A 72,089-nucleotide genomic window follows, 5' to 3' on the forward strand; every position below is an offset into this window, starting at 1 on the left:
ACTGGGATGAGAAAACTCAGTCTACCACCCCTTGGCAGTATAATACAAGAGTAATTAAATTACTCGTATAAAAGAGAAATCAAACTTAAAAATTAAATGTAAACTACCTTCTAGCATGTGGCCATTCCAATATTTTATAGTATTCCACATACACATTTTCGTCCATTTCATGTGTTGCTACGACTATCACCAAATTACCATTTATTGAATTAAATTAACAATCGCAGAAAATTCTATGCTCTAGGAGACATAAAGCTTTGTAATACAGACCCATAGTCTTGTGATAACAGGGCTGAAGTGTTATCGACCGTCTTTCCTTCCATTTGATTTGAAATTATTTTGAAACTGAAATAGAAATTCATTATTTTTGTGGACATCAGGTAAGCACGCAAATAGTGTACTTTTTATGGATATTGTTGGCGATTAACAGATTTGTAAAATTATTGACGACTATTAAATCGTAGTCAATGTTCAAAAATTAATGACGCTACACAAGAGGAAACGATAAATTTGATTATTCCGTTTTATCGCCAAATATTCCATGAATTAGATCAAATTAGTAATATTTGTTTGCGCTAAACAAGGTTTATTGTATGCACCATATTTATTAAGCCATAAAAACAATCCTCAGAGTCTTTTCTGAAATGATGTTCAATTTTTTATCCAGTTGAACAATTGTGAAAAAATGTTTTCGTTTTATAGTTTCAAATATTTTTATATACGGTATTTAAATTACTATTTAAACAACAAATGAGTTGGTATACCGATTATAATCGGCCAAATAACATTAAAGTATGCTTTATAACAGCCGACAAGATTGCGGGACGATTTTGCACAATTTAGAGTAATTTAGGATGAAACACACTTTTTTGCAATCTCTTTGGCATTCATCAATGCTATTTAGTCCTTATTTTGGGCTAACACAGAAAAATATATATAAATGTCTTCCACGTTCAAACTCCCCACATTTGCTTACGCTTCTTATCAACCCCTTTGATCATCAAGAGGTTTAATGTGAAGAGACAAATTTTACCCTTCTCCCACGAATAGAGAGTGAGTATGTGGGGATGTTTGTAAAAGTCTTTCTTAGAGTCTGGCAGGTCTCTTCTTCGTTCGAGCGTTTGAGATCCCAAAAGGACGTGGGAAAATGAAACTTCAACTTAAGTCTCTCACAATATGATGTTTGTCGTGCGCCAATTTCAAGCCTGAGTACTCGCAAGACCTCAAATGCAAATTTCCATTCGGCGACTCTCCAGCCGACCTCTCTCCGTCCCTCACCCCACTCAACCTCTCCTCTAACCTCACCACTGCTCTTTCTCCCAACGTTTTCTCCTCTCTACACGTGGCCTATCTTCCCTTCCATCATACCTCCGACTCCTTGACAGAACTCTGGGAGTTTTAAGTAGTGTAGATATTTCAATCGACATACTCAATCGATTTCATTGATATTTCTGAAGTAATCCATTAGCCTAGTGATATAACGACCAGATGAATATTAATGAACACATGGGATTCCGGGTACTATGTCGCTTACACCCATCAAAACCAGTGGAATAATATTTTCAAGAAATCAGGACATTTTATTAAGGATAGAATTTTGGCCTATACTCTAGGATGATTTTTTTGCACATTTGCGAAGAAAGACTATATTTCCCCACCTTCGTCATTAAAATTAACCCCAATACCGATCACTTATTTTTCCTATAAAATGAAGTAATAAAATGAATTCATAACTACACTGTAGCCATATCTCACTAGTATAAAGACCTTTTGAAGAATGGTATAACTCAACCTCAGAATAAAGAAAATTTTTGCCTTTCTTCATTGTTACAATAATTCTTACACTTGAACATCAATTTCCTTAAAGCAAGCTATAACACTTAAAGTTTTATATAAATAAATTATTTGCTTATTCTGGGTCATTTAAATTTTGTTATTTTTAAGGGAACCAGATCTATCTGTAAAATTCACAGATAGGCAGTGAGAGGAACTGAACCCCGTTCCCAGATGTTTGAAATCCGTACAAGGTGAAGTTCTCTTCAGGCAACCATAAAAGCTTGGCTCAATTTAATGAGACTCCAACTATAGCCGTTTCTGGAAAGAAACAAAAATTGTATGCACTAGAATAAAAAGCCTTGTTTTATACTGAAAAGGAATGGCCGTATTTTTACCTTTCACGTGCGGGTAATAAGATGACAATGACGCTGTACTCTCATTACTAGCAAGTCAGCTGACGCTACGTAAAGTAATCGAATATCCTTGTTGATATGGTACCAGTGAACTTGACTTTGAACAGTGCCTGGTACACATTCCTCTTCCTAGTTCAATTGCCCTATTTGATTTTCTCCCCGTTGATGGTCACCTGGTGACCGAAATACCGGTATAGGAGTTCTTCGTAATTATTTTTATTGGCCTAAGGATCTTCTTCCTTGAGATTATTACCCTTTCACTGTCTAATCTAAAATGATACTTAAACGCCTGGTATGCATCCTTTGCTGCACTACATACCTAGCTCAATGTATTGCATAACCTCTAGGATGTTTCAAGATTTATTTTTCCCATCATGGCTGGAGCATATTTTTAATGATGCATCAAAGCTACTTCGTATGAGGTGTTATCATAGCCAAGAATGAATTTTTCATGTTATTGATAAACATTCAACCTATACTAAGCCCGACGCCGTGTGAACTTCACCCATCAAGGAAGGGGGGCAAGTTTCTTTCCTCGTGCCGCCTATGATTTCCCTGTAAGAACTGGTAGCTGGAAACTCATACAGCTTGGGTAAAGCTAAGAATACCCGGGAAAATAACCATTTTCCTCTGATCAGTAGAGAAACACTCTACCCGGGTACTGACAAGGTATTAGCAGTAATAACAATAACATCAATGTTATTAGACAAATTACAATTGGGACTTCATGAGAAAATTTACGATTTTGATACCTGAAAATTCACTGTGGTGTGATACGAGGGTCATCCGGAAAGTAGTACCCGTTCGTGCCGCATGAAGTGCTGACGACGCGAGTAGCCGCTGGACGAGGTCAGATAGCTTCAGTGGCTTGTCTGCCTTCTCTGAGCCAAGTTGCGTGACGCTAGCATTGCCTGTGTTGTTTCTGTGATTGTTTACAATGTTTAAAAAAATTGAGAACGCCGCCAGTTGTGAAGTGAGGGCAGTGATTAAATTCCTCAATGCAAGAAACGTTCGCCCATGTGATATTCATCGCCAATTAAAGGAGGTGTATGGAGACAATGTAATGGACGAGTCGTCTGTTCGGCGGTGGTGTCGCAACTTCAACATGGGGAGGGGGAACACACACGACGATGAGCGTTCGGAGAGACCGTCTGTCATTACAGACCAACTGGTGAGCTCAGTTGACGAATTCGTGAGGAACGATCGGCGCGTCACAATTGATGACATCTGTGAGCATTTTCCCAATGTTTCTCGAACAATTGTTCATGAAATTGTTAAACACCATCTGCATTATGCAAAAATTTGTGCAAGATGGGTCCCTCGCGTATCTCAATGAGCTGGCGGCGAAGGACTATGCAGCAGGAATACAGAAACTTGTCACACGTTATGACAAATGCCTTAATTTGCTTGGAGATTATGTTGAGAAGTAGTTTAAAGTATCCTCTTTCAAATAAAATTTTTTATGTTTGTTAATATTTACTTTTGTGTCTTTATTTCACGAACGGGTACTACTTTCCGGATGACCCTCGTACCAGATAGCTTAACTTAAACTCTGGAAAATGAGGCATTATGACTCTTCCCCTGAAAAAAACCCGTGACATTCAACTACACCAGTAACTCAACTCCCTTAAACAAAATAACAATCATAAAAGACCCAGGTGTTTTAACCAACCATAAGCTAAATTACTCTGGCCGCATTTAGATTGTAAAATATAAAGCAATGTCCCTATTAGGCCTTCTTTACCACTTCACAGAAATGAGAGATCTAATGGCACTCCATTCGTACTTCTCAACAATTGTCCTCCCCATCGTATCATTTTGCTCCCCAATTTGGTCCACCTCATCCCCATCTAATCTTAAATCCCTCGATTTCATCTATCACTTCTTTGCCAAAATAGTCCAACACCGAGACCCAAAATTCCGCAATATGTCCTCAAATGCTGTTCTATGTTCTTTATTCATTTTTAGTCCTTAAAATCGCAGACTTAAAGCTAATTTGGAGCTCCTCCACAACACCCTAAACTCGACTGTTGATCCCTTCTTAATTCGCTCCCACACACTCTCGATCCTTTTTATTTATCATGAAACAATTTCACCATCCAAGCTTTATCCCTCATGTCAACGAATAAAATATTTCCCTTGCCCATTTTCGGTTCTCGCTGTTTATTGCTATGCTGTTATTGTATTTTTTCTAATGATTTTGCTACATTTTAGGGTAAATTAGTGCTACGGCTGTATGTGAATAATGTTTTAAAATAAATAAATAAATTGTATTTTCCTAGAACTCCTGGGATTGTTTTGAAGTGACGCCAATTTCTAACATATATCATGTAGCAAATAAGCACATACTTTACATCTTTAACCAATTTATTGATTCATTGCCAAATTATTTACGTCAACTATTCAAAGATTATGTAAACTTATTTAAGGGCTTCGCAGGATCTCACATAAATATCCCAATGTATTTAATAGTATTTAACGCACAGAAGTTCATTAATTTTTTTAAAAGTTTGGCACTAGCAAATTTAACCGTAAACATTTTCTAGATAAATATATTTTGCTATCATTTATACAATAATTATCAGTTCAAATTGAAAAAACATTCAAACCGTGATTTACTCTTTGATAACAATCGGAATGCTCTTATCGTACGTACAATATTTGCATTGCAAAATGTTTCTTCGCCTGGATTATTATTGAAAAGTAGATATTATAATTCATAAAACTAACTTGATATTTAAAGGGAAATTATCAAATTTCAAAATAAGACGTCAAATCAAAATATTTTTGATTTTTTCTCATTTTCATTTTAAAGTTATATTTTCTTACGAGTATTTTGCATCATCTGGTCACCTAATGAGTGTAAGTTTATATATATATATATATATATATATATATATATATATAACCTAAAAGAGGCTCGATTTAATCCTAGAAATAGAACCAACGCTGTTTGCACCTTTAATAACTAATATACCCGGGTATTATTGAGACTGAAGCCGACTCCGTTCATGCGGCTAACAGAAATTACAGTAAAGGAGTTAAAGACCAATGCATTGAAATAAATTTCAATTAACTAACTGTACAGAGCCACACTTTAAGCTCTACTGTAAGAAAAAAGCAACAAGAATGGCTTCGACTCCTCATTTTTGAGCTTTACATGTCTTCTTAGTCAGGAATAATAAACCGATGAAAAAATACCCGGTGAAGCACTACTCGTTTCTAGTTTAAACCTGCATTTACAGCCCACCTTCGATTCTTTACGCGATTAGTACGGATAGAATAGGGGGAGTGAGATGAGTGGGTGCAAACCAGGAAACTCCAAGAGCCAGAGAAAAAATACGGTTAAACGAGATAAAGTGGAGGAAGGGGGTCGTTGTGAAAGCAACTTAGTTGTCGTGTGGCGAGAGCTCAGCAAGGCCCGAGGTGGTTGATTCACGTTTGTGTGTGAGTGCAAAGCGGAGAAAACGAAGACGTATGTTTTACCCATTGAGCGTAAGGGAAGTCCTCAGGGTTTGTGAGTTTATGGCTAGCGAGCTTGTATCTAAACTCGACCATTCGATCACTGAAGGTTCAGGTTAAATGTAAACCGGCAAAATGGGAGTCCCTCGTACAATGTGGGGCATTCGTTGGAAAGTCCGATGCGACCGGACAATATGCACCTAAGGGATTACGTTGGCAATAGAAGCACTAAGTGTCTGAGTGTGTGTAGTTTTCTCAAGTTTCCTTCCGTAAAACTCTGCAACAAAAATTCATAACGGAGGGAGATAAGTGAAGGTACATGCTGTGCCTTTAAATGAAAAGTATTGCTTCAAATTATTAGCTAAAGCAAGGAAAGGGTACTATAAAACATGTCACTCTTCAATTTGAGGCAAATTAGTATCCACAGGCTTCTGAAGTTGTCGGTGCCTGAAGAAAAATGTATCTCTGATGAAAATACCTATTGGTACCAAAACAAAAGTCCGCTATGTATTTGTGTCGCAGAATATTCCAGAAGCAGTTTGGGTAAAACTTCTTTTGTAGTTAACTGTACAAACTAACATGACATAAACTGACATGTTATTGCTATTAATGTAGTCAATGTTTATTTTTAAGATACAATTAGCCACCTTGAGTTAAAAAACTAAAATGGGCTAAATCAACATAAGAATTCTTGATACTTTATGAAACACTTATGTTACCTCATAATTATAGACATCAAGTTTTACATTAAATATTCTATTAACAGTAGAATGTCTTTATTCATCGGTAAGCGTCTACATTAATTATGAGCTACATTAGAAAATGGGTCATATTAAAATAATATGAAGTGAAAGGAGGCACATCGGCACATTTAATAGATTTAGGATTTTATGTCCTATAAATCGTCTATATCGGAAGACTGATTCACTGCCTCAATTTCGAAGAAGTGAAATAGTTGGCAGGATATTTATAGGAATGAAGATTTCATTTCTTGTTTTAGTATTATATTTGAAAAAATCATTTTAATGTTGTATCTAATATAATGCTAAAAGATTCCAAATTCCATTACCCTACCATTTCCCACTTGATTATTTGACTTGGTTTATTCAGATCGCCGTTTTTCAGAGCACCATGAGAACGTCGGAACTCTTTCCCCTGTAACCAAATGCTCATTTAAACTAGCTCAGTACCTATATCGTCATCAGCTTCTCTTGTTGAACCATAGCTACATCTTGAGAAATGATTGTTGCATAGAGGAATAGATACTAGAGAGGAGAGAAACACGCGCGAGCGTTTCTCTCCTCTCAAATTTCTATTCCGTGATCATGTCTAATGTTAATGCGCGTGATTGAATAGTATACGATCGCTTTATTTAAAGAAAAAGGTTGGCTGTAGGTTGGGACATGTCGCAAAAATCTTATTAAGCACTCTATTACATCGCCTTAGAAAAAAATGAAGCCTGTACATATTCTATGGATTTTCCAAACATACTAAAATGATCGGCATAAGAAAAAATAGGAATACTTATAAAGACAATCCTTTCTCCTAAAATAGGAATGAATTCATCTCTGAAAAATTTACTAATACACCATCAATCGGAGAGGACCTTATGCCACCTTGTTTCATTGTGTTTTCTTTAAAAATAGTCACTCAAATCCCAATTCAAATACCCCATACAGTACGGCAGTAACAGAGGTGAATGAACTTTATAGTTTTAAGGCCCCTAGAGATATGCTTACAGAATAATAATGTCTACTATGGGTAGGTTACAGAGAGAACGCCATCAGTGTAGGAACCGGACAAAATATTGCCACCCCTGATTCTTTTCGCCAGAGGGGCGTTTGTCGACTGATCCCTGTAAGGAGGCAAAGGTGAAACTATAGCTTAATAAAGTTTCTAAGGGTAAGTACCGTAAATCGAGTACAACAAAGATGTATTTGTTTGCTTCGTATGTTTAGACAAAACGTATTATATATGATAGAAGTACATTGAAAGAATAGATGACATCCATACACTATACACGGCGTAAGAATTGGAGATGGGAATGAAAGTCGATAGTAAAATTCATAAATTTCATTGATGGTGCCACGTTAAAAACACTATTAGATAAAACAACGAAAACTCAACCTCAATTATTTATCATGCGACTTATTGATGGAATTTTATATAAATATATTATACCAACATCACTCACGTAAGCGAGGCATGTGCATTTGCACGCATGTGGGTGTCAGCGTGTGTGTGTCATCATGTTTGTGCTATATTTGTGCGTGTGTTGTGGCTGTGTCCGAGTGAGTAAACGTGCGTCACCGAGAAACCCCACCCGTGCTCTGCAATATTTCTTCTCAACTCGGACCCCACCAACAAAGTTGGGAGCTACGCAATCCCTTGGCAAATTCTTTGAATACTGTAGTTCTCTGTCATTGATGTCAAAAGATATTATGTCACAAATAACACCCATCTGCACCCCATTGCACATTTTCATGAGTTTTTAACGAGAATAAATTAAGAGTGAAGGACATCGACTTCTTCCGTGAGAGATGTGGACCTTAATAGACGGTCAAAGTTTAGATTTTTATTGTGCTCCTTATCTAATTTCAACATAATTTTAACGTTTTTCTTTGCCTGGAAATATTTCCATTCGTTTGTGCAGGAATTGAATGTGCCTTTGAAAATGATTGTTATAATTTTCTGTGAATAACTAGTTAATTAGACACATTCTTTTGAAGTATTTACATGGAAATATATTTCATGACAACAGAGGAGGTGCAGAACGAACTGTCTAATTTGACGTGTAAACTGTAAAAAAAACAAGCGAAATAAATAAAAGCAATTTTTATTTCTGAAAGCTACAATAATGCCGTTTTATTTTCATTAGATTTTTAAAGTTATTCCATCCAGGTGACGACCTTGATGAGCGATGAACATGTTGAATCATTCAAAAAAGTTTTCAAAAATTATTTTCAGCATATCTTACGTCCATCAAGCGATGGGATCTGCAATTGCCGCCTTAAGAGCATGCAATATCCTCGGTAAAACTTTGTAAAAATCAGCTTTGATATATTTCCAAAGAAAAAAATCACATTGGCTCAAATTTGGGGAGCGAGGGGGCCATGAAATATCCCCTCGTAAGGAGATCAGTTGGCCGGGAAATTGTTCTTGCAGGATTTGGTGTGAACGACGGGCGGTATGCGCCGTGGCACCATCCTGTTAAAACCGAAAGGTTTCTGTGTCACATTCCTAAACATACTCTACCATTTCATAGAGTAAAATGTTTTCCAGCATTTCACAATAGCACTTAGGGTTCACAGCAGCCGTTGAACCTCGAGATTCAAAAACGTAAAGCCTAATAATGTCTATGGAGGACACAGCGCATTAAATTATCACTACTTAGCCGCTATGAAGAAGTCTTGGGTTTCGCGAGGGTTTTCAGTCACCCAGTAACGAAAGTTTAGCTTATTTCCTGAGCCGGAGAGATGAAAATGCGCTTCATCGCTAGACCACAGCGTCCTCTGCGTCACCACCACACTATAATTGTCCGTAAAGAACGTTTCTACCACAAAAGATCGATTCTAATCAGATCACTGCATGGTAATTAGTAAAAATGTCATTGTTTTCCCCAGCTAACGCCACTACTCTCCCTTCGCTAATATATCTGCGTGCTCTTCATTTATTTCTTTAAAACAAGGAAGTTTATTCTGTTTCCCCCTGTATCATATTTTATGCCCCTGTTACCATTATTCACGTCTTTCCCCACGTTTATTACGTTTTTCGAACAAAAGTGTACTTAATACATTGAAAAAACTATTAAGACAATGGTGTACTCTGGAAGCAAATGAATATGATGGCTTAAGAAAGTCAGAAAGTAGTAACATTTTTTTTGCATTTTTTCCTATGTTTAATTATTCTTCCTACAATTCTGATTCAGGAAAGGGTGCACACTACCATAATGCTTTCTCCAAATGTATTTTACTATGGGGATTATTTGTTATAAACAGAATTTATTATTTTTCATATAATTTTTGTGAATTGAAATGTATGAGATGCTAAATTATCCATAAGGCATTAAACATAATCTTTGATGTCAATATTTAGACGAGCAAAAATAAGAATAAAACCTGCATTTTGTATAATAGATCTTTCTCTAGAGTAATTAGTTGTATTGTAAAATGAAATGACTTGTGCATTTCAAATTATTATCCCATCAAATTATCACTACCAGATATTAATATTACCTGTGTTCATATTTTCTGAAGATACCAGTGATCATTCTAAAGAGTATTAACAATTATTAATTCAAGTCAAATGTACAGTTCACATCAATCCATTACCTTCTAATTCGTCATATTCCACCTATTAATTACCGAATATTTTTTTTATTTCTCCGAAAGCGCATAAAAGGTCTCATTCATTGAGTCAGATCCTTGTCAAAGTGAATTCTTGAGGCTGAGTTTTAATTAATTTGCAAAACAATGTGATCCACAAAGACATTCCTTATAGCTACTTCAAAAAGAGACGATTTAATGATGGAGTGAGGCCCATTCACGGAATGAGAATGGGAAAAGTAAATAATATAAAAATCATGAAACGATTCCCCATAGCGTGTTCCAGGAAATTGCAGTCAATAAAAAGATACACGCTAGCGATGATATCATGGCACTGTCACGTCCAAGGCCAATTTTCTCATGCGGACTAAATTAGGGAATAAAAGGAAGGAAACAAACTAAGGGAATGAGAATTGAGAAAAAATAAATCATACGGTCAAAACGCTATAGGGTACGCCGAAAAACTCTACCTGATGAAAGTCCGTACACTTCACGTAGGAACCCTTCAAGTAGGAATGCGTTGTAAAAGGACCGGTTAGAATTGTCATTCCTTATGCATTTTTTACTAAATTTTGTCTGCCTATTCCCACACAAACTTTATATTGTGTTTCTCCTTTTCAAATATCTCGACTGGTGTTTATGTTGTGAGCCTATCAGAAAAGGTTAGATATGATAATGAAATCCCCCTTACGGGTTTGACACCATTCGGACTTAAGTCCAATCAAAACATTCAGTTGACGGAACTCCTCAGAACAGAATGAAATTAAGCGATAAATTCAATTACTGAGCAATGTATTGTGAGATATTTTGTCTTAAAATACAGCTTTTCTGTAATGGTAATATTGGGCAGAAAGGTTGGACCTCCGATTAGTGAGAAAAGTTCATTCAATGACGATTGAAGATCATCACATCATTAATCCAGGATTCCTTAAATTTTTCTTCACAAACTGCAATCAATTTTACTTATTCATTCTTTCCTTTTATAATCGAAGCTAACGTTGAATGGTGCATAGTAGTGAGGAAAAACAACTTAATTTATAAGAATCTAGGTTTAATAGTGCCAATTATGAAAATATGACAAATGAAATTAACAGAAACATTTCTTTTATTTTATTCTTTTATTCAGCTCTACAATGCGTAAAATATATAAACAAATAATAAATAAAGGGTTTTAATCATTTAAATTTATTCAATTTCATTTAAAAGTTTACCACTTATGGTATCTTATACATCAACCCAAACTGAACAAGCCCAATTTTCTTACCCGAGTCAAATAAGACAACCTAACACATCACACTACAGTGAATTGAGCTACAATTTCTCGTACTTCCCTTCAACTGAGCCATTGTGACTGTACGTTTTTCTATTCCTTTCTTACTTGCCTGAAGTTCTCCACTCTATAACAATCTTCAACATGCCATCGCCACCTTTTCTGCCTCCTTTGGATTTTTACCAACAATCTACTTCTTCCCCTACCATGCATAATGCTTCCTCAATTTTTTTCTTTCCGCCAACTTCATCATTTTAATCCTTCTCCATGATTGCACATCAAAAGCCTCCAATATACGCCTATCACCTTTCCTAAATGACCACGTTTCCAAGCCGCACAAAAGTAACACTGAAGATGAGTCTTTCTCATTGTCCCTGTCATCAATTCCCTCTATTTTGTGAAAACTTCTTCTCATTGAGCATGTTTTTTCTTTAACGCATACAAATGTTAGCATCATGGACCAGCATGCTTCAAAAACGCATAAGCTTTTCACACTGCTCCAGTTTTTGTCCCCTCATTTTAACGTTTGACTAACCCTTCCTCTTCTTGAAAACATAACTTCTTTTTCACATTTATTTTTTATTACGACCTAGGTTTCATTACAGCGTAACGTATTTCATCTGACGATGCTAAGTTTTCACAAAATCTAGGTTGTAATAAAAAAATTCTATGCAGAAAAGGAATGTGTCTTCTTTCATTATGAAGAATTCCCACCATTATGCGCCTGAAAATGTGTCATTTATTATGACCTCTGTTTTTCTGGCATCATTCTCTTCTCATATCTATCATACTTATTTATTTAAGTGCTCTTCAAAGATTATATTCCCATGGATGATTTAAGTATAATGATCTGCAAACCTGATGTTGTGACCTGTACTATCAACTTCGATTCCCATCTCATATTCTTCCCTGGTCTCTTTATCCATTTCCTGTACACGTACAAATGTTTACAGTGGACATATCTGCTTTCCCTCTCTTCCTAGCATTCACTTCCCGCACGGGCACCAATGCGGTCTAAGACTTGTACAGTGTAACACCTATCATTTCAATGTACTCCTATCATATATAATACGTCTTCTCAAAGTCAACGAAACAAGGAAATATATCGTGCTTGTACTCGATGCTCCTTTCTCTTAGAAACTTCATACAGCTACAGTATCAATTTTGTCTCCACCTTTCTGAGTTAAATGTATCATCCCCTATGTAATCATTTGCTCTCCTTTTCATCTTCCTATTTATATCCTGATAACCGATTTGACTTAGTGAGAAACCAAACTTATAGTTCTTTAGTCCTCATATATCTTTCCCTTTATAGGGAGAGGGATCACGTCGGTTTTTTCCAAGTTTAAATACAAGGAAATTTCAGGGATTGGTCTATTGATATTTTCAATAGCTTTCAACAGGAGCTATAACTGGTCATGTGAGGGTTTTTTTAAACGTATTTAATTATGTTTACAATCAGAAAGCAGGTAATTGCAAAACATACAATAGCCCAGTACATTTTAATGTCACACACCCTCAGTTTATGTGTGATTGTGCTGCATTTTTTTCTCAGTATTGGCAGTTTACTCCATTTAGTAAATAGGTTAGGTTATATAAGCGGGTGTCATTTTAATGGCTTTCTAATGTCCTGTAATTACTTAAGTAATGTAATCGGTTTTATGAATTCTCGGCCAGACGTTACTTCATTATATGGCAACAGACCGGTGTGATTTTACTCATAATTCAGTTGGAAATTACATTCCTGTTAATACGCTTGACTTTTGTTTTTCATTTCAAACGAATTTGACTGTACTTAGCTTCATGAAACAGATGTTTGCCTTTATCATAAGTCTTAAAATAACCTTCTGTTTCAAAGTGAGTCATAAAATTGTGCTAAAATGATTCATTCCAGATCTATGAAAATCATAAAAATGCGCTTATTTGATAGGTTAGTATATCTGTGACGCATGAATGAGGCCATCAAGTAAATCTTTAAAATGAGAGTAGTGGAAGAATAAGAAATTTCAAAACCATTCTGCCGGACGATACAATTCAAATGAGCAAATAAAATAAATATAAAGAGAAGAAGTTTTCCCTAGAAGATTGGAGGCAAAGCAGTCGATAAAGACCAAAGCGTTCAACTGAAATCAGCTTGGTGGATCGTAGAGTAAGGAAATCGGAGTTGTGAGTACCATTAATATGGGAATAATTTTCGTCCAATAGAGAAATGTGAAGAAATACATAAAGATGTCTAAAAGAATTACTAAAATTGTGTAAAATAATCGCTATTAAATATTGAGCAATAAGAAGCATCAGTAAGTTATTAATATGATCGATCAAATCAATTGAATAGTATGCCTGAAATCTATCCTCAGAATACAGAGCGTTATAATAAAATAATTATAAAAAATAATTTTTAAATCAAAAAGTGTGCATAAACCTTCCCAAAAATCACTTTTGCTCAAAGCCAACTTAATCATTTTTAAATTATTTAGGTATGATTCGTTTTATAATCAAAATGTAAAAAAATAAAATAGAGGCTAAAATATTTAGAAAAATAGTACAGAATATTTTGAAGATAAGATTAAGCCTACTTTCTTTCATTTATCGACGAATGTTGATAATGAACAAAATAATTTCAATTAGCACTTTAATCACGATTCACTGTCTGCATTTAAGACATATTTAAAGACCTCAGTCAACGACTTATTACCTCGGCACCATAAGAAAAAATTTACTGATTAACATCCATTTGATGTCCTCCAATTCGTCTTTATCTTGGCTTCAATCAATATACCTTTAGGTATAATAACGTCTAATTCTATCTCACTTTCCGAGACTCACGAACTAACTATCAGTCTCCTCTTTCCCTCTCCACACTTTTCTTCCTCTCCCTCATCAACCCACTTTCCTCCCACATCCACCACCTCTTATCAGTGTTTTTTATCAGTTCATTCGTTTCGTACGCCTAAGAAAACTCCGCACTTCCATATTTTCCTTCTCCTCTCCTCCTCGTCCTATCCATTCCACTCCTTACTCATACACACAACTACACCCTCTCTAATCTTCCCTCAACTTTCCTTCTCCTCCCTTCTCCCCCTCTACCTCTCTCCCCTCCCTCACTGCCAAAGTGAGATTAGACGTCCGAACAGCCGGCAGGGCGGAATGGGGGAGAGGCGAGGCTGGGCTTTCATCTCGTTAGTGAGGCGGGGCGATGGCGAGGAAACAATAAAAGAGAGCCTGAAGGCGAAAGGGGATCATGTGTACGAAATCCTTTAAACCGAAATTTAATGATTAAGGTGAGTACTAATGGAAACTAGGACTCATGCTACGAGCAATGTATATTTTTTCGTACCCTCATATACTACTCAAATCAAGCGAAAAGGTATAACCTTGGATTATATGGTGAACGGTATCCGAAGAGAAAAATAACTAAATAAATATTCTTGGGCAAAGAACAATGAAAACGTAGACTGCCAAATGATATCTGTTAGGATTGGAGGAGTATTGGTACACCGGAAATAGGATCAAGAGCAATGAGGTAAGCCTCGCAGAAGACATGGTTATTCAATAAGTCCAAGGCAATAAAGGAATATATCGTATATGAACACATAAAACTTAGAATACAAAGCACAAGTCTTGAAATTAAGATATGGGTTAAATCGAAATAGGAATGTAAGAAAGGTTCAGTGGCAGCACCAAAGACAACTATTGCGATGTTTAGTGGGATCAAAGAGGATAAGTGAAAGGATGAAGAAATATCTTGCATGATGATTGAATAGAAGTCTATAAGCATGCTGAAATGGCACCTGAGAAGATTTGCAAAAGAATAATTCAAATACTAAACATGTGACTGATATTAGAATCGAGGAGCGCCAAGAAGTATGAATCAAGATGTAACCTAATACCGTGGAAACTGCATAAAAACTATAAGGCAATAAAATCCCAGGAGAGTTGAATAATCCTTTTTGTGCATGATTTATGCAATATAAATTAATCTCGGCTACTAAGTGCACATACACACAAGTTATATTTCCTTGTGGCACGACGACAAATCTCTTAAAAATTGATGGCTAATAATAAATATCTCGCTTTTAACTGACTGATCTATGAACAATGCATGTTGATTAGTAAACCAGAACTCAATGAAGAAACTAATATCACATCTAAGTTTTTAGTATATCAATAATTATTAATTTGAAAACTGGATAGCTCTAGGTCTTCAAGGCTCTATATCTCACGACGCCACATCTCCTTCAATAACCCTTGTTCACAACGGAGATCGTTCATTTTATATTTTGCACACATTTTCTCCTCTATTTGCCCGACCGAATATACAATGGCTCCACATTCTCTATTCCATATTCATTAAGCAATTTTGTTTTCCACCAGAATCTCTGCACGAAAGACGGTGACTGATCGCAGGGGATTTTCATAGTAGAAAAGTCATTAACGTCATTTTCGCTTTGAACGAATATTATACTTTGGAGGATTCCCTATAAAGCGGCAATTTTGAGATAAGGTATTAAATTTGCTTCGATTCCAAGGGGCATAAAAACACAAAAAGCAACTATTTGTAAAACACCGGCTTTTTAAAGATATATATTGCCAACCATAAATAAATGAAAGTAAAATAGGGATAGAGAAAGGCATTATATTTCAATGACTGCGAGTTTCTGATTGTTATGGATGATCAATAAAATATCCGCCATAACCCTAGACAACAAAGCGCTAACTAAGAAACTCTAATCTTTCATCATAATTTTTCCATTTTCCTTTTATGTCGGTCACAACAATTTCGTACTTTGCTTAGTAATAAGCTGAAAGTTTCTGATTGCTTGATCAACCACAAGGTTGATTGATTGAGTCCCCAACCTACTTTCATTCTTAGTTTTAGCCTTTCCAGCCAATATATTGATGGTAGAGAATTGTCTAAATTATTTTCAAGAGTGTAAGGGAGATGTAGAAGAGAACAGGTTAAGATCAACTATAATTAGCCAAATAAGAAAGAGTATGTGGCAGGGCGCACATGGAAGATAAGGCCGCATTTCCATGTGGTGAGCGAGTGTGCATTGAGGAAATTTAGAGGTGCAATGGGAAGGTGCGTGTCGAGAGAGGTTGCAGGTGTTCAACCGAAAAGGTCTCTGTCAGACGCGCCCGCTGCCCCCGGGCCGAATCCAAACTGTGGCTGCCCCCCCCCTCCAAGGTCTCGCCACCACCCACCCCACCAATGCTCCGAGGAGTGGAAAAAAGGGAACTATTCCCTTCCCACTCCGTCCCAAGATTTCTCCCCCACAAGCCCCGCCCACCGTTACCGACAGCCAACTCTCCATAATCTCAGCCAAGTCAGCGGAACATCAAGAAATGCTAATAACGTAAAACTTTTGCTGACATCGTCCCCATGCCTTCCTCTCCCTCCGAACCCCCCCTTCTTCACTCCCTACCGCCGCCCATAACCTACTCTCCTTCCCTCCGCCCGCGATCCCTCACTTCACACGCCCCTCGTCGCCTCTCTCGCCCTTACCTTTCACTTCACCACCCCCGCAACCCCTTTATTCCATCGCATCTTCCCAGCCCCTTTTACTCTCCACCAAATCCCCTCGCAGGCCCCTTCCCCCCTCCTCACTCCCTCAGAAGCCGCCGACGCCTACTCCTGCTTTTCCCGCAAAACCTTTAGCTCGTCCTTATCTTTCACCTCCTCACTCTCTTTCTCTCTCCCTACTCCTTACCCGCCCTTCCTCTCCCTCTTCGAGGAACCCTTGGTTCCAATTTCAGAACACCATCCATCAATCCCTCCTCTATATCCGTTGCGAGGAGCGTCCGTTCTCTCTCTCTTTCTGTCTCACTTTTTTTACTTTGGCAAAAATGCACCCTCCCTACCCCTCCCACCTCCTCTCATCCCCTCACTCCAATCTGCTCACTTGTCCACCCCCCCACCCCCGCGTCCCTTCTTTAACTGCTCGTCTACTTTCCTCTGCGTTTTATCCTTCCCTTTCTTATTTAAAAATTAATTTTTATGTATATCGCTTTTTCGGTTCCTTGTTCGCCTTATTCCCGCATCAACTACAAGTACGGATGGATATTATGCATTAGTTTGCAATTAGAACTTTCGTTGCACATGCTACCTCCTCGCATGCACTTATTTCGTTCATTTGCTTGAACGCGGATTCATGCACTTACCAATTCAGCAGGCAAAACGAAAGATTAAATAACAGATTTTAGTGGTATAAACGAAAAGGAATAAATGACACCTAACACTGAGGACTTCACTTAAAGAGTTACCAAAAATGGGAAATTTTGTAGCTCGAAAGAAGCTTACCCCAGCGTATTAGACATGGTTCATTGTGACTCAAATATACAAATATGGTCTGACTGATTCTGTGAAATATTACCATTATAAAATTACGAAATCAAATCAACTCGTATTTTAAGCAATGCCTCCTAAAATTTGAATAAGCGTGACTTGGCAAAATTTCGGCCCCCGCAGTGAAAATGAACTTTGTAATTTTCAAAAATGTTTCAATTGTTAACCGTACAAAACGTTTCGCCACGACACAGGAGACGTTTGTGACATTTGAGTACGCGCATCTTTTCATACACTCACTCTCATGGTCAATTAAGCCCGAGGAATAGGTATTTGACTTCGCCGGCAACCTGCTTCCAATTCTCTTGGTCTCCAGTATCTTACGAGTGTCTCGTACGTAGTCCCCATATCTCACCTATTAACAACTTCACATTATCTGTTGCTCTTAGATCCACCACGAGGTTATCCATGAAGTCCAGCTCGACTGGGATATCTTTACAGATCTACTTAACCATACTCTTCACCTAACTACTCAAAACGCTCGTCTCTTAGTGAACTTTCCTCCTTACTTCTTCTGCTATGTCTGGTTCTCTTAACGGATACCTCATCTCACTGGGCTACTTTATAACTCAAGTGTTGTTATCCATTGATGGTCCAGATATCTTAAAGGATTTCCTCAGCCTGGTTGGTTTTATTTTTTTAACTTCAATTTTATGCATTATCATTAGTTTCAGATGAATACAAAATGACTTTTTAAAAAACTGTTCCGTATATTTTGATTTTTATGTAGTTTGAAACTAACTCCTATATTTGTTAACCTTTTAGGGCGTAAAAATGTTTACGTGGAGTATTGTTTCCATTTTTCAATCTCATTTTCTCTGTGCTCTTAGCTAATAACATTCGAAAGATATTTGAAGACTTTCCGTTTTTTAAAAGGTGATCATAAATAATTTCTGTTGTTCATCATTGTTGCATCTAAATTATACATCTAATATATTCTGCACGTTTCAATTATGTGCTGGAAGAATTCGCTAAAGCGGTGAATAAAGCAAACATTTTATCTTTCAGTTCATGCCAAAATAAAATCGCATAGAGTAAATTGCTCGCCGGTTATGACAGAATTTAGATGAATGAAACTCCCCTGAAAGAGCCTTCAGTTCGAAGGAAACACCTATTTACGAGATGTCGAGCCACATATTTATCACTATATCAAGAGCCTAGCTAAACGTTGAAGCCCATTAAAATATGAGTTTGAAAACCGAAGGAAAATACGAGCATATAGAATAAAATTTCATTATCCTATCTCGAACGGTTTGATCATTCAAGTACTAAGTTACCTGTAGGTCTATCCATACCTATCCTACCAATTTTTATGTTGATATCTGTATTTTTTTCTTTCAATGCGAAATCTGTCACTTTTTTTCAATAAATATTACTGGTGAAGGAGGATAATGGACGAATGATGATGGTGAATGACATATGATTTTTCATTCTAAATTACGGTAAATACTCAGTGAAAAGGGTAATAATAGGTAAACCGTCACACAGGAAATAAGTAAACATGAGAGGGCAAGTCTCGTAACCAAAGAATTGGCTTTTATTTTTCTCTTATATCACATCACCGAAAGATTTTTTTCACCCGCGGAAAAAATACCGCTGAGTTTACCATAAATTATATACTGATTTCGGTTAAGAGAATTCTACAACGCTACAACTCCTTAAGCATAGCATGAATTTTAAATAGAAGTATCACTTATCTTTTAAACGAACCTCCTATTTTCCATTTTAAAATCCTTCTCATACATTTAATTACAAATTCCTCTCAAGAAAAGAAATCTTGCTGTTTTTAAGCCATAAAATGTAACTGCAAGAGCATGGCTGAACGCAATGTTTATAAAGAATAAAAGAATATCTATAAAGAATTCAGCTACCTTTTCTCCATTTCCGCAATGCAGTTGGTTTTTAAAAGCAGCGTCGTACGCTGAGATTTTTTCTGTGTCAAACCTTGCCTCAATTCCTTACGCTCTATCCCATTTTATCCTAGATTACTCATAATCACTCCGCCGACAAATCTCTCGAAGCGTGTCTCTTTCTTAGCCTTCTACCCTCGAACTCAAGCTCGAAGTTCTATTGCATGAAATGAAAAAAAATTTGAAGAAGACAAAATTCAACTCCATTCAGATCTTAATTTCCTCAAAAAGAGATACCCCAAAGATTACCTTATTCATCCAAATTTAAATAATTGAAAAGGCTCAATATCCTCGTTTAATCACATGATACGAGTAACAAATAACGCGTTAGGCCCAATGTTACATTTGGCTGTAACAAATCATCAATATCAATTTTTTTAGACTTTCAACTCTGCACGTCTTTTATCGGCTAGTAATGGTAGTTAAAATCAATATGATATAAAATTACCATCAAAATATCTATAAAATATATACCCTAAAATTTTTGGCTTAATTTATAACAAAATACCTCGCTCCAATTTCATACAGAAAAAAGAGCTTGCTCACTTGTTTCACTTGTAATGCGGTTCGTCTGAAATATTTCATTGAGTGCCATAATAGCCTCAGGATTTAGTAGCGCCTCTACAATTATTATAAAGTTTATTTCTCCGTAAACAATTCAAATTTCTTATTTTTATTCATGAAATAAATGCCTTTATTAGTATTAAGTGGCGAATCCTAAGTGAATAGGCGCATGTGCTTAATTTGACTTTCAATTATATGAAATGCAATTCACGACCAACAAATAAATATTTGCACATGAAACAATTATGTACTATATGCAACAACACAAATCCAAAGTCAGTAATAACATACATATTCTGTTGAGGAAACGTCCCCTCTCCCAATAGCCATTCACCATGTTAGTCAAAATTGTGATATAAATTCCGGGTTTGATTGCTTGCTTCGGATAAATATTTTTCAACTTCGAACCAAATCCTTAGAATGGTGAACATCAGTTCCAACCCAAACTCAACTACGCCGCCGAATAAATCATTTACAAACGTATAAGAATTTGAACTATGGAACATAAGTATCTACCTACATTTTATAGCTATTTTTTCAAGTGCCTTTGCCTCAATCTTTTCGTACGAATTCAGTCGTTCCATTTAAATATCACTATGTTTTCTTTGCCTCAACAAACACAATTTCCCTCGCACGTCGTGCTCTTTAATCAGCAACAAGAGCTATGACGACATTAAGTGAAAGGTTGTTAGAATATATTGAAATTTTCCGCCTTCTATGCTTCTCTATTCATTCTCCACAATTTTAGCCTTCTCCCCCTCGTTCCCACCGCTATCTTTCGAATCCTTTGAAGATCATTTGATTGCGTTTCAGCATAGCGAAAGGGATCGTTTGAGAAGGGTGTCACTTTTGCCCTCAACGGCGTTTGTGTAATCGATGTACTATAGGTATTCCAAGACTTGAAAAAACACAAATGCATGATCAAACAGCAAAATAATGAAAATTCATTCACCATCACCTTAATAATTGACAATCGATATGCTTAAAATAAATAACTACAAATTCTTGAGACAATCCTTGTTTAATGTTTTACGCACATACACATGCTATTAGATATCCTGTGAAGCACATACCAATTTACCCAAAACTGTTTGCATAACGTTTATTTGCCAAAACTCGAATTTGTTGCTAAAAAACTGAATAGTGATTTACAAACATTTTAAAGTAAAACAATTCAATGCAGTAGAATATTTTTAATATTCTTTAAAAACATTTTAAAATCAAGAAAGAAGAAATATTGTATGTCCCAATAATGTTATATTTTTAGCAAACGATTCAGCTACAGCAAAAAGCTAATTATAGTATCAATTATAGTATAGGATTACTATATAACTACGAAAGACTGTCATAAGAATAATCTTAAATGTTGACATTCTAAGACATTCAACAGTTAAAATTAATTTTATAACTCCATGACATAATTTTTACACACTTCATCAATTTATGCTTTTGCATAATAAAATTACTTTCAGTACTTGCAATGGAGTCTCGTATTTCTGACCATTCAAAATAATTTTATTTCCAATTAATAACAAGAATTTTAGGACTGTTAAAAAGCTTAAAAATCGATTTAGCATTTCCAAATATTATATATAGCTATGTGATTTTTCTGGCACCAGATCTTCCTGGGGAATCTCAGCCGGCACATGGAAAGGAACTGCCCCCCTTACCGTTATGTGCAAATTTCATACACGCTATAGGGTTTAGTAGTGCGTGAACTCTACCATCACCTACCAAACGGACTTTCGGGTCCATTACTGTGTTTATGGTTTATATTATATATATATATATATATACGTGTCAGTGTTCTTTTTTTGTGTTTCTATATTGTGTGTATATATATATATATATATATATATATATATATATATATATATATATATATATATATATATATATATACATATATATACATATATATATATACATATATACACAATATAGAAACAAAAAAAAAACACTGACACGTATTTTCTTGATATTTCGACGGTAACAATCCGTCTTCATCTGAGGATATATAGTAGAAGTAATCAAGAAAATACGTGTGAGTGTTCTTCTTTTTTTGTTTTTTTTTGTGTTTCTATATTGTGTGTTACTGTGTATTGTAGTATTCGGCACTTCCGTGTTACGTCTACGAAAGCATATATATATATATATATATATATATATATATATATATATATATATATATATATATATATATATATATATATATATATATATATATATATATACATAATAATCGCTCCTGGCAGGGTCAACCTCGCCAGATAGGTCGAAGGTTAGAAGCCAGACGAAAGGTAGTCCACGCAGCGTCTGCTCCTCCGTGAGGCGGGTGCAATGGCGTCTGACCCCAGAGCGGCGGCCAGTAAGTGATGGTGTCACGTTAAAAACACTGAAGGCAACGGGAAACCACCTCAATTATCATTGCCAAGATTAACATGATGGAGTATAGAGATATTTTGAGTCCTGGCAACAACGGGGCTCGGCCCAATCGGCCGAGTGTCGTGCCCGGCAGCGGGGGAGGCAAGGCTTCCGCGACCGTCATCCCACATAACCCTTGCAAGGGAAAACCAGCAGCAGCAGGACAGAAGACGCAGGAGAAGAAGACCAAATTAGTTAGAATAGGAACGTGGAATGTTAGGACAATGATGAGGACAGGGAAATTGGAGAATGTTAAGCGAGAGATGGAAAGGGGAAATATGGATATTTTAGGTCTATGCGAGGTGAGATGGAAAGATAGCGGGGATTACTGGAGTGATAAGTATAGAATAATTTACAGCGGCGGGGACGAGAGCCAACGAGGGGTTGCCATAGTATTAAATGAAGAGGTAGGAAGAAGCGTAGTCAACATAGAGCAGGTAATGCATAGAATACTACTAGTAGGGATAAAAGCAGAACCGACGAACTGAGTTATTATTCAGGTATACATACCACCGAGCAACCATAAAGAAGAAGAGGTCGATAGGATATACGACCAGTTAGAGGACATAATCGCGTGTGTTCCCGCAGGGTATCATTTGATAGTGATGGGGGATTGGAATGCGACAGTAGGCAAAGGAAGAGATGGCGATGAGGTCGGGTAGTGCGGTTTAGGCATGAGGAATGACCGCGGGGAGAAAGCAGTTCAGTTCTGCAGGAGACAGGGGTTAGTCATCGCCAACACTTGGTTTAGACACCACAAAAGACGCAGGTACACATGGAGAATGCCAGGTGACTCAGAAAGGTATCAGCTAGATTATATCCTGGTTAGAAACAGGTCTAGGAACAGTGTGATAAATTTGCACAGCTTCCCGGGAGCGGATGCGGACTCAGACCACAATTTAGTTGTTATGAAATGTAGCGTCCGTTTCAAAAAGATAAGGCAGGGGCGGCGAGTTAGAAAATGGAATGTAGAAGCATTGAATGGGTTAAAAAGGAAGGAATACAAAAAGGCGGTAGAGGATATCATGGAGGATGGTAAAGAGCTAAGTACTATCGAATAAAATTGGGAAAGTATCAAGAGAGGGTTGTCTAAAGCCGCAAAAGACTATTGGAACCGTTAACGCTCAAAGGACTAGGAAACAATGGATTACGGATGAGATGATTACAAAGATGGATGAGTGGCGAAAATGGAAGAATATAAATACAGAATTGGGCAAAATGAAGTACAAAGAATTGAACAATAAATTGAGGCGGGCAACAAATAAAGCAAAAGAAGCATGTTGGAAGACGCAGTGCGAGGATATGGAAAGTCTGCAGAGGAAGGGTGAAATCGGTGCGCTGTACAGCAAAGTTAAATCGTTATCGGGAAGTAAGAAAGGAAGAGCTATGCTAACAGTTAGAGATAAGGCGGGCAAGGTAATAGTTGACGCAGGAAAGAGCCAAGAGAGATGGAAGGAGTATATAGAAGAACTATATAGTAAAGAACTCAGACCAACAAAGTTAGACATTGAAAAAGAAAATGACGTAGAGGAAGACAGCTTAGGTCCAGGCATACTAGTCAATGAGATAGAAAGGGCATTAAGGGAGATGAAACTAAATAAGGCAGTGGGGGTGGATAACATTCCCATGGAACTTTTAAAATGCTAAGGAAAATGTGGGAGGAAGAGGCTATATGGGCTGATCCGTAGTATTTATGAGGAGGGAATCTGGCCGGAAGACTTTGTGAGAGCAGTTTTAGTTCCTATTCCAAAAAACGTAAAGGCCACGTCATGTTAGGACTATAGGACAATTAGTTTGATCCCACGCAGCTAAAGTTGTTCTTAGGATCATATACAAACGGATATAGAGTAGGGCAAATGATTACTTAAGGGATGATCAGTTTGGGTTTAGGAAGTTGAGAGGTACGCGTGATACCATTGCAGTAATGAGATTATAATTCGAGAGGAATATAGAACACAACCAGGAGGTATCTGCCTGTTTCGAAGATTTCGAAAAAGTGTTTGAAAGAGTGAATTAGGAAAAACTAATTAGTTTATTGCAGAAAATAGGAATAGATTGGATGGAAAGGAGGCTAATCCGCAACCTGTACATGTCTCAGACTGCTCAGGGTGCGGGTGGGAAACGGGGAGTCAGGATGGGTAGTGTTAGGAAGGGGTGTAAGGCAGGGTTGCCCATTGTCACCGTTGCTGTTCAACCTGTATGCAGAGGAAATGATAAAAGAGGCATGGGAGGAACTGGAGGTCGGAATGTAATTCGGCGGGGATTACGTAAAATCAGTTAGGTTTGCTGATGACCAAGCTTTAGCTTGTCAGTCAGCCAAAGGGCTGCAAGCATTGCTTAGTGAATAGGAAATTCAGTGCTATAGGTATGGGATGAGAATCAATATTAATAAAACAAAGGTTATGAGATTTTCTAGAAAGAAAAAGGCCAAGCTTAACATTAAAATAGGAGGGCAAAACCTAGAGCTGGTAGAACACTTCACGTATCTCAGTAGTGTTTTGGACCAACACGGTCAAAGTAGTAGGGACGTAAGGCGAAGAATTGCGCTTGGCAAAGAGACTTTCACAAGGAGGAGGGAGTTGATGACGGGGACGTTGAGTAAGGATATTAAGAAAAGACTCATAAAAACCTTGATATGGAGCGTAGCTATGTGCGGCGCGGAAACGTGATCATTGATGCAGGAGGATAGACGTAGATTGGAGGCTTTTGAAATATGGGTGTGGAGAGAAATGGAGAAGGTGAAATGGACTGAGAAGAAAACAAATGAGGAAGTACTTGGTATGTTGGGCGAAGAGAGGGGTTTGCTGGAAGCAATCCTATGGAGCCAGGAAAAGTGGATGAAGGGGGTATTGACCGGCAGCGGGATGTTGAAGACTGTAATTGAGGGGAGAATGTTAGGCAAACGAGGGAAGGGAGAGAACAGGATAGGGATATTGGACGGGATGAAGGGAGGAAGAAAGTACTCAGAGCTAAAGAGAGACCTGATGTAAAGTAGGATGTTGTGTTTTGCTAGGGGTCATAAATTATTGAATTAGTAATTATGTCCATCCAAAAACCTACCTTAACCGGGAGATTACCTAATAATAAATAATAATATATATATATATATATATATATATATATATATATATATATATAAATATGTATATATATAAATATGTATATATATAAATACATATGTATATATACAATAATTGGATGGCACAAAAAAAGTACAAAAATAAAAGAGGTAAGATGTAAAAGGACACTCACATTTCAGAAAATTTAAGCTTCCGGGTTTATCAGAGACCTTCTTTTGGTCCGACTGCTTATGAATAGTATTAAATATTTAAAAATGAAGAATATAGTTTTTACCGATGGATTTCTACAAAATATTTGATATTTTTATACAGCGGTATAAAAAAATAAGTCAAAAATACTTGAATTAGATCAAAGAGAATATAAATGTCCAACATATCAAAATTGTCCTTCATTAGTGAAATTAAAGCAAGCTTAAGTTGAATCGTTTTTTTCACTCGTTTTTTCCGCGAAAATTTTGTCGCTTCAAAATCTCAATAACCGCAAGACAGCGAAATGAATAGGGCATGATATCTCCATTCTTTTGGCAAGGATAACTATTTCCTAAAGGTATAATCCCTCTGGAGATCTCTCTAAACCATCTCATGCTTCTGCGCATCTTAATCCCAAACTCTACCACCCCATTTCATCCAACCCCGAAAACTCTCCCCACTCAACCTCCGTCGCTTCCCTCCTTAACTCTCCCCCGGCCCGACTACCCTTTTCCCCTCTCTGTCTCTCTCTTTCTCTCCTCCATCTCCCGAAACACTCCATCCTAAATGAAAAGAATAGAAGAGGATCTTAACGGCCAGCGAACAGTGGATGCCATTGTTACCTTGGGGATGGAAGAAAACTCATCGGGGGACCCTCCAAGCCATTCCTTCCCACCCCTTTCCTCCACCTACACTCCTTTCCTTTGCCCTCCCTCCCCGCAATCTCTATCTCTCTCCGTCATCTCTCCTTTGTCTATTCCTTCGGTTCCACTCAGCTTTCTTTTTGCTTACAATCTTTTTGATTCGCAACGTTTTTATTTTTGCAAGCCTTCTTTCCTTTTTACGGCGCACACCCTTCTGCCTTCCCATTTTTATTTAGTCGAGGACATTTGATTTTTCTCCCTTGCTTTTTATATGTCCACACATTTTGTTCTTCCCATGCTTTCAAACCTCTTTCAGCCGTAGGTTTCTCATTTCCAAGGTTTATACATTCCGTTCTCTCACTGCCGTCCACTTTAGAGGCTCATAATGACTTTCCTCTCATATTTATTCTCCAATGCATTATAAATGTTTTAATTTTATGGAGGACTCTTTTGAAAGGTTTCTCTTACTTCTACACTTACAGGGCATTCCTTCGCAAGGGGTCAATCCATAACTTTGTGAAAAATGGGTTCTAGGTATATCATTTATTATTCTATTTCCATTAATTCTGAAGTATGTAACGTAAGATGAGGCTTTTAAATTTCGTAAACTAAAAATAGTTTATTACCTTGTAAGAAATTTTGGTTATGTGGCAAAACTTTATGCTTTTTAAAATGTGGTTCGATATTTCGAAAACTTATTACTTTTATATCCTTTAGTGACCTTCATTTGAATTAACTTATATATTACACTTATATCTGGGAGGATAATTTTCTACGGGTACATTAATAATTTCCATGCATGGGGATAGTTGTAGAAAACATTTGACTTTTTAATCCGAAAATAATTATTTTTCCTGAAATTTCGATAGAAATATATTGCTTATTTAATTCTGCCGCTAGGTACGATGATTACATTCTATTTGAGTTCCATGAGAACTTTTCCTTGTGATTTTATTTACCTTGGGGTTAGCTATCCATAGTAGACGGGTATTAATGATGATAACATAGTCCGCCGCAGTTTTTACGCTAGGCTTTCCCAAACCTCAAATCTTGTGTTCCTCCGGTGACTAAATCGAAGGCTAAGAGTACCGGCCACGTAAATCCCGGAGAACAATTTGAATGAAAATACTGGAGATTGCTTGGAACCATTAAATAATTGGCAACACTCTCGCTCCACAGCATAAATTAAGATTGCATCCTTTAACAGAATATGGATCCATTTCTTACATTCACAACAATAACTAAGGATTAAGCTACTCTGTTTCCAACATACATGTACATTGGAAAATGTATACAACATACATGTATTTAAATTTAACTAACTTGTCTTAAATTTTATACTACCAAATAGCTGACTACTACCTTGATCAAAAATTTCCCGGAATTTATTCAGAAAATTAAAAATACAAGTTTATTCATCTAAATCTATATTGTCCCCTTCAAAGTAATCCCCATCGACTGCAACACACTTATGCCAGCGCTTGATCCAATCCTCGAAACATTTTTTACATTCGGTTTTCGGTATGTCCATCAGTGCTTCCTGCGATTTTTCCATTACTTCCTCTCGGCTGCTAAAACGCGTTCCCCGTAATGGTTTTTTAACTCGATTGAACAGAAAGAAGTCACAGGGAGCCAAATCAGGTGAATTCGGTGGCTGTTGGATGGTATTTGTTGCATTTTTCGTCAAAAAATTACGAATAATGATAGCACTGTGCGACGGTGCGTTATCATGGTGCAAAATCCACGAGTTTTCTGCCCACATTTCTGGTCTCTTTCGGCGAATTGCTTCACGCAAACGTCTCATAACGCCCAAATAATACTCTTTGTTTACTGTCTGGCCTTCTGGCAAAAATTCATGATGCACTACACCGTTGTAATCCATGAAAACCGTCAGCATTGCCTTCTTTTTTGACTGAAAACGACGTGGTTTTTTTGGTCTCGGCTCATTTGGTGAACGCCATTCACTTGCCTGATGTCTGGATTGCGTGTCGTACTCATAAACCCACGTCTCGTCTCCAGTAATGATCCTTTTGATGAATGTGGGATCGGATTCAGCCTCGCAAATCATGTCTTTTGCGACGTCAACACGGTCTCTTTTTTGCATGAAATTGAGGTCTTTTGGCATGCTACACGACGGAAACCCAAATCATTAACCACAATGTCTTGGGCGGATCCATAGGCAATGTTCAAGTCCTCCGCTATTTCTCTGATGGTTAATTTGCGGTTATTGACCAACATTTCTTTTACTTTATCAATTTTTTCACCGACTTTCGATGTCGATGGTCTACCACTGCGTTCATCATCTTCGATTGACTCACGACCACTTCTGAACCGTCGTGCCACTGGTAAACGACCGTTTTTTTTAGATAATCGTTGCCGAAACACTTTTCCAACATTTCCAACGTCCGTGCGCCACTAAATCCGTTTTTTACGCAAAATTTAATACAAGTTCGTTGTTGCAAATTTAAATCCATTTCTGAAATTGTAAAAAATCGCCAACACACACACAGATAGATGTACTCTTGGCTACGTAACTTTTGCAAATGTCAAGTTATGACACTAAGATTTAAAGGGAATATCAACAACAGATGTACCAATTTAACAAAAAAAACAGAACTCAAATCGGAACGATGGGAGCGCCACACGGTGGTTATTCCGGGAACTTTTTGATCAAGGTAGTATATAACATATTAATTTCGGTTTGTTATAATTAAAATAATTTTAGTGACGAATAAGTTCAGTTATAACTTTTAATAAATTTTTAAAATTACCTATCAATCTTAAAATTGAATTGAAGATGTTTACAGATATTGGGTGTGAAATATTAAAGCAAAATTAATTGCAATGTCTTATTTTTTGCAGTCAGAGATTTGCTCTTCAAAGTTGAGTATAATTAAACTGTTCGTAATAAACTCCCTTATTTTAGTCTTCATCTGAAACCCTCTCACTTTTTTCTGCTTGGACCGATATCCTTTATCGGCAATCCCATTTCCCGCAATTTCATGCCTATTTCGACCGGCCGGCTTGCCTATACTTAAATCAGCCCCTCTTTATGACTACTTACTTCATTCCACTTCTAGAAGCTCTAGTAATTTTGTCGATTTTTCTTATTTCCTTCCTCTCTTTCGTCAAGCGGGATGAGTGAGGTCACCATAAAGCCGTACAACTATCATATATAAGCACGCAATACGCAACGGATAAATAATTACGAACCCCATGAATATAAAATAGGACTTTATTTCATATGAAAAATTGAAATAATTTCCAAAAAAACATTGTATCATGTTGATTAGTAAATGAAAATAAAAAATGAAAAATATTTCTAAAAATATCGATACTTAAGGGAATATATGAAATGCAAACCTTTTGTACTGATTCGTTTGGGGATAAGTTGAATCAAAATTCATCCTTTCTATATATTATCGAGATAGTTTTTCACTAATAATATTTAATAATATTCTGTACGAATTTCGCCTCCTATGCATACAAACTCTATTCTTAAATGATAATATAGGCCCCCAAATCCCAAATCTATTAAATTCCATTGTTTTTCTTCGAAAGCGTCATATCTTTCATTCACAGGTAATTGGACTGAAAGAACATCCCCTTCCATGAACTTTATGCTTTACGGTCATTTAATGGAAATGAAAGGAGAGGTGGGTACTTCCCGGGAGCAATGACTCGTTTTCTCTTGTAGTGAACTAAAAACTGGTGCCGGGCTATTCCTCAAACATGGTTTGGCAACTCCATTCCCATAGAAAAATTCAACGGCTGAAATTCCCTCGGCTCCCATCATCCTCTCGCTAAGACACGTTCCACCTCATTCTCCTGCCACGCCTTTCATTTCATGGAATTCTCAGCAAATCCCCCTCCCTCCCTTTCTCTCTCTCTCTACTCTACCTCCCTTCTAAATCTACCCCACCCACTCCGCCCCGCACTCCTTCCCACTCCACTCCGATTCCCCCTCTCTTTCCTACTCCTCTCTAAGCTCACCTTCAACCCCTCATCATACACCACTCCCCTCACAGCCCCGAGGACGAAGAAATGCGCCCGAGGGCTCTCCTCAAACTCCGAGGATGACGCAGAATCGGCGGACTCTACGGAATTTATGCAATGGTTAACGTTAATATAGTTGCATGAACACCCCAAATGAAAAGTACACTTCTCGAATAATAGAACCTTTTAAAAAAAATGACACCAATATACTTCACTCGTGTAAATTAAAAACACCCACTTTTAGATACTTTAAAATATTTGTTCCCTTACCTTAATGTTTAACCAGGCGCGCACAGAAACTGATTTCAAACAAAATGGTGAACTTGTTAGTTTGTAAATCGCATAGTCTACCTCAATGAGCGACTGTTGTTACATTTGTATTTAAAGGCGAAACTATTTGGTATGGAGAATCTAGGTTTCAATAATTTTATGAAGGATTTGAAATAAAAATTTAACAACGTAATTGAATCATGTTTTATTAATTTGGAATATTAAAAGTGCTCTAATTTGGGTACGAAATTAGAATCTCAGCTGGTAGAGTAATGGGTACTAAATATACTATTAGAAAAAGAAATACATTTTGAGAACGTCTAACGTTCATGGATTTTATCTAAAATATCTCATCAATACAGGATATATATCTGTATATCAGAAAAATCCTCTTGTTATATTTCCAAGTGCTTCGTAAGCCTTTCTCCTAGGTATTTTTTGAAAAAGTTAAAATATTTTCGTTTTCTGGGTTTTATCCTTCTTTTTTTATTTGTCGTATTTTTCTTTTAACTTTGTACTGGGCGAAAAGATCACGCCATACTATTATAATTAATCAGATACGCCTGTGGTACGAAGGTATGCGGACCATCATGGAAAATTTGGTAAACCTGGAAAAAAAATTACTAGATTTTTCTAATGGCACCGATCACGTTCTAACTCCCAATTAAAATCATTAGAGAATCAACGAGATGAGATGGGAATTCATTGATTTAATTAATCTATTAATCGGAGGTAGATTTAGCATTAGTTCAGACAGTCATTACTAGATTAAATGTTTTTCATATAATTCATAGTTTCCACTACACTATTCGTTGCAGCGGAAACTATTAAAGCTTTACTTTGAGCGTTGAGCGTGATAAATGTAAAGGCTGCATGCCACTGGATTTCACCGCGTGGTTTTTTTTCTGCTTACAACAGATTTTCCAACAGCTGCCATCTTCAGTTCAAAATGACGATAAATCGCATGTCATATGCAAAGGGTCTGTGCTGTCCTTGCGCTGCGCCTTTCCAGCCACCAAGGCTACACAAGCGAGCAGAATTCTTTCACGTTATCAGGCGTTCATATTCATCCCACTCAGAGCAGCCTTGGCCTCTTTTTCACTGAGGGCCATCTTCGGTGATTTGGCCGGCTGGGATTGCAGAGGTCCCATGACCAGATCTGGATATCTGTGACGGAGAATTCTCGAAGAATTTTCCCGATATTTGGGGCAGAAAGGCTTCAAGGGGTTCCAACTTTCCGTCTTCATGCATTTGGGAAACGCGGACATAACCAATTTTGCACTACTTAGATACGAGCAAGACTCCCGCCGCGACATTCCTGACCATACAGGTGCAGCGTAGGTGATGACTGGCAGCACGCACGCTCGGTACAGTCTACGCTTCGTGTCCATGCTTAGAACAGGCGGGCAAATAAACGGCCAGAGACGGCCAAGCGCCGTCACATGTGCATTTGCAGGAACACGAAGCGCCTGGGCATTCCAAAGGAGTTTCCGACCCATCAGCAATCCGAAGTAGAGAACTCCAGATTCCAAATGTAAGACGACTTCGTTCCCCGATAGGTTCACTCCTGGTGGACCTCTTCCTGAATGGAAGACGATCGCCTTCGTCTTTTGCGTATTCACCAAAAAACACCATCGGCCGAACCAAAAAGTGACGATGCGATTTTAGCCGTACTTATATGTATTGGTAGCTGGGTGGCGTTGCTGCTCTCCGGCTGCTCGAGTTGACATAAAATCATTTCCACGTGCTGTGGAGCTGGTAAGCGTCTACCTTATTATAATTATCAGAATTTTTAGCAATTTCCTTGGCCTCATGGATGAGCCTAGAGTAGTAACATAACTTTTCTTTTGAGATTGCAATTGGCTCCATCCAAGTTTATCGTATGCCCAGGCTCAGACCAAGCATGTTCGGCCACTGCTAAAAGGCGAAATTGTTTGGTTTTCAGGGCTCTCTGGCGTTTCTGGAGGCGGCACTTAATTGATCAGTCTTCCTGTCCTACAAGCCTTACTTAATCCTCCCCTGTCCTGTATATAGGGCTTCCCACAGATGAATTTTATCCAATAGACCCCTTCGTAGGTGGTGTGTGGAATGGTAGCTGGCGGTTTGGGTAGGATGTCACCCGTAATGAAAGTATGTAACGAAATCATACATTTATGCTCGTAATACTCTAGCTATTTTCTCTGCAATTCCTGGAACGCACAGAAAGGTGGTGAACGATAGTAGGGGGAAAATGTTTGTCCTGGCGCAGGTTTGACCTTGACATTCCAACCCGGAACTATCGGTCGCAGAGAAAAACAAATGACGTCACGTGAAAGAGGGGGGCATTTGTCCTTCACAGGCAATATAATTGCATCACGTCAACCCAACCCACGCAGGAAAAATCATCCTGGCGCAAGTTTCACCTTGAAACTCAAACCCGGATACATCAACAACTATCGGTCGCAGAGAAAAACAAATAACGTCACGTGAAAGAGGGGGGGGCATTTTTCCTTCATATGCAATCTAGTTGTACGACGTCAACCCAACCCATGCAGGAAAAATCATGACCCAAGGCCATCGCCTCTTATATCTCCAGAACTATCGATTGTAGAGTACAACAAACGGTGCCAAGTGAAAGAAGAGGTAATTATACTTCAGATTAATGCCTTAAAGTGTCCTCTTTATATTGGACAATATATAGATTTTATCAAATATCTCGTTTAATAATAACGATAACAACAAATAAACAAAAATAATGGAAAGACAACGTGATTATATGTAAAAAACTTCCTCATCATTTTTTCGATAGCACTTTAAATAAGCCCGTAAAAATTAATTAAAGTTCTCAAGACCTAATTTTTTGAAATTCCCGCTATTTCTCTTCAATTCCGCTTTGCTATTCTCTCATTCTATACCTATTAATCAGTCTCCTTCTCCTTTTCGGAAATTGACATTTAAAGCGGAGGGCATGAAGAGAGAGTAGAATTGCGTTAACCGGGAAACGCCCATCCCTCACCCCTTAGCTTTTTCCCTTTCCACTACACCTTCTACGCAGTATATAAAGGGGACGGATCGGCGTTAGGTCGCCAGCAGATCGGGAAATAGTCCCGGTCTATAGGCCCACCTAATCATCGTGTAGGGTTCCAGATGAGATCTTCCTCCGTGGGGCTAACACCAAAAGCTGTGGGGGTAAGTATGACCCGTTAGCCAAATTGGCTTTTCGGATTTTTTTTCATTTTTTCTATACGCTCTAGAAGCGAGCAAATGTGAAGATGGGTCACTCTCGATGCCCGCCTTCGATTCCCGGCGAGAAAACCGGAGACCCTTTCCAGGGTATCCAAGGGTTTTCAGGGTACGGGAATATCATTGTCGAAAGGACACCCCCTATGTACCCCTTAGCGGGTTGAGCAGCGTGGGGGTACTCAGTACTAACGTACTGAGTATTTTCCAGAACTTTCAGACCGATCGGACCAGCGGTTTTGGCCCTATGGCCAAAAAAGCCGAAATTTTCGGGAATTATGCTCAATAACTCCGTTGTTTGAAGAGATAAAAATATGATTTAAATTTGAATGTTTATCAGAAAACAGCTGGCTACCGATTCCGCGTGGAATTAATCGTAAAAATATTAGGGTTCACCCTAGGGTAATAAGGGTATAGTAAAATCTCCGACTGAAGTACCCTTTTCAAAATGCTATATGATACGGAGCATAAGTGTTTACTATTCCCAATTTCTAAAAGTTTGATATACCAAATAGGTAGGTCACTATTCCTAAAAGAAAGGATAAGAATTAGGCGGTGGCGTTTACAAAAAACCCTCTAGATAAAAATATGGTTTAAATTTGAAAGTTTATCAGGGAAAATTTAGTTATCTATTCCGCATTGAATTACCCGTAAAATTATAAGTGTTTACCCTTGGAAAACTAAGGGTATGGAAAAATCCCTAATTGAGGTACCATTTTTAAAATTCTGTACGATACCAGACATAAGGGTATAACATTCCCAATTTCTAAAACTTTGATATACCAAATAGGTGGACCAAATATATAATGTTTTCTCTAAGGAATAGGGATACAAAATTGTGGAAATTCATATATATTAAAACGAACATTTTGTTTCAAATAATTTTTATTTGATTATTTTTTTTACATATAAAAAACTTTTCTTGGCTATAATTATAAATCATAACCTCCCCCACCGTCATTGTAAACATTCGGGGGAGAAAAAGTTTCTTCTCCCTCCCCCGAAAAAAGATTGTCGCCACCACCCCCTCCCCGAATCGGGTGGTCATCATCTCCACCTTCTCCACCCGGTAGCGGGTTTCCTCCTCCAAATCCTCCTTCTTCAGAAATGACCCCTCCTCCTGCAACCGAAAGAATCTTTCCCGGATGCTAGCCTGCCAGAATAAAAATAGGTACCGTCAGTAGATATTAATTACACCTCGAGCATTATTAAAATTTGATATAACCAGTTAAAAAAGCTACCACAGAAGTTGATGAAGAGGTCAACGCTTCGGGTGACGTTGAGGTGGAGGTGGTGACGCTGACAGTGGGGGTGCTGTTAAGCGTCGTGGTTGAGGGGGTGGACTCCATCCTACAAAGGTAAAAACGAAAACTTTGTATACAATAAATCATATGTTTATATATATATATATATTAATCGTTACTCACATCAATTAACTGGAGGGTGATTAGAACTGCCAAAACCACCCTGTCCTCGGTTACTATTAGAGGTAACGTCATCAGACACTACAAATGAAACATCTGTAGCGATTCTTTCAAGGATGATTTGACATATTCTAGCTCCTCTTCTCACCAAAAAATCCTCATCACTATGGTTATAGAGGAGAACCTTAATTTCCCCCCTATAATCAGGATCAATTACACCCGCCCCAACTTCTATCCCATACCTCAGCGAAAGACTAGAGCGGGATGCGAGTCTCCCGTAAAATCCTTTGGGGATTTCAAGGGAGAATCCGCAAGGTATTAAAGCCCGCCCCCGCTTAGGAATTATATCCCACTGGACAGCACTAATATCATATCCAGCAGGGCATTCATAGCATGGCATAGGGGTACTTGCAAACGGGTGTAGTTTCCTAATGATGATGGAAATTCTGAAAATTTTAATATGATAAATATATATATTAAAGACCCCTCCTCAACCATATTCAAATAACATTTAAAATAATGTTAATTATCTCTAAGTCATAATTACCCAGAAGCAGAAGTAGTAGCCTCCATGATTATGATTTTTGGTGCAGGAGTGGTGACAAGACTGGAATATGGTGCAATTCGGCAATTCGGCAATGAGCGGCGATGATCAGAGGAGAGCGGATAATAGCGACGGTAGTAGATCTCTGCCAGGTGTTGAATGATGGAGACTCAAAGCTGAGGGTTTATATACAGGAACGCTTCTGTAGAGCATCATGCTACGTGCTAAAACTAGGAAGTTAGAGGAGGAGGTTGCATTAAGCAAGATCGGATAGTGGAGTGGGTTTTTTTTCACTCCGCTGACCTCACTCGTTGAACATATCCCAACATCCTTGAGAGATTCCTCATCCTCCTTAATCTCTTTCAATAACAACTCCTTGCATGTCCTCGGATGTTCGGCATTGAGCATTGCATTTTTTCAGTAGAAGCTGCCAACTCCAAAGACCTTGGCACATGCTCAGGTTGCGTCGAAGGATAATTGAAAGGAAATACCTGAACTAGTCAATTCCATCCAAGCACATGCGTAGATGATGAAATTACTTGATTTCAACTAGGTAACCTTCTTGCGCGGATGTTCGGCATTGAGCATTGCATTTTTTAAGTAGAAGCTGCCAACTCCGCAAACCTTGGCACATGCTTAGGTTGCGTCGGTGGATAATTCAAATGGTTGAACTAGTTAATTCCATCCACATCCAGACCAGCACATGCACAGATGATGACATTACTTGATTCTAACTAGGTGGCCTTCTTGCACGGGTGTTCCGCTGAGGGAATTAGCTTTTATTTCTATAAAACTCCACTTCTGAGAGTTAAGTTTCCATTTCCTCCAGAGCAGCTTAGAGAGCTATTACGGACCGATTTCACCTCCCGAATCATCAGCTGTATTCATTGACGTCAGGAGTAAGTACATATCATTAATAATCGCATTAATTTCTTAGGGTATATGCAATACCTAAAAGAAATTCATATATAATTGATTTTATCAATAGGATTGCATAGTTTGTTAACTAATCAGAAGTAGTAATATATATACAGCAATGTCTAACGTAAATTCACTATATAAAATATCATTATTAAAGTTATCAAAATATATTGTTCAAAGCGCATTCGTTAAGACGGAGAAGAGACAATCACCGGGTATCTCATTTAGACATTGTTTGCAGAGTAAAGTTGACATAATCTTGTACCATTTATCCGATTCAATACCTCGCACTACGTTTAATCATATTGAGCAATATACTATTGCAGAAGAATACGAGTTTCTGTTCGAACGGGGTTATGAAGTAGATGATATTCGTTACGAGGTTTTTCTACCTCTAGATCCTGCACTTAATGTAATGAGATGAAAATGTATTTTTTCATACGTATCATTTTTTTATTTTATTTCAGCAACAGCTCAAAGAACCTTTAATCATGCCCTCTATCCAAGAAATTCTAGAAAATTACAATGCTGGTAGCTATCACAATTCGGAAGAATTAGAACAGGCATTAAGTGACATATATATGAAAATAGTGTTTGATGACGATAACATTTCTGATATGGGGACGTATAATCGAATGAAAAATGCGCTGGATAAGGCAAAGGGAAGAAAATTTTGCACTTACTGTGAAATCTTCTATGACATTGACGAGGCTATGCCTCATGAGAATACCAACGCGCACCGGATTAAAATCAACGAGCAAATAGGGAGAGGATTAAATGAAATTGAATCAGCTATTCGTTCCAGACTGAAAACATTTTGGATTACTCCCGTGGAAGATGGTGAACAGGACGTGATCTCATTTCTCAATAACATCAAAACTCAGTTGATCGAAAAGATAAATGCTCAAATAGTGGAAAATAGTGCCATTAAATTCAATCTTGTTTTAATTTGCAAATTCAAAAAGGGTGAGAGGGATGAAATGAACGCTTCCTTCAAAACCAACAATCGCAGGTTATTGTTAGCAGATGAAATTGAGGAAGTAATCAATGAGACATTTTCTAAACTTTTAAAAGAAAAGTCCGAATTTCAAGCTAAAGGTTCAGGATGGGCCTTATCAAATGTGCTAGGTTTAGAACTGCGAATAAACAAGTACACGCCATTTCGAGGATCAACATTCATTGAGCTGCCTATAAAAATTAGGAATACTAAATCCGTTATCAATATCAGAAATGATGATCAATACTGCTTTAAGTATGCCATTTGGGCCAAAAATATCGATAAGGATCCTCAAAGAGTTTCCCAGTATAAGACACGAGCATGCCATATGGGTTACAATTGGGACTGCATCGCGTACCCGGTGGAGCTGAAAGATATTCCCAAATTCGAACGTGTCAATAATATTTCAATCAACGTTTTTGGTCTGACAGATAAGAACCTCGTGTACCCACTAAAAATTGTAGATCATGAGCTCGAGGATCATCGCGACCTCCTTTACATTAGCAACGAAACAACCGCTCACTATTGTTGGATTAGGAATTTTGATAAATTGATTCACTCCCAAATTACGAAGCATTCTAATAGAATATTCACTTGCAAACGCTGCCTCACACATTACCAGAGTAAGCACAGGCTAGAAGAGCATCAACAGCTATGTAAAGGTACAGGCGAGCCGAGTAAAATCATTCTACCTGACGAGGACAATAAAAGTTTACAATTCACAAACTTAAATTATTCTTTTCGGGTACCTTTTGTCATTTACGCTGACTTTGAATGTCTTCTGGAAAATATTAGTACCTGCGAGCCTTATCCTTACTCATCCTATACTAATTTAATGCAGAGACATACCCCATTCAGCTTTAGTTACATCGTAGTGGGACCTGAGGGATGCGAGGACCCATACCTGTACCGAGGTCCCAATGCTGCTAGGGTATTCATTTTACGGATGAAAGAAGAGGCTGAAAAAGTTTGTAAACTTTACAAAAATATTATTCCAATGAATCCTCTCACTCCAGAGGAAGACTCAGATTTTGAAACTGCAAACGCATGTCACATTTGTGTTAAAGAATTGAAGGAGAATAAAGTTAGAGACCATGATCATTTGACAGGAAAGTATAGAGGACCTGCGCACTATTTTTGTAACATTCAATATAAAATGCCGAATTTCCTTCCAATCTTTATTCATAACCTCTCATCATATGATGGGCATTTCATCGTACGAGAGCTTAACTATGATGACAGGGAAATATTTATAATTCCAAATTCTGAAGAAAAATATATATCTTTTTCTAAGTCTATCACGGAAAATTTCAAAATTCGGTTTGTTGACACGTTTAGATTCATGCCTACCTCTCTAGCTTCATTGGTTGCCAATTTAACAGAGTTTAAATGCACAAGCACAATATTCGGTGAAAAGACAAATTTAGTTACACGAAAGGGGGTTTATCCCTATGATTACACTGATTCGTTGAATAAACTCGATGAAACCTTGCTCCCGGAAAAGGAGAATTTTTACAACAGACTGACCGATGAATATGTATCTGACGCAGATTATCAGCATGCAGAAAATGTTTGGGGCGCATTTGAATGTGAAACACTCGGCGATTACAGCGATGTCTATCTGAAAAGCGACGTGACCCTTTTAGCTGATGTTTTTGAAAATTTTCGTGACGTATGCTACAGCGCGTATAAACTAGATCCTGCGTGGTATTATACTGCTCCAGGTTTAACTTTTGATGCAATGCTCAAATACACTGAAATAGAACTAGAGCTTTTGACTGACTACGACATGATACTAATGATTGAAAACGGCATCCGAGGAGGAATTTCACAATGCTGTAAAAGGTATTGCGAATCGAACAATAGATACATGTCAAGTCATGACCCAGATTCAGGTCCAACCTATTTGACATATCTAGACGCTAACAATCTCTATGGGTGGGCCCTTTCGAGACCCCTTCCCTACGGTAAATTTCGATGGTTAACACAGGCAGAAATTGATGATTTAAACGTTGAAAATGTTCCCGAAGACAGTGAAACTGGATATATTCTTGAAGTTGATCTTGAGTACCCACATAGGCTACACGATACACATTCAGATCTCCCTCTTTGCCCGGAAAACAAGACACCACCTGGCGGTAAACATAAAAAACTGCTAACAACTCTCGAAAATAAGAGTAAATATGTAATTCATTACGTAAACTTGAAACAAGCTTTAGAACTAGGACTGGTGCTGAAGAAGGTGCATAGAGTAATCAGGTTTAGTCAATCACCTTGGTTAAAGACCTATATTGATTTGAACACTGAGAAAAGAAAAATGGCAGTCAATGATTTTGAGAAGGATTTCTATAAACTGATGAACAATGCAGTATTTGGGAAAACAATGGAGAACGTGAGGAAACGTATGAATATGGAATTAGTGGTAAACGAAAAAAGACTACAAAAACTAATTAATAAGTCAACATTTCTGGATAGGACGATTTTTCACGAGTGTTTAGTTGCCATTCACATGCGGAAGGCAGTCATAAAAATGAATAAACCTATATATATAGGTTTCTGTGTCTTGGACTTGAGTAAGACTTTAATGTATAACTTTCATTATAGAACAATGCTTCCGAAATACGGGGAAAATATATCCCTCGCCTACACCGATACTGATAGCTTCATATATGAAATAAAAACGGATGATGTGTATAGGGATTTTCTGGGGAACCTAGATGCATTTGACACGTCGAATTATCCAAAGTATCACTTTTGCTTTTCTGAACAAAATAAAAAAGTAATTGGTAAATTCAAGGACGAATGCGATGGAAACCTAATGACACATTTTGTCGGATTACGTAGTAAACTTTATTCGTTCAAGCTAGAGGGAGGTAAAGAAAAGAAGAAAGCAAAAGGAATAACGAAAGTTGTTAAGGAAAAAGGTTTAAAATTTAACGACTATGTACAATGTCTCCGGGAGAACTCGGTGGTATTTCGAAAAATGAACGTGATACGGAGTAAAATGCATAATATTTACACCATGGAGATGAATAAAGTCACGCTGAATGCATCCGACGATAAGCGATACCTTTGTGAAGACGGGATAAAAACGTTTGCGTGGGGTCACTATAAAATTCCACGAAAACGAACGCATAATGATGCTTTTAACGGCGATTGAAATTATAAAAGAAAGATATTTTTAATCTAAATTTCAGTGTTAACCATGACGTTAGCCTGGAAGCATCCGTTTACCTGTATTTGCGCGGGTCCCTCAGGCTGCGGGAAAACCACATTTGTCACGCAGTTTTTGGAAAATTTAGATTATATGGTGAATAGCCCGATACGTGAAATAGTATGGTGCTGTGCTCCTGGAAGTGAACCAAGCATTAGAATACCCGTTCAATTTCGAACCGAAATACCGCCTTTCGAAGAATTTGGTGGTGTGCCAACGTTGTACGTGATTGATGATTTAATGAGCGAAGGGGCCTATAGCAAAGACGTCTCTAAACTGTTCACTAGAGGAAGCCATCACTTTAACATTTCGGTTTTCCTAATTACGCAGAATATTTTTTATCAAAACCCGCAAGCGAGAAACATCTCGCTAAATTCCAAGTATATCGTTGTCTTTAAGAATCCTAGAGATAGGTCGCAATTTGGTCACTTGGCTAGGCAGGTGTATCCGGAAAAATCGGGGGAATTGGAGAGGGTATATAAACAAGTTACGCAACAACCATTCGGTTATTTGGTTCTGGATCTTGGTCAGGACTCAGACGAGAGGTTTCGTTTTAGAACGAAAATATTTCCTAAAGACGGGGCAACTGTAGTTTACATGTCCCTACACGATGAAAAGATTGAAGAACAATAAACATTTGCTCCACGTCTTAAAATCGGCAAAACCAAAACTTCGCACTGCGATTGTTAAAACCTCGGACGACGAGTTGATCAAAGCCATTTGCGATTGTTGTTTGAATACACTTAACGGGAACCATAAGATAGATAATAGGTTAAAACAAAAACTATCCAAGCATCGTAACACGTTGAGAAAGTTAGCTGTGCGGGGGGCGAGTGTGAAGAAGAAACGTGCGCTGCTCGTACAAAAAGGTGGTTTTTTACCATTATTGCTGGGATCAATTTTAAGCGGTGTCATCGGTAGCCTGCTGGGAAAATGAGCCTGCGTAAGATGCTAGTCGTGACTCCGGAAGTTTTTGATCGAAGTCGTGTAAAGGCTAGGTTGAGTACATTGGACAAGGAAATGAAAGGTGTGTTGGTTAAGAAAAGTATAAAGGATATTGATAAGTGGCATTTGTATAAAAGAATACTCGATAAATACCTTGACGCCGTCTCAGATATAAACTCCCCCGTACACGTTCCAATAGTCAAGTCCTTGGTAGAAACACCAACGAGGTCACGAGTTGCTGACGAGAGAGAGGAAATCCCCGCATTGAGAAAAACTCTGGCAGAAGTGAAAAGGTTGAATAAAGATTTAGACTCGACATGGGGACGCATACACGAAAGGCTAGGGGGAATGGAAAGCGTAACGTCAACGAGAAAAAAACGAAACCTATCGCGAGAAAGAAAACAACAGCTACCGTCTCCAAGAAAAATTCCGAGAAAAAGCGAGCGCGTAAGAAAACCGAAGACATACGGTCCGGATTGGGACACGACGTGATTGAGAACATATATAATAGCCCAGAGCACCCTGCCGGGTTTTCATCGGTTGAAAAATTATATAAAGCTACGGGAATAGGCCGAAAGGTGATTCGTGAGTGGTTAGAATCTCAAGAGGCATATACACGACACAAACCGGTGAGGAAAAGGTTCCCCAGAAATCACTATAACGTAACTTACATTGATGAGTGCTGGCAGTGCGATTTGAATGATTTGAGAAGATTGAAAAAATACAACAACGGGTGCTGTTACATTATGACTATAATAGACCTATTCTCCCGTTTTGCGTGGGCGAAAGCTTTGAGGACAAAGAGGCCGGAGGAGATAATTGAAGTATTTAAGGCTATATTTCGCGAACGCAAACCATTGAAAATTCAGAGCGATAAAGGGGGTGAATTTGTTAATAGTAAATTTAAAACTTTTCTCTCGAATCGAGGGGTAAAGTTTTACACCACAAATAATCCGGACATTAAGGCTAGCCTCGTTGAACGTTTCAATCGCACGCTAAAGTCTAAAATGTACAAGTATTTCACGAAATACACAACCTACAAATATGTCGATGTGCTCCCAAACCTCATTAGTAGTTATAACAATTGCGTTCATTCTAGCACAGGTATCGCACCCTCCAAAGTGAATGCAAAAAATGCATTTTCAATCGCTAGTCACATGAGGAAACCACTTACTAGCAAGGATTTTAAATTGAACGCGAATGATTATGTGAGAATCAGTAAGGAGCGACTTCCATTTACCAAAGGATACACTCCAAACTATACTAGTGAAATATTCAAAATCGCGGACGTGGATCGATCGAGGTCAATACCGACATATAAATTGAAGGACCTTAACGGTGAGGATATAAAGGGTAGTTTCTATGTGGAAGAACTAGTCAAGGTGAATGTGTCCTCCGAGACGGAATATAGGATAGAAAAAGTTTTGAGACGTAAAGGGAGTGGACCTAAATTGGAATACTTTGTCAAGTGGGAAGGATACCCATCCTCATTTAATTCTTGGATTCCTGCCTCCTCCGTGCGTACATTATGAACGAATTTTATCTTACACTACCTAGCGACAGTTCGAGGGATTTCTATCCGAGAAATACGATAGCTAACTACAAAACAAAATTGAGTCATCGTATCGATTTGATGAATGATGATTGGTACGTAGGTCTGGCGGAAATTTCCCTTCCATCTATTCATATTCTTTCTGGTGAAGTAAGAGAGGTAATTGGAGATGCTGGAACTTTGGAGGAAGAAGAAGAAGCGTCTTCTAAAGATAATAGAACGCGAAATGAAAAGGGATTAGTTCGCGGAGAGATAGGAGGACCGAGGTATGAATCTAGCGACGTTAAAATTAGATTAAAAGATGGTTCGTTCTTTGTAGTGCCTACTGGCTCATACGAATCACTAGGTAAGGCCTTTGTCAAACCATTCCTCGAACTAGATAAAGCGAAACGTAAAGCAGTACAAACGGAAATCTTTAATGCGAATAATGATGATCTTCCATTCGCTGAAAACGTATCAGGATTGAGTGAGCGTATAGAACCTGGCGTGTTAATTACTGCTAAAAACGTTACTTACACTTTACTTCCGGGCACGTATAATTCCTTTCGAGATTTATTTATTACTACTCTGTCGGATTTTAGTACGATTAGTAGAAATTACATTCGTGGAGACATATCAGGTATAATATCCATACTAGCAGCGAAGGAAGCACATGCAATAAACAAAAGCGATGTGGTAAAAGGAATCATAGCAAACTCCTCTTCCAACATATATGTCTACACAGATATAATCAAACCGCAATTTGTGGGTGATTCGCTCAGTCGATGCGTACGCATCTTGAATACTAAAATTGGTGAATATCAGACATTCAATCCGATATATTATTTCCCCGTTGAGAAGAACCATATCGAAAGCATCGAAATTCTACTGAGTGATAAACTCGGTGAGCCCATATCTTTTCGTAGTGGTGAGCAAAGCTCTATAATAGTGTTACACTTTATAAAAAAGAACTAATTCACGTTAGTTTATCATTCTGCGTCGAGATGGCATCGGTGGTGGACCGATATTACAGTTATTATGCGAAGCAGGTGGGGGAGAGATTGGGCCATTGTATAGAGCTTCGTACAGGGTACAAAAGGGACGAGGTATTGGAAGTTTTCTCGCAGGTCTGTGGCGTTTTGCTAAGCCATTACTATTCAGCGGACTGAAAAGTGTGGGTAAGGAAGCAGCGAGTGCGGGAGCGGCGGCTCTCGCGGACCTTGGGACTAAACCGGTAAAGGATATACTGCGCAGTAGAATAAACGAGGCGGGGCAGAACTTGAAACGCAAGGCCGAGGATAAGTTGAAAGGTATGACTGGTGGACGATTGAGGTTCGTGAAACGTCCAAGGCTAAATAAAATAAAACCCATTGGTGGTAAGAAAAAACAGCATTCGAGTAGAAGGCGGAAACGAGGAAAGGTCGCGCTGAGTGATATTTTTTCATAATGAGTGAGCACATGCTGAGTTCGCTGGACATATTCCAACCCAATCCTCCGATACAGACGAACATTCTCTCGAAGCGACTTGTATCATATAAACCCATCTCTTCGTTGGATAATAGATCCGTTATCGAATTTCTAATAAAAGATTCTGGAGATGCGTACAAGGACTTGAATAGCGTTTATCTGAGACTTAAAGTGAAACTCTGTAAAAAGAATTTAACTGACTTTACCGATAGTGATACCAATCAGCCGGGTGTCGTCAACAATCTTCTCCATTCTCTCTTTGAACAGTGTAATGTATATTTCAATGGAACTCTTGTCACACCATCCGAGGATAATTACCACTATAGGAGCTTTTTCGAAAACGCGTTAAACTATGGGGTCGATGCGAGCAGAACGCACCTGCGTAATGTAGGCTGGGAATTAGATACGGGAAATGATATCGATAAGACGGATTCTTCCAATGCAGGGTACACGAAACGAAAATCATGGTTCAAGAATAGCACCGAGGTGGAACTATTTGGTAAATTGCACGTGGACGTGTTCAATCAGTCGCAACTATTGCTGGATCGAGTCGATGTTGGAATTAGGTTGATGCTTGCACCTCCCTCCTTCTATCTCATGGAGGGAGAAGAAGGAGTCTTGAAAATTCTCGACGCTACTCTTTCCGTGCAACAGTTTGAAATCAATCCGTCCATATTGGTGGCGCATAGTAAAATATTACAAAGTGGGAAAAATGCGAAATATCATTACAAAAGAACTGAACTAAAGACTTTTACTATACCTGCCGGAGGTCGAACCTTGAATATCGATAATGCTATTGTTGGACGGATACCTAACACAATCGTTTTTGCAATGGTAGATAATGAATCATATGCGGGCAGTGTGATGAGGAATCCGTTCGCCTTATCTCATTATTCATTGGAGAATTTTTCAATGTTTGTAAACGGTGTTCAGATTCCTTCGGAAGGTTTGGAGTGTAATTTCTACGGGAAAAAATATTGGGCACGTGCGTACGATACATTATTTTCGGGTACTGGAATAAAGCACGCTGACAGAGGTAATCAAATCACGTACGACATGTTCGGACACGGTTATTTCATGCTAGTCTTTGATCTAACCCCCGACAATTCTGGGAATGAGGATCATATAAGTTTAGGAGACAGAGGTGTGGTGAGAATAGAGGCTAAATTCGAGCGAGAGTTGACAAAAACAGTCACGTGTCTGCTTTTTGCTGAGTATGACGCTACATTGGAAATAGATAAAGACAGGAACATTATCGCAAACTTTTAGTCATGGATAGCGTGCAGATAGATACGTTATTAAGACAATTTAAAATATTCCGCGGAGTCTATGCATCTGATAGGTTACCAAAATCACCTCAAAATGGAGTTTACATAGTTAATTTAGATCCTTCTAATTTACCTGGTTCTCACTGGGTGGGGATATACTTGGACAATCATTCAGCCGAGTATTTTGATTCTTATGGTCTGCCTCCCTTCGTAGCGAACGTACGCCAATTTTTAAAACCATTCACAGTCACTCAAAATCGTGTACAAATTCAAAGCTTTCATTCGGATATTTGCGGTGAATACTGCTGTCTCTATACCGCGAGTAAATCTTTAGGACAAAAACTACACAAATTCCTCAACCAATTCCACCAAACCATCCCCCATCTCAACGACTGCCGAGCCTTGAAGCTGTTCCGTCTAACCTTCAACCAACTACGACGCGTCAGATGTCACCCTAGAGCTCAACGGTGCTGTTCCAGAATAAATAGGACGAATTGGTGAGGAAAACATCCATTGCGGAAGAGAAAGCCAAAGGATGCAGATCATCGTGGCCGTGTGCTTTTCAAAGGGGGGAGTTACGGAGATGGCAGCCGTCGATTTGGATAGCAATCGTCTCTTCTGGGGCAGCTTTCGTCGTCATGGAAAGCTCACAGCTGGAGGAAAGAAGCTTCGATTTCAAGATCCACTGCATTGCAACGAGGAGACCTCGTTTGAGCACGGCTTCATCTCAAACATCGAGTTGGCCCCAGCTTTGGAAGCCATCATAGAGGGGGTCACGGGGCTTTACGCATTTAGCGAGGCAGAGTGCGAATTTCTCTCTGATCTCACGGGGCGCACGTTCATTTGCATGGAAAAGGAGCTGGCCTGCCCCCATCCCGAGAAATGTACCTTCCCCTCATTTTCCTGCCTGAATCCCTGTCATAAATTGCGCAGTAGCGTTTGTGCCCTCAGAAACGCGCACTCTCTGGCGCAGTGGTTCCAATACAACCGCCTCAAGGCTGAGGTTGAGCCCTGCCCAGATGACTGTTCCCCATCCCCTCTTCCATCGCCGATCTCTTAAGCAATTTTAATACACGCTAGACTTCAGTCGTGATGCAGCCGTCAGTGGATGCGGTTCTCCAGTCACCACCGGTGAAGAGAAAGAGACCTGCTGGACATTCGACTTGCTCTCCGCCTCGACTTTTGAACAATTTACTTCTTCAAACGGTGTATTATTTGAATGAGGCAAAGACAAAGAGCGTGTGCATTGGTTACGGAAGTGACTTTGAATCAGTGGTTCAATTTAACGGTAAAAAAAGTGTAACATTTTCACAAAGTGAATGGGAAAGCATCTCGAATTCGATAGAGACTGTAAACGTGTACTTTTATAGGGGAGAAAAAGGTGTGTTAACGTCACCCTGCTTGGCATATGCAAATTACTTTGGGAAGAGACATTTGGTTTTGAAAAGCAATTTAACGAAAAACACCGTCAACTTGAATGGTGATGAGTGGGGGGCTCTAATACAACTCTTCAAACTGATAAATCTATTTCTCCAGAGGCTTTTGGATAGTCGTCAAAAAATAAAACAGTTTCTCGCGAATAAATTAGCAAATAATATTGCAAATTGTGATATACAGAGGCTTGAATTGGAGAAGGTACTCATTGCGTATGATTCGGCTGATGACTAAAAGTATTTGGCTTCCTGTATGTGAATGTAAGACTTTTTAACCTCTGGCACGAATGAAAGTTCTGTAAGTTAAAAGGTCTTGATGTAAGTTTAACCCCTGGCATTGGGTGTAAAAACCTTGTAAGTTGGACATACATCGCGATGAGTGCCATTATCGAATTTCAAGGATTTATGACCAGCGATGGAAAATTTATTGTCAAGGAATTGGCAATAATCGCTGTCCAGAACAAATGTTGTAATACGTGGCTATTTAAATCGCCGGCGAGAATTCTTTATACTAAAGAGGCGACTTGGCTGCGTAACAATTATCACGGCTTGACGGAATATTCTGGAGACGTGGATTATTCTGATTTGGAGAGTGTATTATCCAATTATACGAGGCCATATAAATATTTATATACCAAGGGTGTACAAAAGGCATCTTTCTTAAACGGTCTTCTTCCCGAGGGAATTTGTGTTGCTAATCTCGAACTGTACGGCTGTCCCTCGCTCAAGAAATTAACTACACATGAGGGATGCTTATTACCTGCACACCAGAATACCACACAATGTGCAAGAAAAAACTGTTTCAAGTTGGCTGAATGGTGTATTCAAAATAAAATTTGTAAATAAAAAATGTAAAAATTATTATTGTTGTAATGAAAACCAGTAAAAAAATGTATGTATGCTTTAATAAATTATGTAAAACCCGTATCCGTGTTTTATTTCTAACCTTATATCCCATAAAATGAGTAATAAAAAACAATGTTCAATAATAAACTTTTATTTACTTTAATATACAAACATTTCATCTTCAAATTTGAGTACAAATTTGATCACTCTCAGACGGGTGCCTCGGATATGGTCCGTGGTACAGTATCGCACTTTCGATTCTTTATGGTCCGTGTAGCAAACTGGCTTCACTCCGTCAACTTCCACGCGATCTCCTTTGCTAACAAATTGCGATCCACCGTCAAACTCAGTTCTTCCTCGACGCTCTAGAACATATCCTCCATTTACTCTCGATTGCGGGCGATGTGCTTCGTACACGTCCAGCCAAATAAAGGGAAGCTGCTCCTCGGCCTTTAGACGCTTCTCAGGATCGGAGATGTCAGATGCCTGGGTGATGTTGAATCTCACGACTCTCCCACTTCCATCTTGAAAGCCGGAAAATTTCACTTTTTGCCCGACGACATCAAACTCACGGTTCTGGTGTCGGAACACACAGTAGTACGTAGTTAGGAAAGAAACTGATAGCATAAAATCGGTATTTTCAATTCTTTCTCTCGGGATGCATATTGAGTACGCATCCTCATCTTCTATTCGCTCCATGCGCAGATATGCGTCACCCAAGCGAGCACATAAAAAGTCAATTTTCACGCTCATGTTGACGGAGAATGAGCTTCTTTTCGGAAGAGGTTAGTTATATACATAAGTGGGAGGAGTCACGTTGCAACCTCACTTGTTAAGATCTTGGTAACTGCCAATGGGATATGGCAGCACTAGGGTAGTAGATACGAGAAGCCGTTCCTGAAACACGCCATCTTGGATTTTCTAGAAGGCGGGTCCTATACCGGATGCTGGGATGGTTATCGACAGGACAGAGGTGATGGCCTGTGTCCTATGTTTTTATCTGCCAATTCTATTTTACAGCACTAGGGTATTTGATAGGAAATTAACGAGATAATTGATGAAATCTATATATTGTTCAATTTAAAGGGGACACTTTAAGGCATTTATCTGAAGTATAATTGCCTCCCTTTTCACTTGGCACCGTTTGTTGTACTCTTCAATCGATAGTTCTGGAGATATAAGAGGCGATGGCCTTGGGTCATGATTTTTCCTGCATGGGTTGGGTTGACGTTGTACAACTAGATTGCATATGAAGGAAAAATGCTCCCTCCCCCCTCTTTCACGTGACGTTATTTGTTTTTCTCTACGACCGATAGTTGTTGATGTATCCGGGTTTGAGTTTCAAGGTGAAACTTGCGCCAGGATGATTTTTCCTGCGTGGGTTGGGTTGACGTGATGCAATTATATTGCCTGTGAAGGACAAATGCCCCCCTCTTTCACGTGACGTCATTTGTTTTTCTCTGCGACCGATAGTTCCGGGTTGGAATGTCAAGGTCAAACCTGCGCCAGGACAAACATTTTCCCCCTACTAACGATATCGGTTTTGTTTTTTCTTCTTCCATAGAGGCTTTTTTTGGGTCAAATCCTGCATTTTATTCTTCTTCCAGGCAATCTTATTAGGATCAAGTATCTGGGATTTGTCCGCAAGGCAGCAATCAAGTATCTCTTTTCCAGGGGAAGTGTTTCACCAGCCAAGATGGGCCAGTGTCTTTATCAGTGAAACTTTCTGTACCAGGTTGCGGTGGGAACAGGCGTGGAGTTACCGTTCGGTTAGCGTTATGGAGTCAGTTTATTATAGTTTCAATGCCAGTGAAATATGTAAAAATTTTAAGTCCTACAGCTTACTAAAAACTTAGATTTACTTATAGTGATTGGGGACGGACAAATGAACTATAAATCATTATTTCTTACGTAATTCATCCTTATTTCAAGACAGTTTGGGAGAGGAAACCCAGATAAAGAATCCGGCTAGCCCTTAGATAGAAAATCAGGAATCTGGTGTAAAAATTTGATCTAAGGATCAAGTAGACAATATCCCTAGCGTCAGTAATGCTGACAAAGATCAAGAATACTAAACCATAAACCCTGACAGATTCTTTATTCTGCCAAATATTTGGAATTATTTATGATATTTTGGCGACAAGTAGAAAACGAGAATCATGAGATGCACTTATTTACTATTCTTGGCAACACCCTGTTTTAGAGGCGCGGTGATTTATCCAAGAGAGTTACATGGGGCTCAGTTGATTACGGAATTGCAATTTTGAAAATTATTATTTACTATAGAGTGGTAACTAACATAACTTCCTGAAAAAGACCTTCGCACGATATTTGGGAACCTATTTATTCGTTATTTCGATACTCAAATGGTCATTATTTTTTGTTAACTATGTACACGCGACGCTCCCGTCATCTTTTCTCCGAACTCGTTCAACTCATTTACCTAAATAGAGTTTCCGCGACGTCAAAGAATAGCGACCCTAGAAATATTTTATTAAAAAGGTCATGGGAAATACTGGAGACTGGTCTGAGAAAGAGAAAAAGGTGAAGAAATATTTAGAACTAACAATTCAAAATAAGCTCTCGACGATGCTAATACCTCCGTATTTAGAGGCGACATGCATGGTTTCCATAACTTTAAAGATGATAATTGCCACGTATTTCTATACACTGGGTTATGACTTGCATTCGTTTTAAATGTCAGCAAAGCAACTCACAAACGCCGCACCAAATTCCTTGCAACCACCACCAATGTACTGAAATGTTTTTCAGCAAACATATTACTAAAGGTATTACTATTATTTATGCATTCGATTTCACATAGCGTTGCGCTTCCTTTTCTCATTTCGTCTCTTAGGAAAGGTAAGATTAATTGGAATAAATAATTGTTTCAGGTTAGTTTACTTTATTATGCAAGTTGAAAAGCGCGGCTGATAATGCACACTCCTGTCTTAATTCCCTTCCTATCGCTGCCAATCTTGATTCACCACCCGCCACACGCAGCTGAAGAGGTTGACGCATGAACAGACAACGGATAAGACTCCTATCCCTTCAATTGACCCTTATTTTCCCAAGTGCACTAACCAATTCTAATTTTTACTCTATAGCATGCCTTCTCGGAAAATTTGAAACAGATAAGTGCAACCTAATTGCAATTGATGTTCCTTTCTATTATTGATCCGTGTGTCGTGCTCGGCAGTGGGAGAGGCAAGGCTTCCACGATCGTCGTCACACGAAAACCTTGCAAAGTTACACTGACAGCAACAGGACGGAGGCCACTGAATTGGTTCGAATAAATGTCAGAAACCTTTTGAAGACGGGAATATTAGAGAATATAAAACAAGAGATAAAAAGAGGAAATATAAATATTTTAGGTCTATGCGAGGTGAGATGGAAAGAAAGTAGGGATTGTTGGAGTGATATATTTAGATTAATACACAGCGGAGGTGACGAGGGCCAACGAGGGGTTGCCATAATATTGAATAAAAAGGTAGGAAGAAGCGCAGTGAACATAGAGCAATCAACGGGTAGAATATTACTAGTAGAGGTAAAAGCAGAACCGACGAACTTGGTCATCGTTCAGGTATACCAAGCAATCATCAGGAGGAGGAATTTGAAAATATATACGATAAGTTGAAGGACACAATCGCGTGTGTTCCTGCAGGAAAGAATTTGATAGTAATTGGGGTTTGGAATGCAACGTTAGGCGAAGGAAGAGATGGTGATGAGGTGGGGGACTACGGTTTACGGACGAGGAATGACCGCGGGGAGAAATTAATTGAATTCAGCCGAAGACAGAGGATAGATACACCAACATTTGGTTTAGGCACCGCAAAAGGCATAGGCATTCATGCAAATTGCCTGGTGACTCAAAGGTATCAGTTGGATCAAATTATGGTTAGGCACAGGTTTAGAAGCAGTGTGATCAATTTCCACAGCTACAGGATGCGGACTCTAATCAAAATGTAGTTGTTATGAAGCGTAGAATCCGTTTCAAAAAGATAAGGCAGAGACGACGGGTTAGGAAATGTAATGTAGTAGTTTTAACCAGATTGAAAAAAAGGAGCATCAGTAAGCTGTAGAAAAAATAATGGATGAAAGTAAGGAGCTGAATATTTCGAGGAAAGATGGAAATATATCAAAAAAGAGATATCGGAAGTCGCAAAAGAAACTATAGGTTTAGGAACTTACGTTAGTCCGTTAATGGGAAAAGAACAAGGAAATCATAGATCACGGATGAGATGATTAGAAAGATAGAGGAGAGAAGGAAATGGAAGAATGTAAATATAAAGTGAAGAAAAAGGGAGTAGAAAAAGTAAATAATAAATTGAGGTGGCTAACAAATAAAGCAAAAGAAGAATGGTGGAAGACGCAGTGCGATGATATGGAAAGTTTGCAGAGGAAGGGTTAAATTTGTGCGCTATACAGCTAGGTTAAATTACTATCGGGAAGTAAGAAGGGAAGATATGTGCTAATCGTTAGATATAAGTCGGGTATGATAGTAGTTGATACAGAAAATATCCAAGAGAGATGCAAGGAATATATATAGAAGAAATGTATGATAAAGAACTAAGGCCAACGAAGTTAGAATTGGAAAAGGAACAAGACGTATATGAAGATAGCTTAGGTCCAGACAAATTCGAAGATAAGATAAAAAGTACATTAAGGAAGATGAAAACAATAAGGGCCGTGGGGGTAGACAACGTTCCTGCGGAACTTTTAATAGATTCAGGAAATTGTGGTAGGAGGAGGCTATATGGAATGTTTCGTAGCATCTATGACGAAGAAAACTGGCCGTAAGACTTTGTGAGATCAGTGTTAGTTCCTATTCCGAAAATGGTAAAAGCTACATCATGTGACGACTACAGGACAATAAGTTTCATATCCCGCGCAGCTAATAGCACCCGCTGTTCTCAGGATAATAAATAAAAGGATAGAGATTCTATTAGAGGCAAATGATTACTTAGGGGATGATCAGTTTGGGTGTAGAAAGGCGAGAGCGTGATGCCATTGCAGTAATGAGATTATTAATCGAGAGCAATATAGAACACAACCAGGAGGTATTTGCCTGTTTCGCAGATTTCGAAAAAGCGTTTGATAGAGTGCATTGGGAAAAACTAATGAGTATATTGAAGAAAATAGGGACAGATTGGAGGGACAGGAGGCTAATCTGTGCATGTCTCAGACTGCTCAGGTGCGAGTGGGGAACGGGGAGTCCGGTTGGGCAGTGTTAGGAAGAGGTGTAAGGCAGGGTTTCCCATTATCACCGTTGCTGTTCAACCTGTATGCAGAGGAAATGATTAAAGAGGCATGGGAAGAACTGGAGACAGGAATGAAAGTGGAGGGGAATTCGTAAAATCAGTTAGGTTTGCTGATGACCGAGCTTTATTTTGTCAGTCAGCCAAGGGGTTGCAAGCATTTCTGAGTGAATTGGCTACGCGATTTTCCGGAAAGAGAAAGGTCAAGCTAAACTTTGATATGGAGCGTAGCTATATGCGGAACGGAAACGTGGTCATTGAAGCAGAAAGATAGACGTAGATTGGAGGCTTTTGAAATGTGGGTATGGAAAAGAATGGAGAAGGTGAAATGGACCGAGAAGAAAACAAATGAGGAAGTACTTGGTATGGTGGGCGAAGAGAGGGGTTTGCTGGGAGAAATCCTAAGGAGACAGGAAAAGTGGATGAAGGGGGTATTGATCGGCAGAGGGATGCTGGAGATTTTAATAGAAGGGAGAATGCTAGGCAAATGAAGAAAGGGCAGAAACAGGATAGGGATGTTTGACGGGATGAAAGGAGGCAGGAAGTTCTCAAAGATGAAGAGGGTATGATGTACTCTACATGTGAGTTGCTGTGCTGATGTGGGTTGATGTGCTAATGTGGGTTGCTGGAATGTGTTTTGTTGGGATACACAAAATGTTTGTTTGGTAGTTGTGTCCATCCAAAAACTACCTTAACCTGTCGATTACTTTTAAAAAATTGTTATGGCATCACGCATACCTTTTCATTCCTGAACACAAACTGATCATTTCCTAAGTATAATTTTCCATTCTCTTATGGGTGATTTTGTAAACAAATTTTGCTGTGGAAAATCATGTATATTGTTTCACGAATACAGGCCTCGCACTCGCCTGCTTTTGCTTTTTGAATGGGTATTAGCACTTACTTAGCATCTAATGAAATCTTCCAGAAAATTTCCTCTCGCATTAGTTTCTCTCCCTTCCATGTTTTCGAAACACATGTAGTTCCGCTGGCATGTTATCTATCCGCGAGGGTCAATGCGATTTAAGTTATCTTAATCCTCTTGATTTGATTGAACTATATTCCCTCCTAAGCTATCCCTATTTACGTCATATTTTCTTTCCATATCTATCTAAAATTGTTGGCATAAAACTTTTACCATTTAGATTCCCTATGATTTATTTCCAACACTATCCAATTTTCCCTGGTTTAATTATTAGTCAAAATGTCCTTAATACAATAGCGTGTACGGATATTCCCTTGTTACTTTCTCATAGGTAGATCCTTTGCCTTTGTGTACACTGCATTAATTTTACTTTCATTAAACTTACTTTCTCTTGTAAATTTCGGCGAAATTCTTTCATTTTATCTTCATACCTGAGCAAACACTTTCGAAAATAAAATTTTTTAATTTAAAAAATATGAGACCTTTTCAATTAAAAAAAACATTAATTAATAACTAGTGATTTAATTAGTTTAAAAACTAATCTGCACGAGTTACCTAGTGTTTTCAATTTGAGTTCATGCTTTTTTATACCTTGATGAAATTCAAATAACATTTCCTTTCTCTTCCATGCCTGAAATTGGTATCACCGTAATAGTTTTTATTAATTTTATGGTTAACATCAACGCTTGAAAGTGTGGATGTTTACAGTAATCTTAAATTTGATTCAAATTAAAGCAAAGGTCCTCGTAGAATGATTCCCCAAAATGTGCGCTACATAAATTTTTCGACTTTCCTTATTATGGCTCTTTTCCGGGGTCTTTTCCGAAGCCTTCGCTAAAGTTACCAATATTAGTCTTTTTTTTCCAGCAAATATATATGAATATTTAATAAACACTTCACTAGTATCGACACAAAAAGTAAAGGCATTCAGATTCACTACTTGCTATTCTACTCGTAGGAGGGCCGTTCTCCTCTCTATGCAAGGAATATTAGGCAATCAACAAGGGCGATGGATATGAACATTGAATAAAGTAAATATAAGTAAGTGATTTTCACTTTAATAGACGGTGTGAAAAAAAATATCTCTCCCGCTTATATACCCCTGAATGAAGAGCACTCGTTAAACTCATCTTTCAAATAAAAGGATATTAATGACAAAAACACTAGCAAGGAGGAAGAAAAACCTAATATGATGTGTATCGCAAATTGGGTGTGGGTCTTCTGAAGAAATCCCATTATGAGGTGAATCAGACGCTTGATTTATTTTTATTTATTTATTTACCAATCGACTTAATTTGGCGCGTTTATTTACTAATCGACTTTTATCCACTTCTTCCTGCTAACCCTACTTTACAGACATTGAAGACAATTATATACAACCAAACTCTAGATGTAGGAAAATTCACCTTGGCGGGAATTAAACCTGCGATCTCTGGGTTGGCAGGCGAGGACGTTACCCCGCCGCCACCAGGGCTGGCAAAGGACTTAAGGGCTTAAGGATCCAAGGGTTTGAAAAAGAATAGATAAAAGATTTTGGGTAGAGTTGTCTTAGCTGTGGCGGGTGAAAGAAGGGTATTAAAAGGTGAAATTCTAAGTTAGCAGAAATTGTAAGCAGATGATACTGAGATAAAAGGAGACGCTAAGGTATCAAAATGGAAACTTTGTGTAAGCAAAAGAGAGGAAAGAAATGCTTGTATGGAAGAAATAGTGATAGGTAGAATGCACGGAAACTGAAGGAGAGATAAAATAACGCGCTCAGAAGGAAGCCAAAGCAATGTATGCGTATAAAATGTAATCATTGTACGATAGAAGTATATAGAGAATAAAAAAGAGAGGTGAATGTGAAATATTGAGGATCAAAAAAGGTTTTTATCGGTTTATATCACTCTTTTTTATTATTTTTTCCTTTACCAGGGCAACGACATATTTGTATTACTCAATGTGGCGTGTCCCCTGGCTCTCAAACGTCTCTAACTGGAAAAAACACAGACCTACCTTCGATGAATAAGATAACGAATAAAGCAAACATGAGTTGCACCCGTATATGCCATTCGTAATTTCAAGTTTATTTTGCATAATTTCCACTCCATGAGAATCTCTCAGCGGGGGGTGGGCACTTGCGAGCTCTCACTTGCCCGGGCTTCCTCCCCGCTGGCGCTCGGCCTCTCCGTGGCCTAGCCATGCCATTGTAATTAATGTGGAATCACTCCAAACGGGGACCGGCAACTCAAACCTTTTGCCTCCAAAAGAAGAGATAGGCAGTGTGGAAGGCAGTAGCATGGAGTAGGGTTAGCCGCGAGGCAACTGGATATCCGCATAATCCGGGTCCGGGCCGGGTAACACCATACGAGTTGGGCGATTTCAGGGGACGGTGGGTAAAAAAAATTATTCGCATTCAAACATTTCAGCCTGCCTTTGGAATAAAGTACCTCTCTTTCTATTTGCGCATAAGTGGAAACAACTGTAATTTCTCAGATAATTTTTCTTTAACGACAAGTATGATTGAATATATGATGACATTTATGACACATTAATATACATTGTACGAGGCATGTTCATAAAGTAAGGGCCGTTTGGTCACAGGAAAAAATATACTCAAATGAAACATATTTTATTGGCACTTTTAGTTAGCTACAAACCTACTTCACTTCTCTATATAATCGCCATTCACTTCTAAACAATATTCGCACCGCTGCACCAGCTTCTTTAACCCCTCTGCATAGAAGCTCGCCGCTTGAGAGTTGAACCAATTGACAACGCCGAGTTCCTCTTCGGTTTCGAAGCCTTGTCCACCGAGCCACTGTTTCAAGTGCAAGATGAGGACGTAGTCGCTAGGTGCAAGGTCAGGACTGTACGGTGGGTGGTCAAAGAGTTCCCAACGAAAGTCTTGAATTTTCCTATTGGTTTCGGCAGCAGTGTGAGGACGCACGTTATCGTGGAGGAGAATTACGCCAGATGAAAGTTTACCGCATCGTTTGTTTCGGATCCCACGCCTCTGTTTGTTGAGAGTTTTGCAGTACAAATCAGCTGTAATTGTTTTCCTACGCCCCATAAAATCCACTAAAAGAACACCGTTTATGTCTCAAAAAAAGGAAGCCATCAATATTCGACTTGTGTACGGAGTTTGCTCTTAAATTATTTCTGTTTTAGTGAATATGAGTGTCGCCACTGCATCGATTGCTGTTTTGTTTATGAATTGATATAGGATATCCACGTCTCGTTCCCGGTAACAATGTGAGAGAACAAGTCATCTCCATCTTGTTGATAACGGCCCAAAAACTTCTTCAACTTCTTTGTGGTGGTCGGTAAGCATTTTCGTAACCCACCTCACACACAATTTGTGGTATCCGAGGTTTTCCGTGACAATATTGTAGACAGTAGTGCGTCTAAGTTGAGGAAGTTGTTCAGTCAAGCCATTAATCGTCAATCGACGATCACATCGCAGTTTTTGTTCCACCTGCGAAACAATTTCATCGGTCAGGATTGGTCAATGCTTGGCCGGCCACTTTGCTCTTCGTCGTGGACATTTGTTCGTCCATTTTTAAAATCACGGCAGCATTATCTAACCTTTCCTTCACTCATAACTGTGGGTCCATAAACTAGGCATAATTGCCGACGAATTTCAGCAGCTCACTATCCTTTTGTATACAAGAATCGTATGACAGAACGAACTTCACAGCTGGCGGGATGAACGATTGTCGCGGACATTAATGTTTGCATGCACGGACAGGTAAACGACTTCTGAAACAAAACAAATGCTACTATAGCTTCTCAATGAATTCTTAGATGGCGCTGCAGGAGTAAAACTGTGTTTTGAAATGCCAATATTTAAATACAAGCAAACGGCTATTACTTTATGAATTTGCCTCGTATTAATATGCATTATCGTAATTTTGGTATGAATGAATAATTCGAAACTTTTTAATGCATGCCTTGATCAAACCGGATGGTTATATTTCGTTAATAATATTAGAAAGCGTTAAACCCACTGATCTGTTTGATAAAAATGCAGGCTTTCAAATTAACGCAATATTAAAGAATCAAGAAACGACTACGTGTATCTTGTGTTAAATAGAGATATTAAAATGATACTTGGCTTCACCCAATAACTACTGATGTTGCAATACTGGAATCGAGAGAGAAAATAAAGCCCGTCTCTCGTAGATATGGTCTTCTAAAATACAAGGCATACATAGAGGAATACACAGAAAACGCCTTTCCGCGTGTTACAGCCACCCTCCCATCTGAGGCAGCAATCCCAAACCCAGCGCGTCGCGTAAGCACGGCACTATCCTTCCACTATTTTAACTAGAAAGAATTTTAATAGAACAAATTTTGAATATCAAAAAAGCCAAATTTTTCGCCTAATCGTCAACTCACGCAACCAGAACAACCTCACTCAGTTCACTAACTGCAAACTCGGCACCCGCACAAATCGCTGAGTATCTTTTACATTGAACCACGTGCCCCTTGTTCAAGGTCTGTCCCAAAAGTAGTAGGATCGAATCGATTAAAAAAATGTATTGCTAGAATTGATATATTCAATCAAAATCCTTCGATGTGGCGCCCTTGTGCGTCTACACACCGGGTTTTCCACATCTCGTACGCATTCTAGAAGGAGGCGCCCGGAATGCGCCAATCTTCCTCGTCACGGCCTATGATAACGCTTCCATGAAGCCATGGTGACGTCTTTTCAGCACGAATTGGAAACACGAGATGAGGAAGAAGTCGGGTGGGGCATTGTTAAAAAAAATATGGATCCTCAATCACATGGTCCAGATGTTGTCGGAAGATCCGCGTCCGAGTTTTCTTTCGTTCGTCTGAGAACTAGCGGTACTTATTTTACACATACCTTTTTCGTGCCCATTTTCTTGGTCACTAGTCGTTGAAAATCACCTTTTATGGATTCCAAGTTCATACGAAGCCATGCGAACACATAATCTGCGATACTTGTCCAACGAAGCCTTCACTTTTGCCAGAATTTCGTATTTTTTGAGGTCAAAAAGAGTGCTGAACGTTCGGCATCCTCAACATCTTCTCTACCCATTCTAAAAATCTTGTACCACTCAAAAACATCTAATCGACCCGCGGCGTGGTCATCATAAGCTTCTTTGAGCATGCCATGAGTCTCTTTCCCGATTTCTCCTAGCTTCATGCAAAATTTGATGGTGTAGAGCCGTTCCAAATGCTGGTTCATGACGGAGCGTAACAAGATCACGTTGCAGAAGTTTCGCAAATGAACAATCGCGCTTTACAAAGTCTGGGAGTGAACTACTACCCGCCTACAGCCTTGCTTTCCCTCCCGTGCTTACAGACTCCCTTTCCTTGAACTCAGCCAGAGAAACAGCCGCCCGTCCGTTCGTCTATCTGGGTAAAAATAAGACCTGTTTTCATGAAAGGAATTTCCCACCTTCCTATGCCTACCCAGGCCCAGATATACAAGTGTATCGATGGCTACTTCACCGTTAGAATTATTCTCTCCTTTAATAAAGTCCACCCACTAGAAATAGTGAAAATATGGACCCTTGGAGTTTTCTATCGGCCGGGATCGATCATCATGCATTGATCCACACTCTGGGCTCATCTACATTTTCCTAATTCATTTGCATTCATTACTCGAGCCACCCACAGCAGTTCACTTCCGTGAATTTCATGGTAAACCTTCCACTAATTACTTTCGTCAATATGTTTGAAACACATACTCACCCACACATAAATATACTATTATTTATATGTAATTTTAACATTTATTTGCATGTTTGTTTCCTTGGGGGTACTTAATGGAAAATAGGTGCGGATATGGAGGTTCTAATATTTTGTACGAGCCCTGCTATCTTCCCTATTCTTCTTTTGCAGCACCCCCCGAGTTATATCTGTTCCCAAATTTGAAGACAGTTTCTGGGAAGGGCTTCATCTCAAATAAAGGAGTTGAGTGGGCCGTAGATGGATATTTTCACAGCCTTCCAGAATCTCACTTTCGGGAAGGAATAATGATATTATAGAATTCCTGAACCAAGTTTGTTGAAGTCAAGAGATATTATGTAGGAATATAAAATACTTTTTGACTAAAAATTATTGGCAGGCCGAGAACTTTTCCCCTTACCCTCTTATAAATAGGGAAACATTCGCGATGATACCTAGTTCAGGTCCAATTTGGATAGTTTTCTGGTAGTATCTGAGATCTTTAAATAAATTAAAGTTTTGAAAGATAACATTTTTCACGCAGATGGCACCACATGTTTCAATCAGAGCTAAGATTTCAGTTGACTCACTTCAACGTTGAACATCCATTAAACTGTCGCATCATTTATCTAACTATTATATCATTTACGAACGTAAATTTTGGTTTATGCCGATAAATGGGCAGATGTTTCGCGCATTGTAAACAGCTGCTGCAAAATTCGCTGGTCCCAGATTGTTTCGTTAAAAGCGCATAATAGTTTCGATGAACTGCTGCCTATAAAATCGAAGGTTTCAAATTATTTCTTTTTAGTTATTTTTTAAATAAAAATAGCAAAACTATGGATGTTTTATAAAAAACTGTACTGCTACCATGATTTAATTATGTTGTTTTGTAAACCTGCGTTGAAATTATGATCACATTATTTGTTATGAATCGGCTTTTTCAAAATTACGCTGTATATTATCAAAAGCAATTAGTTTATTAAGGATTATTAATAGTTTTACGCAAAAAATACATCCAACTTGCTAACGCACATACTAAAATAAAAATTAAAAACAGCCTTTATACATATTAAATCCAGTTACAATTGCAAACTGGTGAATTGGTCCAGCATAACCGTTAGTATAGTACTTCAGTAGATAGAAATATACATATTTTCTGAAGTACTGATACTTTGAGGGAGGCCTTCATACCTTTTAAGGGAGGCATGTAGCGTTCCACCCCGAGAAATTTTGCTGAGCTCATTAGCTTCTGACCTGTTTCGGTTCATGTACTCATAGGAGAGGAAAAGATCGGAAGTAAACAGGAGCGATTCCATTACAGGCAAAAGTCCACATTAATACACACGAAGAAAATGAAAAACTCAAGACAAATATTACAAGCTCAATAAATTACCGTTAAGGGAGGGGAAGATACGTAACTGCCAGCTCGGGTGTTTCTGCATGGTTAGTAAAGGAAGGGAATTGAAAATGGCCTTGGCAGTTCCCCTTATTTATTATATGCCCTTCCCTCCCCCTTCCCGCATGCCCACCTCCATTCCCGCCTCTACCCTAACCACGCCCCCCCCTCTCCGTGTGCGGTTTAGCAAATAAACGTTTTTTGAATGAAGAAGCTCAAAGAGGCCCCCTCCGTCTCGTTTGCATAAAGATACGGGCCCTTGGGTATTAATGCAGCCGCATTACATTTATGTTTCATAGTCAGAGACGATACCGTAAAGGCCTATCTTAATAAGTTGTAAATTCGGAAAAGTGAAAGTTTTGCCGTTCGCCATTCCTCTCTTCTGTGAAGGAAAACACATCCCCTTTCGCTCATCGCTCAACTCCATTTGCAACTATTGCCTCGCTCAAACGTTATGAGGGCAAATTGAACAGGCTAATTCATTCAAAATAAGTGTAGATTCAGGATTACTTTATCAATGTCGATTACAGTGAATAGGGTACCATTTAAGCATCATGAAGAATCTAGGAATGCTGAGTAATTAAATCGTTGAAAATATATCGTTTGTTTTGAATGCATTCGCGAACGAACCTAAAAGTTCATTTATCCCAATAGCGAGGTAGTCATTAAGTGTCTTCAATATTTTGTATATAACCTATTTATTTTAAAAATTAATTTCTTGAACGTTATAGAGGTATAAATATAGCTAAATAATTTAAACATATCTTCATTAATGTGATATCTGAATCAATTTTAAGTATTGATTTTCCAGATTGATAAATAGGTACGCCATTTTAATCTGCTAAATGGAGACGGACTATTACACTTAAAATTTATTAAAAATATATTCTATTAATTATGAAGAGCGTATTTATTGGTGGAAATGAGCCGGATTGGAAGGCGCCCGGAAAAAATGAAATGGTCATCTCTAAAATAGTTTTTAGACCACTTCCACTCTAAAAAAGTTGTGAAATGTTACTGCCTTTGTCATAACTTATAAGGTTTATGAATAATGCAGTCAGGTTTCCATATTATACATTCAAAATCTCGAGTATGGGTATTATTACTAACATATTATAAAGACCAAAACTAAAAGAGATACATATTGTAAATAAATACTGTTCGAGGGTGGTCTGAAAAGTTTCTGACCTAACAAAGATACAAGACATTTTTTCTGAAACTTTCTGAGGTTGGAAAATTTTCAGGCCACCCTCGTTTACGGTCCGATGATCACTGCTATGATTTTAAAAATAACGCTTTTATATTTTTACGCTTTTTAATTATACGTTAACGGTACTATTTAAAAATCTCCTTCGGCAGACTTAATGAAGACTGCAGTTCTCGGAAACTTAATGCTTAAGTTATCCCGTGAAAAGTAAATGTTACGAGGGACAAGGAAGCAAAGGTCTTTGGGGGCCGGCCTTCGAATATTTTACCTGTGGTTGAAAATTTGCATATTAAGATCGAAATAACTCTTTCTCGATACGTGAATTGTGCAAATAAGTCATCCGGTTTTTGCCACCAGAAACATCTATTCTTATGTAATTCAACTCTCCTAATATAACCAACCCTGGAAGAACAAACCCAGTCGTTTTTAAAGGCTATTTACTTTATTACTAGTGCAGGTTAAATAAGTAGACGTTTAGCAAGCTGAAAAGTTAAAAAAAGATATCATAAAAGTGTATAAGGAAAATGTTCAATTTTTCTTGAAAATATGAACTAAGAGAAAGTAGAGTTAGCAGAATAAATGAAAGCAATGATAAACGGAGGACCAATACGGTTAGAGGACATATTTTTCCCGAAAAAAGCATAAAATGTCTCAACATAACTTCCACCGAGAGCTTAATGGCCGGATTTGCAAATTCGTCAATTTTAACTACGCATGATAGGAGTAACAAAATACAAAATGGATAGAGAGGGAAGACTTAGGAATGAGAACAACTTGGACAGCTGAGGAAATAGAGAGAAAGTCCGTAAAAGTATATGATCGAAAAACAATAAAGACGTCAGTGAGGTGCTGGAAGTCTCAATGATGAGGAAATGTTAGTTTCATGGGAAATGGGCGAAAGCGAGAACAAATGACTATATTTTAGTGGAACTACAGAAATATCCATTATGGTTTGTTTGGGACAACTAAATAATGTTTAAATACCTCTCTATATTTCAATAAAATCTCTGGATCAGCATAGGGTATAATAGCAGACGTCCTCGAATAGGAAATTTTCTGGTTCAAGTGTGGGAATGGTACTTCAGCCAGTAAGAAAAGACGGAGTAAATGACGGGGGTTACCCTTTTTATAGAAGAGGAAAGATTAATAGTCTCCAAAGTAAAATAACAATTTGGTTTAGCCTTATTTCTTTTACCATGCCTCAATTACAGAAAATGATGAGAGGGAATAAAGTCGAAATGCCGTAAAAAGAGATTAGACTGATTGACAATATTAAACTTTTAAGGAAGGTTACATTATTTATGTGCATTATTTCGAATAAATAATTATAAGTATTATTTCCAATCAATCAAATCATTAATTAACAATGCAGCAGTGGTAATTATATAATAAAAAAGTAAAGCAGTTCATTTAGGTTGGCATTGAACAATAGAGAGGGATTCCGCGGACAAAAAGAATATTTGACGATACACGCGTGCGGTTTGAGTAGGGTTTTCAGGAGTTTTTAAGAAGTAGGTTTCTGGAGTGGGCAGGCAGTGGAGGAAATACGGAAAACATTAAAAGATATAATTCTGGAAGGGTAAATGAAGTACGGCCCCTCAAACTTTTCAAACAGAATTCGAATCCGGAATACTATCATCAAACAAAAATGAAAGTAAAGAAAGCATTAATAAAAGAAGAATCGAATGAAAATGAAGAACTGATATGAGGCCGCAGCAATTTGAGCCTAATTTCAAAAACAGAAAGGATAAATGCAAAGGTAAACGTTTTCATCAATGCAATTTCGAAGAGGCAAAGAAATTTTGTAGATAGAAGAAGACAAAGGGAAACGTGTGAATATATCAACAGGATAAGGATTGTCTCAGTACAGGATAAATATAAAATACGTTCAACGCCTGTTTTACGTATGTTTTCCAAGGCAAATAAAATAAAACGAAAAATAAGTTTTGCATGGAAATCTCAGAAATGATTGATATTATTTGTGGAATCAGCACAAAACAGCTCACTTCCTCCGAAAAAAAGTAATACCACGGTGGGCTCTTGGTTTGTGAAAAAAATAAGGATGATGAGGAAAAATATCAATTGGTTCTAAGCGTGTGGACTAGGTGATACCGATATAACGCCTCATCTATTCAACGTCACTCTGAGCAACGTAACGATGCCTCGCCCAATGATGGAAAGAATGACAAAATAATGGAAAACAGGATCGCTGACTATATTCAGGAATTGTGGACTAGAAACAGTTGGTTCTTCTTATGACAACATGGGTTTAGAAGAGGATACTCGTGTTAAACGCAGCTGTTAGGTTTATGTCAATACATCGGTGACGTAATAGACGTCAGAAAGTAATCCGATGAAAATTAGAGAATATTCCGTTGATCATTCGACAGCTTTCAATGTGAGTGCTTCACCATATATTGTTGCTAAATTTGGAGGCATTACCATTGAATTTTAGGGTACGAATAGACTATGAATAATTATTTTTGCTGGTAGATTTCAAAAATAAAAATTGGGGAGGCTTTCTTAAAGGAGTTTTTCGAGACAACGTTCTTGGGAATTCACTTGTTCTAATTATCCTAAATGATCTACCGAGTAATTTCAGTTCTGGAGTAAGACTCTCTGCCAGTGATTATATTATCTACAGGCAGATAGAGTAAATTATTGAACGCCCAACACTCCAAAATGACATGAATTTACTTGCCCACTGGGCTATTAAAAATAAAATGGGCATTAACGTAGGGCCCCTTTTTCAAATAAAAGCAACGTGCGTCAGAATATTTATACTCTCTCTGGTGATAGAACACATAGTCAAACTTATTGCAATTTTTAGGCGTTCGCCATGCTAGGGAACTTGAGATAAGAGTTCAAGTGAATATTTTGACGAGTAAGGCATTTCAAGTACTTCATTAGGTGATCAGAAATTTGAAAGGCAGTAGCGTAGCCGTGAAAGAAAGAGCTTACAAAGGCATACGAAAGGTGTGTGCGAAGTTGGTGCCGCGAGTGCTCTCGGACGTACAAAAGGAGACTCACGCGCGGATCTGCCAAGAACCTCTCGACCATGCGAGTGAAAATCCAAATTTTTTAGAAAATGTCCCACCAGAATTCTTTCTCTTCCCCCTGGAAGAAAATACATAATCCAAGTTTTCGGGAAAAATCGACTACAGTTTTAAAATAAATATTTAAAATACAACAAACAAATAGAAATTAATTTTTATTTTTAAATATAATTATTGTTAAATAGAGAGTTGTTTGAGCCCTTTACATCAAATATTAGGAGTTTAAAGAATAAGGGTAAGGTAGACCCTGGTTACAGTAGTAGTAATACTAGTATTTAGGGGAGGCGACCGACAGCTCAGGTCATTTGCGCCGTAGGGGATGGACAGGAAAGGATGAAGGGTGGAGAGAAAGCCCGGCGTCGGCATGAGCCTACTTTTAACGAAAGGCGCCAAGGGGTCCGCAGCTTAACGTCCCATCCGACGGACGGCGTACTCACTCAAAGTGCCCTCCAAAAAGCACCTCAAGTCTCTGAAAAATATTCAACACCGCCGGGATTTGAACCCGGGCCCTCTGGGCGGGATGCCTCCCTGGTTACAGGATTGAGTGATTAGCTTTAGAATGCTCATGTGCGATCGAGGTTTTCGAGTGATGTCGACGGTGCGAAATTGGACTGTGAACGGGTGTGATGTTTATCGGTTCGTAATTTTGGACGGACAGAGTATGACGCTGGACAGTGGGTTGTATTTATGGTGTGATGCTATATCACGTGTATCACGTATTGGCCTCGCATTTACTTGGATTATCTTAGTATTTTGAAGCTTATTTTATTTATTTTTTTATTTTACATTATTGTTACAAGTTTGATTGTAACGCTTGGGAATTGTGTGATATCTGGCAGTTTCTATCCGCACATTTATTTTTAATTATAATATAATATGTAATAAGTTTTCCTCGAAAGAGACAGCAATAGATTCTCTTTAATAGCCCTATTAGGTTACGGTAAAAGATTTACTTTTTTGGAAATGCCTACGGAATTTCTATTCACCAAAAACACGTTGGGAAAAGTGATAGATTTTCTGCTTATGACAATTTACACATAATGGAAGCCAAAGTGTTAATAATCATTAGGATTACACTGCTAAGCAATGGGTGATGTAGTTATGCCACAAATCGCATAACCAAATATACCTAGAGTACCATGTAATCTCCGTCCGCACGCTACGATTTGATCATGAAAGGAAATTGTTCAAGCTTTATTCCTAAATAATATTTCCAGGGTGTGATTATTACTTTACAAATTTACCGATCCAGATTTCGAAGCTATATATTCCCATTCAAAGTAGTTGCGTGCAATTGGAATTGATACTTAAAGATATCGGATTAGCACGAAACTCAACTAATGGCTCAAAGGCAATAAGAATAAGTATAACATGAGCCATGACCTATAACAACGTCACTGCGATAATTTTCAATGTAATTTATTTTTTCGTGAAATCTCCGGCAATTTGAGGTTAACTGATAGGAACACTCAAACTTCGTAAAAATGCTCAGATTAAATCGTATTACGTCACAAAAATAAATCCGTCCCAAAAGCCCCGCTCGGCTCTGCTATTTTTGAACTCCGTACACGTGAAGAAGATGGAATTTTTACGTTGAAATTGGTTTACAGTTTTAACGGGTAATGACCGCACATAAAGTTGAAATATATTTTCACCTCGGTTTGTTTAAATGTATACTATTGGAATGCCTGTCAATAAATTAGTGACCTGTTCACAATTTCGGAAAACACACAATTCCTTATCGTGGAAATATCCGTTATTGAAGATAAAAGACACTCGAAATCCATAGTTTCCGTACTCCTGCCATCTCATTCCTGCATATTATTATCAACTTCTTCACCTGAATGAGTGAATTGGAAAATGAATATATTTTAGGTAAACATAATCAAATGCATACAATTAAATTATCTTTTTAAACTGATTATTCATAGCAAAATATATAATATCGAATAAATTTCTCTGCATGCTTCCAAAAAGTTAGTAATTTCTCGAACAATTACCTATTTCGTATATTTGTCACGGTTATGACTCCGTTTTCCGTAAATTTACATAAATAAGCCTCTTAAAACTGAATGATAGCCGTGTTAATAACAAGGATGAGAGTAATAAATTGTTTTTCGAAAACTAAACAATCATCCGACTCATTGCAGGGAAGCTTCTCACTCCGTTCTTCTCACCTATATAAGAGGCTTGATTTTTTTGTTAGTCTTCCATTTGCTTAAATATTATAATGACGCAAAAGTCTTCTTAGTTCTTTTATTTTTCGGGTATGGAATTAGAAGAGAACTTTTGGGCCAATGAAAAAATCGTCCTAACTTAATGTTTATTGAGGTTACCAAACATTAATTCCCAAGGTTTTTCTAAAATTTAATTTTCAATTTTTATTTCGAAGTCGTTGATTTAACCGAGTGACTTGCGAATTCAGAAGGATATTCTTTTCAAAACATTCCGCACTTAGGATAATGGATATTTTGATTACATCTTTCCATTACACATTACAAAGCTTTGGAGCCACTTGTCAGATAATGATGATAAATATTCAAACGGTGGTATGGAAAATTCTCTCGCCCATTCAAATGATACAATGCTTTTAAATGGATTTTATGCAGTTATGTCTTCTTGATTGAAGCATAATGTTATTGATAAACTTGGATTAGCCTGCGACATGGCTTACCATTGGTCCTAACGTCGTACAACGGCTGCAAATCTGGGTTCCTGTACCGGAAAAAATCTTTCATCCTAGCAGTAAGTCAGCCAAACCAGATTTTTTATCATTTTTCTTTCAGTTTTGACAATTTTAAAGGTGGTAAAGGAAACTAATTGGCACTATAATCTTGAATGTATGATCTTTTGTGCCATCAAGACCGTACGAGTCGATTATAATCTACCAGACTAACTTTTAGATGGAACAGCTGCACTCGGGTGAAATATTGATTTTATCAAATATTAACTAAAATAACAGGAATCTACGAAATAGTTCATTCTGATGAAAGGGTATTGGATAATTACGTATGAAGACTGATTGAGGATAGACAAACAACGCCATTCTACATTAACTAAAGAAATTACTTTGCACTATATGTCATAGAGGAAAATTTCCTGAGACATCGAGATCGTCAGCGGTCCAAATGAATTTATAGAATAAGTGAGTACCAAACTATTAAAAGATGCACCCAAAGTTTAGTTCTGATAAGGTGGGGTAGAGCTCACTCCCTATTATGTTCTAAGGGGAGTAACAGAGAAAACCTTAGAGGTAGGAGAGCCAGTTCCCTTTTTACTATTATCATTCGGTTTCCCGAGTAGTTAAGCAACAAGGAAATTATATGATTTAAATTTATAGAAGGGAATTTCTGCATAGGAATTGATCCTAGTATTTTCCGAACGGAAGCCTAATAACTAATAAGCCAAACGACTCACAGACAAGAGTAAACACGATCGTTTTTACATTCATAAATCCTCCTGCCTTAGCTGTCTTGCTGACGCCGAGAAGTCAGCAAATACGCCGAGATGAGAGTGAATTCCAGAATTCCTGGAAATACGAGGGTGGTCTGAAAAGTTTCCGACCTAACAAAGATACAACACATTTTTTCAGAAATTTTCTGACCTCCCATGTATTTTATGCAACATTTCAATTGCAGTGGGATTTATCACCAGAAAAAATTATCGAATCATTACACTTGTATTTTAGTGTTTGACGAGTAAGGCAATTTTTAGTCACACTCCAGTAATCCACCGACCCAAGACATGCGCGAATCGACGAAAACCCTTGATTCGATCAGGAAGAGTGTACCGTGTAGGAAAAAAGGTGTAGGCTGACTGGCACGACCGGCGATGAGTCCTTCCTCGCTGGTTTTGCCGCAAAGGAATCCCAAAAGCGAAAATCGAGAACTGAAGGAAGGAGGAGGGCTCGTCCTGTGTAATCCATTGGAACGTGGTAGGGGTTGAAGAGGAGGAAGGGGTGTGGGGAAACGGCCTCTCCGAGGGTAAAAAACACTCGTGCACACTTCCATTCCTTCGTTATTGACACAAGATCCCCCCGCTCGCAATTTTAAAAGGAACGAGGATCACCACGGAAAACCGAGGAGCCAACCCATGGCGGGAGACTTCGACGGGGAGGGGGTCTGTGGGAGAGGTGAGTTACGCCAAGGGAGCGATTCAGGGTGGAAACCACACCCCCTCCCTCCCTCCGATTTCCCTCTGCCCTTTAGTCATCCATCTCACTTGACAATCCTCCCGCTCCCCCCCCTTCTACTCCCGTGTCCCCCAACCCTTCCTCGCCCCACACCACTGGGCACCGGAATTCTTCGCCCGAGCAAGACCCCAGCTCCCTTCCGCAAGAGTTCCTTATTCCGCCCCTCCCTCCACCACCACCCCCTTTTCTCCTCTTCTTCTCCTCCCGCACACGTCACCCCGCCTCAAACTCCCCCCAACAGAACTCGGCGTCCTACAACGGATTCTCCGCCAGACAGGCATCCCCGCCCCCACACCCCCATTCTTGTCCCCTCGATCAATCTTTTTCTTATCTCTTTCCCTCGCTACCGCCTCAAGTCATGTGACCACCCCACCTCCCTCTCTCCCTCTCTCTCTCGCTCTCTCTCCCACACATACACACACACACACGGCCTCCCCTTCCCTTTCACTCTTCCCCTCGACATCTCTTTCTCCCACCCAACCTCCCAACATCCGTTCTTCCCTCGCAAGTGGACGAAAAGTCTCCAATTCCCATTTTTCGCATCCCTTTTTTCAACTCCTGGCCTCCTTTGCCTCCCACCCCCTCTTCCCCTCCCTCACCCTCCTTCCCTTCCTCCTCTCTTCTGCTCCCTTTCTATACTTCCCTCGCTATTCAGCCCGGCTCCTTTCTCGCGCCGATCCTCCCCCTGCCTCCCCTCGCCCGTAACCCTCCTCTTTTCACTTTTGCTTACGGGAGATTTTTCCGGAAGGGAGCCCCCAAGGTTTGACTTGCAGCGCCTGTTAAGGGATGAGGATGGAAAAGTAAGCGTGGTTCGGAGGGAGGGGGCGGGATAAGGCGGGGGTTGGCCATCCCACCCACGGAGGCGGCGTCGGCGCGTGGAACGCGGGCGGGGATGAAAGTTCATGAAAGGGCAGAGTGGACGCCGACGCAATTGCGCGATTATTGCAGAATGAGCTTGACGTAAAACTTGAGGTGAACTCTCCCCACATCATATCGTCATTGCAAGCTGCGGACTAATCCAAATTTCGGCAAATTGTTCGTTGTGTATTATTCGTGAATAAAATTTGGGAATATATAAGGGGAGAGGGTGTAAGATCACAGAGAATTAATATGGAAGTCCCAAAGCGGTAAATCGCATGTTTATTTGTGAATACACTGAATAGAGACTTCAAAAAATACCATGCGTGGCCATTGGGCAATTGTTAGTTTATTCTTTAAATTACTGTATACTTTCTGATAAACTTTGCAATAAAGAGAAAATCTTCCGACTATTGTAGGCCGCAGCTTGCTGAAGTGAGATTTGAACAAAACTTTATTTTCAATAATCAGATTCAACTTATAAAAATAAAGCAATCTTGCCATGCATTCAAATCACAGATAGAATGTCCTTTAATTAGCCTTATTTCGAATTAGCTTTCAAACGCAGAGTAGATATCTCGATTTGTCAAAATAAAAATTTGATTGCCGATAAATCTACAACGTAAGAACTTGAGAAGACTCATGACGGTATATACATGATTAGATTCCGAAAAATTCAAGTTATGCGTTTTAATACTACTATATATATGTATATATATGTGTGTGTGTGTGTGTGTGTGTGTGTGTGTGTGTGTGTGTGTGTGTGTGTGTGTGTGTGTGTGTGTGTGTGTGTGTGTGTGTGTGTGTGTGTGTGTGTGTGTGTGTGTGTGTGTGTGTGTGTGTGTGTGTGTGTGTGTGTGTGTGTGTGTGTGTGTGTGTGTGTGTGTGTGTGTGTGTGTGTGTGTGTGTGTGTGTGTGTGTGTGTGTGTGTGTGTGTGTGTGTGTGTGTGTGTGTGTGTGTGTGTGTGTGTGTGTGTGTGTGTGTGTGTGTGTGTGTGTGTGTGTGTGTGTGTGTGTGTGTGTGTGTGTGTGTG

General features: G+C 38.6%; 1 long non-coding RNA gene across 2 annotated transcripts; it reads right to left on the reverse strand.

Moving 5' to 3' along the window:
- Positions 1 to 34,770: 34,770 nt before the first annotated feature.
- Positions 34,771 to 35,877, reverse strand: LOC139687226 (uncharacterized). Of its 2 annotated transcripts, none has more exons than XR_011700624.1 (4): positions 35,860 to 35,877; positions 35,316 to 35,758; positions 35,130 to 35,238; positions 34,771 to 35,041 (listed from the first exon to the last, which is right to left on the reverse strand). It is a non-coding gene; the product is annotated as an uncharacterized lncRNA (long non-coding RNA). The 2 variants fall into 2 exon arrangements; XR_011700625.1 differs by having other exon boundaries at positions 35,130 to 35,259.
- Positions 35,878 to 72,089: the final 36,212 nt, after the last annotated feature.

This window comes from Hetaerina americana, unplaced genomic scaffold (assembly GCF_022747635.1).
Source record: "Hetaerina americana unplaced genomic scaffold, ioHetAmer1.1.p SCAF_18, whole genome shotgun sequence".
In the NCBI taxonomy this organism is placed as follows: Eukaryota; Metazoa; Arthropoda; class Insecta; order Odonata; family Calopterygidae; genus Hetaerina; species Hetaerina americana.